The sequence below is a fragment of the Aplidium turbinatum genome, chromosome 16 (assembly GCF_918807975.1).
Source record: "Aplidium turbinatum chromosome 16, kaAplTurb1.1, whole genome shotgun sequence".
NCBI lineage: Eukaryota > Metazoa > Chordata > Ascidiacea > Aplousobranchia > Polyclinidae > Aplidium > Aplidium turbinatum.
In genome coordinates, this window is record NC_137487.1 from 12,642,406 (window position 1) to 12,714,494 (window position 72,089).

At 37.2% G+C, this 72,089-nt stretch overlaps 2 protein-coding genes and 1 non-coding gene across 3 annotated transcripts; 2 read left to right on the top strand and 1 right to left on the bottom strand.

Annotated features, from left to right (window-relative positions):
* Positions 1-4,663: 4,663 nt before the first annotated feature.
* LOC145785756 (F-actin-capping protein subunit alpha-2-like) lies at positions 4,664-27,547 on the bottom strand. The gene is made up of 9 exons (XM_082597464.1): positions 27,421-27,547; positions 13,735-13,798; positions 13,256-13,307; positions 12,877-13,005; positions 11,461-11,596; positions 10,856-11,017; positions 8,716-8,787; positions 6,516-6,578; positions 4,664-6,298 (listed from the first exon to the last, which is right to left on the bottom strand). The coding sequence occupies exons 1-9, from the start codon at positions 27,457-27,459 to the stop codon at positions 6,161-6,163; spliced, it is 855 nt and encodes a 284-aa protein (XP_082453590.1). The 5' UTR covers positions 27,460-27,547; the 3' UTR covers positions 4,664-6,160.
* Positions 24,093-24,194, top strand: LOC145786042 (U6 spliceosomal RNA). Its single transcript, XR_014291262.1, has one exon. It is a non-coding gene; the product is annotated as a U6 spliceosomal RNA (small nuclear RNA).
* A 29,693-nt stretch (positions 27,548-57,240) lies between the features above and the next one.
* LOC145785223 (uncharacterized) lies at positions 57,241-58,629 on the top strand. The gene has a single exon (XM_082596909.1). It carries the CDS (start codon positions 57,241-57,243, stop codon positions 58,417-58,419), a length of 1,179 nt encoding a protein of 392 aa, XP_082453035.1. The 3' UTR covers positions 58,420-58,629.
* The last annotated feature ends 13,460 nt before the right edge of the window (positions 58,630-72,089 follow it).

The following is a 72,089-nucleotide window of genomic DNA, read 5'->3' on the forward strand; positions in this document are numbered from 1 at the left end:
TATACCTCCTGTTCTCCATCTGGCGTTGAAGTTCAGATTCTCAGTTGTGCTTTCAATCACTCGTTTTCAAGTCAAAGTTTTTCTATGGTTCTATCGCTGCCTCAATCAGGTCTTCAACCAACCCAATAGTGCGCAGCACGTAAAGTGGATTGTGTGAAGTAGCGCATTGGCCGGCAAAGGCTTTCATCTTTTGTTGATCAGATGTTTACGTATTTTTTAGCGCGGTGACTTCTAAGAGAGTTTGTGGTTTCAAGATTTAAAACTTCCGTTCTATCTTTGCCTCAAAAGATAATAGAGATAGTACTGTACATTGTACAATGCAAGAAAGTAGAATTTATTCTTTTGACAATGATAAGATATTGCAAGCTACTTCAATGACCTTTTGTGGGTTTTATCGTATCTGGTCATCTACTTACAGAAAGTGTGGTTTAACAATACTTTCGTGTATCTCATCACAAAGGCGTGCACGTTATAGTAGGTCTACTGGATGTTGTTTCAAAACTTTCACAACAAATAGTCATATGCAGGTAAAACACAGCCGCTCAACAGACGCAAATATCCAACCAGCAAAGTTGCTATTCTAACGTCGTTTTAATCTCATGCCAAGAGTTATATTGCTCCAAACAAAAACATTTGGCCTGCGTTTTTGTTATGTAATAAAAAAACAAAACAACTTGACTTTTAGTTTTGTTGACTTGTTTTAAAAAAGGAGCTTTAAACGAACCACCATCAATCAATATTTTACAAATATATCAACGTAGCTTAATAATATTCCGACTTCAAACAGCTTATAACGGATTCGCTTATTTAGTTGAATCTTTTAATTAGCTTTTGCCTTAGCGAATTGGATTCGTTCAATAGTGCTTAAAATTGGCTTGTGTGAAGGAGCAAATCTTTACAACATTTGTATGTTTGATGATAACCACTTGACGTTAAACTAACATAAACTTTATCTCAGGTCATGCTATCAAATTTATCTGCCTAGAATTCAATCAACAACTTCAAACAAAATCTAATAATAAACTAGGAATAGAAACGATGCTGAAAACAACATTCTTGGGAGATTTCGATTGCTTGTATTGTGGTTGGTTTGTTTTGAGGTGAATTGGGTTTCGAATGAACTGAACTTGTAAAACAAATGTTCTTATGAAGGGACTGAGATTTTAAATATTGTCAACAAGATAGTAGTCAGTAGCGGATCTAGAAAATAAAGTGCGAGACACAAAAGTATTCCAAGTGAAATAAACAGTGTAAATACTGAAATCCAAAAAAGCAAAAAGGTCGACCATCGTTTTCTGTAATTTAGTTGTTGATTAGTTAAGTGTAGCCTATTGTTATTGCGTAGCCGAGTGGTGAGTGAGATCCCTGGAACGGCAATCGAAAGAGCGCCGGTTCGACACCGCTCAAGAGCATGTGACTATGTCTCTGGCAGGACACAAGGCATGCCTAAAGGTGGACACGAAGATTGGCTTCCTTGCCTTCCCGTCCACTTAATCTAAATCTTCAACCACCGAGTGTAAGCCCGGATACGACAAACAAAAATTGCGTAGTCTATTTGCAGACTTTTGTTTTGTGTGATGCGTCGATCGCTAGTGGATGCGATCGCTGGTTGATCCATCTGGTAATGCGTGATTTACCAGATGGATCAACGTTTCAATTATTATTTTTCTCTTGTAAGCTTATTTTAAATGGCAAAATCGTAATTTCCGTAGGGTGGCAATTGACTAGTAGACCGTATGGTCGTCTCGTTGTCTCCCTGTCGGTATGGGAACCTGTGTAACTTTTGTACTGTGTATATTGCATATTTCAAACATGTACCTATGTTCCTGTTACTGACAAATAAAACATTGATTGATTGATTGATTTAGGATCTATACGCCACGATTTTTCAGTTGTTTGAGCGACTACTACCTTTGCAGCATGGTCAAATTATTATGGTCCAACTGTCTATCTAGCGGCATCTAGCAGATGGAATAGTTTACAGGAAATCGCAATGCAAATAAGCAGAAATTTTATAGTGACAATCTCGGTTTCCGGCAGACTTGGACAACGAAGTAATTCTATGAATTAGAGCAAAATGTCGGTAATTCTAATCTAATTTGGTAAAAACTTGTTTACCCTAATTATTTTTCTAATCTTTCTAGTTGGTCCAACAGTATTTCTCAGCAAAGGGAAAAAAACTGTGCTCTTATCAACCTCATGCAAGAAAAGTGCAACAAAACTATCAAGATCGAAGTGTCATTCCATCGCTTCTGTAGAGGTCAAAACTCGAATAATTCATTTATTTACCTGCTTACGTCATAATATCTATTATGACAAATGTAGTTCTAGCGCTATGATGGTGGAATGACACTATGATCCAAAGTAGCCTTATTGGCGTTTTTGCCTAAATAGAAAAAAATATGGGATCACTGCGTGTAAATAAATTTAATCTAGTTTAAATTCTACTCTAATTTGAGAAAACTTGGGTAGCTCTAATTCTAGTCTAATTTGTGAAAACTTGAATAGGGCTAACTATAATCTAATTTCAAAAAGCTAAAAAAATTCTAGTTATCCAACGTCCAAGACCCGGTCCGGGTATGCATCACTGCCCAGTGGTTCAAAGCCTTTACAAGTAGGCTATATGAAACTGTCAGGATTAAGCTTAAGATTCAACAGGGTTCCTCATTTAGAGGACAAATATTGCCACAATTAGGCTACTAAGTTCACATACTGCTAAAAGTGAAACTCAATCAATTGCATAGGCTACTAAGGTTTCACATTATAAATAATAATAGAAACACCTTGACGTTGCTTACGCTACACGCAGAGTTTTAGTTTAATTGTGGTTTAATCCAGCTTATTTTTGATCATTGCAGCGAAAACAAATGGCTTAGCCTGCATGACAAACCTAGCAGATGTCTAGAATTAGGTAGCCTACATAAGGAAGGGAATACCAATCGTAAGGCAGCTTACAATTAGGAATTTGGATGTTTGGAATCGTGGGTGGCCGATTTTGTCTAAACAAAATAAAAAATATCATTCTCGGATTGAAACTTTAATTACAACAATGTGATTTTAATCAGATAATAAGGCTGTTCAAAACAAAAGTAATTCGAATAATATTTCGTTTCGAAGCGAATTTCCTTGTCTTAATTTCGTTTCGTTACAAAGTAGTTTCTGAGTGAAGAATTTAGTTTAGTTTCATTTCGATATCCAAGCGATTTAGTTTCTTTCTGCGGTGTTCCAAACGAAATATTCTACAAGAATTTGGGAATTTAAAAAGTGCCAAAAACTCACATTTCAAAGTAAATTTGCATCATGTTTTTCAAAGGTTTGAAAATAATCACAATTTACAAACTTAAAGTGAGAAAATTCTTAACGCCACACTTTTGTTTGCAAAAAAGGATGTTTAAAATTTCCTGTTGACATCTAAAGCAATAGCCTGTTAACTGTAAAATATTTCGTTTCGACCTAAATTTGTTTTCTTAATTTTGCTTCGTTTTGGAGCAAAGATCTACAAGAAGGATTTCGTTTCGACTTGAAAAAGTTCGTTTCAAACAACCCTAAGCAGAGAAGCCTTCAGTTTGATGAGCTGGACTGTTATGATCAGTGAGGTTTGTGATTCTTCTAATCAGTGTGGATTTCATTTAATCGGATTATGTATGAAGCAAATGAATCAGACGCCTCGGGCCCCTTAAATTTTACAAAAAAAAATACTTCAGATAAATTATCTCATCTTGAAAATCAATTTAAAAAAGAGGGGGGGTTTGCGACACTTTTTAACTCTTCAAATTAACACGTACTAACACGTATACGTACAACCTCTTCAAATTAACACGTACTTTAAAGGGTAGACGTTAATATCTTAAAATTGTTTCAAATATTTTTTTCACTTGAAAGTCAATGATCCTATCTTTTCGGTAGAAGGTATCGCCCCATGACCTACTAGAACACGGCCAAATATGTTGCTATTTGAGGAAATTTCTAAGAGTCGGAATTGTTACATTAACAATCATAGCTATGACAAACCTGTCATCTTCCCATTTCTAGAAGTATGTAAAATAAGCAATATTTGCATCTAGACATATGTTTGGCTTGTTTAACCGGAGATTAGGTATGTACGTTGAGCACAGTTTACACAATAATAATGTAATATCTAAGACTTTCCAACTGCACTCTGGAGGTAGTATCGTTTGGTGCAATTGCATATTTCATTTAAAATACCAGGAATTTTTTGTGGATTCTATGTTGTAAGTTGTTTAACTGTTTATTTGATGTGCCAATTTCAATTTTAGTTCGTTTTGTTTTTCGCCAAGTTTAATTTTGCAAGTAAAATATGGCTTTTGGCGAAAAATCCTGCTATACAAAAAACCTAACGACTGTATGATGAGACTACCTCCAGGATGCAGTTGGAAAGTCTTACATATTTTACATTATTACTGCATAAATTGTGCTTAACATACATAGCCTAATACATATCTAAATCTCCGGCAAAACAAGCCAAAAAGATGTGTAGATGCAAATATTGCTTATTTTACATACTTCTGGGAATGGGAAGATGACAGGTTTGTCATAGATATGATTGCAACAATAGAAAGCAAATGCCTTTACTTTGCGCTTCCAAGTACCTTTTAATGAATAGTAGCAGATACTGCATAATGCACTACATTTAGTCTGGAGATGATTTTCAGGTTATTTTTATTGAGTAGTGCCATTACAAACTGGTGATTAAGTCACAACAAACCACATTATGTCATAATAAGATAAACAATGCCTGAAGTATTCTTCAAGACGCCATGAGGGAAAATAAAAGACAAAAGTGAAAAATTCTCTTATTTTACGTCACTTGAATTTGAGTAGCAAGTAATGTGAAAGGAAGAATTGGTCTCAATTGGACCGAGTTATTTGATGAATAAATCGAGATGGTCTGTGGGAAAAACAAAGCAAAGTAATACGATGCACAGCAACACTAATCTGGGAACAAGACTTAACAAGCAAATTGCAAACTTAGAATTTGACTGAACATTACTCAATCCACACGTTAATTTTGTGCTGAAACTTAGATTTTTACTTCAAATGTTTTTTTTAATCCATGTAACACTCACATAACTAAAACTCTGCGAATATCTTTATAAATTTTATGTTACAGTGTAATTCCAGGGAATTCATCAAATAATTCAAAGTTGCAGCGCTCACCACGTGTATGAATTAGCTTTGATAGAATCTTAGATTTATATGCTCAAGCAACGTATCTAATACACATCAATCATTAAGGGCACTGGCTTACATTCTTACAATATATAAACATCTATTAACTGCATTCGTATAACTATCAGACGTTCTTGCTTCAAATTCGAGAATTTTATGCATTTATTGCTGTCTGATAACGATGATAGAACGCAAAATTACAAACTTTGTTACCTAGAAAGTATCAAAGCATCACAAATCAATATCTTGGTTACAATAATCAACATCACATTGATGCAAAGAATATAATATTCATAGATAAGTAACTGGGGTGGAATTGATGTACCACAAACAAATTTATAAGTCACAATTAAATGGAAATTGAAGCAAGGAAAGAATCGGCCACCCCCGAGTGGGGATAAAACTAAATTTGGATGATGATTTTCTCTTTTTTACCAAGTTTTGAGAAAAGAACGCATGCTGCATACCTGACGAGAGCAATGGGGTTTTGAAATCTTGCAGCACGTATTCTTACCATATTAATTTGTGGTGTATATATTTGCGGTACATCAATGCGCGAGCTTGGAAGACACAAATTACTGTTTCGATGTTGAACCAATTGCTCTGCCTAGTTTTCAGTCAACATGAAGCCAATCTTGTAATTTACTCCAAGTTCGCTTCATGAAAAGCAGAATAGAAATAAATTTGAAAGTTGTTTGTGATAAAGTGACACAAGCAAGCTATCCCAGATGGCAAAACCAGTTATTTTTACATTGATACAACGTCTGCACACGTTGAACCGACAAAGAAAAGAAAATTTGGCTAGATGGGATAGTCGATTGATTGATTAGAAGCGAGAAAAAACAAGTATTTTCAAATAAGCAAAAAATTACATTGTTTTTATGCCAATTTAACGTTAAAATAGCAAGTTTTTATAACCGTGGTTTCGTGGTCTAATGTGAGAAGGAAAACAATGGCTTGGGACCTAAGCTCACTTTCCAATTTCTTTGCCGATTTGATAGCCGAGAATTTTGTTCCAATCAATTTTGGTTCTAGTCACCGGTAGCTGGCGCCGCAGAGCTTTAAACGTGGTCGTCGACATGGACTGGTAGTTGGCAATAATTGCATTCTGCAAGAAATAAACTCCTATGTCATTAAAAACAAAACACCCCTTTAAGAATTGATAGGCTTGTTAATTTTTTTTCTTAGCTGTGTTATTACTAGGTAACTCAAACACAGAAACTGTCATAGCAAAGGTAAGTGGGAGGCCACAAATTAGAAAACTGTAAAAAGAATAAATAATCTCTCGTTATAAGTTGCGTATTTATCGCAAGCAACCCACTTACCTGGTAATCCAATTCACATTTTTCCAAAAGCTTAGCAAGGTCCGCGGCAATCTGTCGCTCGGACTGCAAGAAAAATTAGAGATCGTTAGAGATCGTGAATTAAAGAGATCTCTCTTTAACACTCCGTGACAGAGTACAGCATCACAGAAAATCTTAACATAAAAACAACGTGGACTTCCTTCTAGGCTGGCTATCCATACAACATCAGTATGATCGTCAAATCAGCAAGCATCGACATGTACCATGTACTCATGTAGAGTTAGCTGTAAATCACAACAATGCATGTGAGTAACCGATTGTGGAAAGAAAGTGAAAGAATAACTGACTTCGGCCCGATTGGCCAACAGTGATAGACTGTACCTAAATTACAAGACTCGTCCCAATTTACAATAATGCAACGTCTGCAGACGTTAAATCAAAGTCAACCACCACGAGTGTTGCCACCTGGGGGAGTGCCGACAGAATAAGTGTGGCACTGACTGGCTCTACCTGTAACAGTTATACGCTGCTGCATTCTTTCCACAATCCAATACCAACAACTTATGTAGACATAAAGAAAAAACCAAGAACGGGTATTTGGATAGATGGAGAATAAACAGAGGAGGTTGATCAATACAAATATCCAAGGAAAATGATAACACCAGGAAACAACATCAAAATTGAGATAACTAAAAGAATAGCATCGGTTCGAGAAGATTTGGTCAAATCTGGAAAAATGGTGGACAGAGTAATATTGCCAGTACTAACAACATCATCATCATTCTGTTCCTTCCTCGCGTCGAGAACAATGCACCATTGTTCTCGACCATGAGCTGTTCATACTGCACTTTTATAATTTAATTTTGTCCATTTAAAGATGTCTGTTGTCCAAATCAATTTTGGTCTGCCCTTTTTCTTTTACCGCTTCATTTCCTTTTCATTAATGCTCTTTGTAACGAGTTTTGTGTCATTGTGTGGCCGAAATACTTCAATTTCTTTTGACTATTCGTAATAGAATTTTGCTTTAATTTAATTTGGATAACAATTCATCGTTAGTGATCTTTTGCTTCCGTGAAAATTTTAACATTCGCCTTCATGTCCAGAGCTCGAAGGCATCGATCTGTTTCTCCATTTTTGTAACACTGTCCAAGTATTAGAATTGTATAAAAAGGGTTGACAAGATGTAGCATTGTAATATCCTTTGACACATTACACAAATGACAAAATACAAAACAGCAAACAAGAAAACTGGAAGCAGCGCAAAGGAACATGAAAAGAATAATATGAAACATAAATAAAACACACAAGATTAGAAATGAAGTTATCAGAAACAAAACACATAGGCCTATCGAAGGTGTCATTGAAACAGCAACAAATCTTAAGTGGCAATGGGCGGGAAATATAGCAAGAATAACAGACAACAGATAGGCCAAAACAACCACAGAGTGGATGACACCAAGAGGTGCGAAAAGAACTAGAGTGAGACAGAAAAAAAGATGGCGAGATGACATTGACCACTTCACCAGGCCGTGGCATCACGTGAATGAGGACAGCGAAAGACAGAATAGTGTGGAACATATTGGGAGGCCACCTGCCAACAGAGGCAGGACTGATTGATTGATGATGATGACTACGTTAAATTCGTTCGTTCAATGTTAAATGCAAAGAAGAAACCATATTTGTTTTGGGGGATTATGATTATTATTGATATGACATTTTTCGATGACATATGACCCAACCGCATCCACCAATTCAAAGGCGACTACTCTATCAACTAGGTAAGCCACAGAGAAAAACTTTGTTTGTGCATTGTGCATACTGAAAAATAAAAACACTCAAACTACCGCACGAGAAATACAACTCAGGTTCACATTGCAAGTTTCAGCAGAAAATATATGCCTTCTTTTGTTTTATCATTGAGGAGGCAAGCAATGTAGCAGTAGTGGCTTCCTATTGCACATAGCCAACTATAACCTGACTGCCGAGCAAAGGAAACACTCAAATACGTCAAGAGTCTCGCCACCGTTGCAAAACCTAACCTCTTTGCGTTAAACCAACATCAACAAAACATTTTTTCTACCAATAGCTTGCAGTAACGTAGGCTGGTATGAAGCATTTGATACAACATAACAATCGTGTGCCCTGTGAGTCATACGTAAACAGTTACAAAGCTTGGATGTGGGTGGTGGGTGGATGAATGGACGGAAGAAAATGCACTTACTGAGACTGTTAAGTTGTCCTTGCACTCCTTCTGGCTGACCAGTTGTACATTCCCGTCCTCGTAGTAATGCACCTTCAAATACAATCGGTTTGGATAAAACTTTAGCCCACAATCAACTAATTGCATACGTTTGGCAGATACGAAAATGTAATTTCTAGCTTCACAAAATCAAGCTTCTGAATACAAAACTGATGGAGGCATACTAATACAAAACTCTTCATTAAACCTAAAAGCACAATTGCTGGGAAATTCTAAAGTTCCAAGAAAAATTGTCATTGAAACTGGATGCATTGAAACTGGATTGCACGTTCTGATATCAATGCATTGTTTGCTGTAAGAAGGAAAAATAGTGGAAGTATTTCTATGACATGAAACGCTCGTTAACCTTTCCTTATTTGGTTAAACCATCACACAGGTCGGCTTTCTTGCATGGTTTGTTACCAAAATGTTTCACCACAGAAAGCCAAACCAATAAAGTTTGACTGCTGTATGATTTAGTTCAAAAAAATAAATTTGAACCACGGTGAACCTCGAATTTCATTGCAAAAAATGTAGAATGTAACTTCATCAATACAGTAGATCCACTACCCACGAGCAGTGACCCAGACAGCAAAATCCGACATTTTTACATTGATTCAACGTCTGTAAACCTTAAATCAATGTAAAAATGACGGATTTTACTGTCTAGAAAGTTTAGTGGTAAAAATATCGAAACTACACCGTAGTAAAAGGTTATTAACTTGTTGTATACTTATAACTTTGAGTGTTAATCCCGTTTGTTATAAATCTCTCCTGAAATCAATGGAATTTACAAACTGTAGCTAATGCCGTGCTGATAGCATTACCCATTGTAAGTGACTGGTGCACTGTATTTCAATCAATTAAATACATGAATAAGTCGTCGTATCGAGTCTTTTATTGATTTTATTTTAGATTGCCAATGTCAAATTTTGAGCATTATGATTGAACTCAAGTATCAACTTGACGACATCTAATTAATGATTTTGTCACGATAGCTACCAACTTCATGGACTTTCTATAACTTTCAAGTGGCAACATCTTCAGCTTGATTCATCGCCAAAGCGACTTTTCTTCTCATCCACCTTCAAAGTCAATGCCTTTCGAAGAAAACTTCCTTCCTTTCTCCTTAGTACATGTCCATACCATCTTAGTCCGTTTGCCCTGGAAAGTTGTTCAATAGTCTTCCTCATCTCTGAAAGCATATCCATCAGTTCTTCAGTCTTTTTTTTCCTTTTGGTTTTTACTCCACACATTGCCCTTACCGTTCTTCGCAGAATAGCCAGTTCACTTTCTCTTACTATCCTTGTTTCGATGCCGTACTACTATTGCAGGCTGTACTATAGCAGGCCGCACACAACTTTGGTAGACTTACCCTTTCATGTTTAATGAAAACTTTTTTCCATAACATTTCCCCACATTCCCTGAACTTTGCCCAACCCAACCCAGCCTTGCTCTTCTCGTCACAGCTGCTTTGCATCCACCGGTTCCATTTATTTCATCACCCAAATAACAGCAGTTGGTCACCGTTTCAATTCCATAACAGAAACTTTCCTTGCAATCCTCAACTACACCTTTTCCTTTATAACATTTCCCACGAATACAACAATTTGCCAGTCTTGCTGTTGCTCTCCTCGTATTGACACTTCTTGCATGTACCCACTTACTACATACCTTGCATCGAATTTCTCATCACCCTCTTTCCACATAGTGCACAATGTTAACACATTCTTCCGGAAAAATTGAAGTCAAAAGCTTTAGAAATCACCAAGTTATCGAAATTTTCAATAATAAAGCTTTGGTAGAGAGTTTGCTATGTTGAACCATAGAAAAATTTTCAATAATAATTGTAGAAATGTTGGGCACAGATCGGTATGAAATTTAGTTTGAATATGGACGACTTCTGGATCACATGACATACAATAACCAATTACAACAAAGTAGACGTGCAGCGAATTAAAAACCAATCAGTGCAAATGAATCTTAACTGCTATGAACTAAACGAAGACTAAAGACAGACATAAAGGAACAAAGCACATATTATACACCTTTTACATCTACCCTACGACCTACGTCCTACAGATGTACAATAGTTTTACAATTTTCTTTTGCAAAGTTATACCTGTGTTTTAAGCAGACCGATAACCTTTGCATTGCCGCCTTCGATTGAGACATTCCATTCTGACCTCCACTTTCCATTCCAAAAGTTTTCAGGGCTGTATTTGTGGTCTTCAATGCAAATGGTAAGAACTGATGATCCACCAGGCCCAGATTTTCCATAAACCTTTGAAACAGAAAAAACGAATTATTACAAACAGTGGAAAGTGGTGTTCTGTGTTGATCATCATACTACTAGAACTGAAAATTTTCCGACAAAAGAAGTGTTTTCTTACACTTTGTGTGGTTGTAAAAGAATACTGGCACACACCAAATAGACGACTCTCAAAAAGTATATTTACTTTAGCAGAAATGATTTCTTTAAGCCATCAGGTAACGTTTGATAAAAAAAGTCATACAAAACTTTGGTCACAATTCACAACAATGGCAGTGCAATCGTACATTGTGAGGAAACAAAATGTCTCACTTGCTGAGGTGGGTAACTAGAAATCTCGATTCCACCTAGAGAAACTTCCTACCTTTGCTAGGTAGGATCAACCACACTTGAGGATTAGTAACACCATATTTAAATCCTTCAAACTTATTGCTTAACCAGTGAAACAACAGTACCGTGTAGATTCCACTCGGATAATGGTTTTTAATGTAATCTTTGAGAGCAGAATCGACCTCACTTCTCCATCCTTCAACACCAGTATCAACTTCTTCAGGCTGGATTTCGCTTACAAGTTTTGAAGAAAAGTTGTACCTAACAATAACAACAATCTTGAATTGACATAGCGGTATTCAAAGACGGTCATTTCAATTAACATTGCGATCTTTTCTCTTATTGAGGGTCCACGTCTTTTAGGTGTAGACAGTTAGATGCCTGCCAAATAGGTGCACGCACTGTGGTGTCAGGATGTTTAGGTGCAGTGCATTGTCGTGCCCGGTCATTTATGTGCTACTCAATGAAAAGAGCATGAAATTTTATATTTCATCAACAGATAACCTAGGCTACATTGAACCTTGGTCAGACTGCAAAGTACCATTAGGCTACTCTTGCCACAATTGAACGTACCCTCGATATGTGTGGTTTACTGGGTTGAGTAAGCCAATTTCAATGTCTACGCAAAACAATGTGAGACGTCAAGTGTGCTGTATCGTATTATTTGTTTTAAATACAAAATCTCTCTAAATAAGCAACCTAGCTGTTGCCAACGAACAAAATGTCGTCAATGCAAGATGAGTATGGTAGGCTAATCTCATAAAATATAACTTGCTAGTTATAAATAGCAAATTTTTTAAATTCGTTTTTGTTTCAAAAAGCATTTTGAATGCCCCCTCTCCTCATTGAGAAAATCTTGCGTACGCCACTGCAGTATTACCCTTACGCACCTTATAAAATAGATTTCATTGGGAGAAGCACCTAAATAACCAAGCGCCACAGTGTGCGCACCTATTTGGCAGGCACCTAACTGTCTGCATCTAAAAGACGCGCTCCGCTTTTTGACGCTAAATATTAAGGCACTTGTTAGTTTGCCACTGCCTAGTGTCATCGTCAATAGAAACTAGGCCCTCTACAGTATACACAACTAGGCCCTCTACAGTCTGTACATCAGGAAATCATTGATTATATGATATGACGCCTGCATCTCACCACACACACACCCTCTCTAACAAACCCAATGCAACATAACTGCTCCAAAGCACCCAACACCAGTAAGCAGACGGTTATGCCTTGATGGGAAGTCTGGAGTTTGGAAGAGCTCAAGTTGCTAAGTAATATATTTTAAAGCAGGAAAAATCAATTACGCTTTCATCCAAATTAACTCTTCAAGAATATAGAAGGTAAGCAATCTATAATATCATAACTAGCAAAACCCTGAATAACATCTACAAACTAACATCTACTAATAACAATACATCATAGTCAAATACTCTGTAGCGCCCGGGAACTCTCTCTGACGTGACACCAGTGGAGCAACAACTCAGATATCACATAATGTTACTAAATTTGGTCAGCATATCAGAGATATAAATGCTTGCCGAAACGATCTCTTTGATCGAGGGTCAAGAAATCTTCCATTGTCAAGCTTTCCATGAGCAGTCACCAAAACTTGTTCATCATCAACATTAACCGGAGTGAACTGGTCAGCTCGATACTTTGCCAGTGCACTAAAAAATTCAAAAAAGTAAGTTTTTTAGCAAACTCATAGCATGTGCAATTGTGCATTAAGAAAATAATTGAACAATGAACAGTCTAATCAATAGTTTAGTTGCATCCTAAATTCATGGATCTTTGTACAAATACACAATTCAATATTCTCTGCAACACTGATATGCCAGAAAGTGGGTACCAGATATTACTTTTTGCTTTAAAGCTAAATTTACTAAATGCTATTATAATTATACGAGTACGACTTACCCCAACATCCCATCAACAAAGGAATTGTCATTGTTCAGTAACACACGAACATCTGAAATATGAAAGCCAGAAATAATAAATCATCTTGTAATGCAAAAAGTTTGTGAAAAGAAAATGAGTGCAATATCTACAATCTGAAGTAAAATGAGTGCGATTGTTAGAGAATTTTTCAAAGTATTTGTGTTTCTCTGGTATGTGTCTAATGATTATAAATTAAATGCTTGTCTTTGACCTACTGTACAGTGTACACTGTACATTTATACAATGTAGTGGAAATAATAAACAAACTAAAAGCATACAAAATTGTTAATTGAAAATACATATCGCAAAGTTTCTGAATCTCCTCACTGATAATAGCTTTGCACTGAGCTTTAATTCAATGCTTAATCTCAGCTTGATTTCAATTGAAAGTGAGGAAATAAGAAAATCGTTATTTTCTCAAAGGGACAAAAAACATGGACAAACTCTAGCCTACTAACCTTTCATAACTGTTTCTACCTCTCCAGGTGGTGAATGAGCGATGAAGTCATTAGCAATGCGAGCCTAAAAATCAAAGTATGTGTTTACCAAATGTGAGTTAGTGTGTCACTCCGCAAGCACATACGGTAGGTGTACCTTGTATGCTCTTATTGGACAGTCTTAGTAAATCTTATGCCAGTTACCTTACTACAAAACATTGGACAAATGCATAGTTGTGATGTGTCAATACAAAGATATAATCAGTTGGAAGCGAATTATAACTAAAGATCTGAGTCGTATTTTTTGTGCTTGTTGTTTAAGTAAATTCAAGTTTATTAAATTAAAAGAACTTGAATAATTTGTTAATTTAGTGCAGTACTGTCTACTTTTTTTAACGATTAAGTTAACCTGCATCAGTCCACTAGAGTCCAGTGGTCTCCAACCTTTTTAAGAAGCGACCCCAATTTAAGCGAAAACGAAATCAGCATTTACATGAGACCCCATTTTTGTTTTTGTTTATTTTTCTTATCTTTATCCTGCATTGAGAGAAAGCGACTTGAGCGCTATGCATCGCTGTACGCCTTCCGACGTACACCTGACCCACGCTGCAGCCGACGGCAATGTCTGTTTCCGGTTGTCTACTCTACTTATGACTTAAATTTGGTACTACCCATTACTCGAAATCGATCACTGGGTAAAGGCAATTATCGTAAAGTTTCTTGCCCAGAGAAACAATTTTCCAATACGGAGAAAAATATTTTAAGTAATGCTGAAACTAAATAGGCCTAATACGAGTAAGTTTGCAGAATTACATAGAAATGTGGCTACACAAAAGTATTCCAAATGATTGTTTTTAAGAAGTTTTACATAACACATGAACGTGATTTCACGAACACAAAATTGTCAATTTGTTTCAACATTTAATTTGCACTGTTAATGCGATGATTTCAATTTGGTCAAGAACGTCATTGGACATATCTTCAATCCTACGTTTTACTGATAGTGAAATTGAATTCAAGAGATTGCAATTTACGTTCAAAAAACTCAGATGGTTTATCCATGCAAGCAGCCTGGATGATTTTTTTTCAAAATGACGTTTAAGTTTATTTTTCTTCATCGATTCTTCTGCGAGAACTTTATGACACTTTGGTTTGCGATTTGAATCAGTAAAACCAAGTTTTAAAAAAGCCTCGTCATAGCATTTTTTTATGGTATTTTTTGCTGCAATTTTTGTATAATATTTAGCTATACTTACTAGCTACAAATTACCATTACTAACTGCAAAGCAAACCAAAAACAGCCGATGAAATGTCTGCACACTACACCTGCATAAATAACTATTCGCTCGTTCTAGAGTCACCATGAATAACAAAAAGTTAATCTAAACTAGCATCGTAGTCTTTTTTTTTCGGTAATAAATTCAATATGGTGAGTTTTGGAGACCCCAGGAAAAATTAAGGCGACCCCACTTGGGGTCGCGACCCACAGGTTGGAGACCACTGCACTAGACTGTGTAGATTCACCAATTAAACTTTAAAGAACATCATAATACTTCGTATCATATAATACTAATCATAATAGGCTATATGCAATGAAAGAAATAGCAGGAATGAAAGAATTAGCAGAAATGAAAGAATTAAGCAAACTAGTAAAAGAAATTAGACAAGCAACAAAGGAGGTTGACTGTTAGTATGGTCACCACCGGGACCGAACAGGCGAACAGTCCTCATTAGTGATAGCACTTGAAGTTGGGTGGTTCATTGGTACCATTTGCTGAGCATGCGACCACACTTCTGACTTATACAACTTAATCAAAACTGCAGCAAACTAATTTATAATGTTATTAAGCAGCTATAATTTAACACTTTCTTTTGCAGTCCTTTGTTATGATACATGAAAACAGTTGTTGGGCTAACTGAAAAATGTATGAAATGATTGGAAATACTGTAGTATAAAAAATGAAAAAACAAATAAAACAAACAAAAAATGTACAAAAACAATGAAAAATTGACTAAGGCAGTGAGCATCAGAGGCCACTTAAAAAAGATACTAAGGCAGCAAGATAACTTGTTTCAATGCAAGCAACAAATACAATTTTCCAACAGGCGGTTTTTATTCCACAATGATTTTTTTCATTGCCATCGGACAGGGTGGTTGCTTTTGCTCCCATTGGTGGGAATAATATAAACAATAAACATATTATTAAGTACAGACCTCAAAATTTGTACTTTTTTCCGGCGGTCAAGCATGTCCTACCGGACTGGCCCTTTCAGCGGACAGTTAACATCTCAACCGGACATATTTTTAGCATGTACATTTTGCACAAAATCACACTACAGTATTGTGTAGTCGTGTTTGTAGAAGAAGATTTTCTACAACAGAATAATTCTGCAATGGTTGATGGCTTCATTAACCGACCCTGAAGTATACTGGAGCAGATTGCTTGCAAATAAATCAGTGCGTTAATGACAGTCGTGTAATGACGCAATAAACACAATTGAAAACAACAATCCAAATTTCCTTATTACAAAAGCAACTACTATCACTTCTTCCATAGTTTTTGCACTATAGAATCGTTGTGCCAAGCGATTACTGCCGGCGCGAGGTCGTAAATCTCCAGCTCAGGACCTCCAGACAAATGCGTATTAGTGACTGACAAATGTATCTAACACCCTCTCTTCTGTGCAGAAATTCTATTTCTATCAGTATCAGCGTGAATAAAGTCGCCACATTTGCCTAAGCACGTGCGGAACCCAGCTGAGACTTGCTTCTTTGTGACATTTCTTTTTAACAAACGATCAATGTAACGCATTAATCCTCATTGTTAAAATTAGAATACCGCTCACCTAGAACCGAACTATGTTATGTCCACTTTTCAAGTTTTGAGAAAAACAGAAAAATAGATTTTGAATTGGGTTTTTGTGAATTATCTCCCGATATATGTGCAATATTTTATACCAGTGTGACTAGTAATATCTTGCTGGTTGTTGGGCATCATTTATGATACTTTTTAACCACTAGGGTGAGCAATATAGTGTTTTTTTTAAGTATTGGACTGACTTAACATTGTTTGGTTTTGAAAATTCTAACTGGTAATTTCATAAAATAACGGACATAGCATATTTATAAAATCGATTGAAGTATTGTAACCACTGTTTTTACATTGAAACAATTTTAGATGGAGCTATAAATTGAGATGGAAGCATCCAGGTAGCAGTTGTAAACTTTTTTACAGTGTAGAACCATGATTTTCTGTTTTGGTACTACACAATCTTTTCACTTGTGTGATATTATGTTCAATTGTTTCTTTGCCATACTCTTACACATCTTCTGCAATAGTGCTATAAAATGTGCCAGGTCTTATTTGGACTTTTGGTACATGGCCTCCACAAAAAACCTAGCTAGTAAATAGCTGAAAGATTTATTGCTCAATGCCGCAATCACGTTTGTTAGATAGAACCATAACTGAGATTTCTGAATATCAAATTTAGCTGCCTAATCACCAACTTTCATCAGACTTTGAAATAATCTCCAACAGCTCAACTAAATTAACATCTGGACATTAAAAAACATCCCAATCATAACACTGTAAGTTATTAAACAATACTGTGTTTACTAAATTAGTTGATCTGACAACCTTAATCATTGTCACAAACCAGTGATGCATTCATGAAACTAGAATTCAAGGAATGGTTAAATAAAATCTCTATGCTAATTTCTAACAGTATCTACAGAACGAACAAACAACATAATGAAATTACAAGGAAAGATAATAACTCTGCAGCCTAATAATCCATCGTCGGTTTGTTCCCCACTAGTGGGGGTAGCCGATCAGCAAAATTGATATAAATATCAGCTAAATATCAGCAAAATTATCAGAAAAATTGATACTTAGTATCTCAGAATTTTCAACAGTTCTTTTGAGTACTGTAGTCAAGATGAGTCCAGCTGAAACAAAAGCAAAACTAGCATTGGTGTTCACTGTTCAGCTACTTCTGGAATGTCTGCATAAAAGTGGTGGTGGTGTGGAGGAATGAGGTATTTTTGCATAATTTCATCAAATCGGCTTTTTTGTCCTTTTTTACTGCCAGCTGTGATTTGTAACATTTGGGTAGTTCCATAGGCGTCGATTTTTTCTTAGAAGAAAGGAATTCTGGGTGGGCAAGAGTTTTCAAACAGATTTCATTGAATGTGTGTTTGCAAATTCGCAATGGTCCAGTCTTCGAAATGAGCATATTTTTACTTCGGCAAAAACGTTGCCAAGGCCAAACGGCAAAATTTGAAATTGCCTCTGCAATTACTGTGAATCTTTATTAGGAAAAGATTGTACTAAAACATGTAAAACGAGAAGCGAGAAATATACTAGAGTAGTCTATTACGAACGCATTGTTTGATTTATTGTGGTGTAATAATACCAAAAGTAGTGATAAAGCGAGCAACGCGATACGCACTCTGTTACGGTAATTCACGTTAAAAAACTCACCGGGAGGGGAAAGTAAGTTAATTTTGGGTTGATTCAACGTTCGAGTCAGCACAAATCGATTTAATTTTTCCGGCGGGTTATATTGCGTAACAACAATGCCCAATAAGAAATTTACGTTTGTTTTACATTAATTCGACATCTAGCGATGTTGAATTATCATAAAATAACGTGAATTACTCAACCAGGTACAGGTAACATATTAATAGCTCCCTGCGAGAAGATCGCCTCGATTTACCTAAGCTTATAAGCCAACATAATTTCGGCACAATTGGGACACTGCGAGCAACACAAAGTCTGTTTGATGAACTAGTCAGAATCGGTATCATCAGATGCTGTATCAGCTGGACGAGATAACGGAAAGCGAGGCGCAATAAGGAGAATAGATGCTTACAATAATTTGACGTCTAGTTAAATCAATGCAAATAGCAGGCCTTGAAACAACTTTTTTTTCCGGCGGCCAAACGTGTCCGACTGAAGCAAGCTGTTCGGCGGTCAATCACAAGCACATGGCGGCCATCGGAACTTCGACACACATTTTTACTTTGGCAGAAGCGAAAAATATACTAGAGTAGTCTATCACGACCGCACTGTTTGATTTGTTGTGATGTAATAATGCCAAAAGTAGCGATAAAGCGAGCTACAAGATATGCACGTGGCACGCTGTTGCAGGAATTCACGTTAAATACCTCACGGGGAAAAGTAAGTCAATTTTGGGTTGATTCAACGTTCGAGTCAGCACAAATCGATTTAATTTTTCCGCTCGGTTATATTGCGTGTTGCTCAACCTCAACGTCAATTGCTCAACCAGATACAGGTAACAAATTAATAGCTCCCTGCGAGAAGATTGCCTCGATTTACGTATACACTAACGTAATTTCGGCACAATTGGGATACTGCGAACAATACAAAGTCTGTTTGATAAAGAACTAGCTGTCAGAATCGGAATCATCAGATGCTGTATCGGAGCACGAGGTTGTCGCGTCATCACTGGAATCAGATACATCAAGAGGCTCATAGCTTGGCTGTAAATCTACACCGTCTTTGCCGTTCGCAATGAAGCGTCCACGTTTTGCGGCTTTCGGGCTTTGATACCACTCCACAGGCCTCTTGTTTTTTCATAAAGATCCATCAGGGTGTTGACTAGGGAATAAATCTATGCTGTGCCATAACGACTGGGAGGAATGTTTAACCCAAACATTACAAGCGCTCGTGTGGCCTCGGCATTTTCATTGCCGACGCTAATGCGCCATTTGCCGACGCTAATTTTGAAGACTGAATTTATCGCATCAATAAAGTGTATTGTGGTGTCACTTGCATCCAGCTTATCGTCAGACATCAGCTGCTTGATCACTCAATAATGTTAACATTTCAAGCATAATACAGGGTGTATTGTGATTTATCGAGTGCTTTAACTCTTGTCTAGTCCTTTGTGATTATAAGTGGCAAAGTACTACTACTTTATTTACAAGGCCGCTTGTGTAAAATTTTCTCGGAACTTCATGGCGAACAAATGCGGCCGACGGAAGGGCGAGACCCGGCGGACAAAATGTCGGTTTTTGTAGGTTAATCGCGGCGATGGCCGCCTTCAGTTTCGAGGCCTGAATTATAGGGTGATATTTTTATAAAAGATTCTCCCAGCTGGGCACGTGTCTAAGCGCCGGCGAAGTAGGAAGTAACCCAAATAAAACATCCAGCAATAGTAAGATTGAATCAACATTCTAGTCTGGTGTAGTCTAAGAAAATTAGTTTTTTCTTGTAATCTTGTTGTCCTTACAATCACCTCGGCAATTGCCGACGCTAATTTCGAAAAGTGTGGTTAGTCTTTCTCACAAACACTGTGTTTAGCGTCGCTGCAGCAATTAAGCTTTAATAGGTTGGATGTTTTCTTTCTTGCATCTTGCGATCTTATGAGCGCTGCTAAACTAAACAAACTTCTTTTATGTTTTCCTTTGCGACCTAAAAAGCGCGTGACTCGTGACCTGTTATCTTTAAAGTGGCGCCTTCGGATTTGCCGCATTTGTAAAAGCGATTGTTTTTAGTACGTCTTTAGTTTGTATCGGCTATTTTATTGTCATGTTCATTATGATGTCATATTCACATTCCCTTACGCCGACCGGGAACTGAAGTTTGATTGTGATGTAACGAAAGTGAGACCATTCGGAGAAAAGATCAAATTGCCGACGCAAATTTGGAGAAAAGATCAAACGTGGCTTTCTCTCACCAGGAATTGCCAGCTGTGGCAGTTGCCGTAGCAACAACAATGCAGTGCGTACCGCCGTTTTTCCACGCAGCGTTGTTACGGAATTGCTTTGTTCTGTCGGATACCTAGCGAGAGACATAGCGTAAAACAAGAAGTTGCGCTGCACTGCAGTTGGTTGGATAGTCCAGCGTTTAAGAAAAACGGAAATAATTGTAACGAACACTTCATAAGTGGCATGAAAACAGGGTGGGCGAAACATATTTTGCCCACCCTCGCTTCACGGCAGGGTGGGCGTCGCCCACCCTGCCCACCCTATTTCGACGCCTATGGGTAGTTCCATAACTAACGGCAATGAAAATTCAGTTGCAAGTCGTCTGCTGCTCTGTCGACTTGATTTTATGAAGTCTATCTCACTGAAAGACGACTCTGAATATTTGTACTTGAAGTATAGCTTGACTGGATTTACCTAGCAAAACTTTAATTGCGTAATCTTGGTCCACAGTATTTTTTCACCGTCAGAATCAGTGAGCAAGTCTTTTAGGCGCAGACAGTTAGGCGTTGGACCGTTGGTCAAATAGGCGGCAACACTGGCGTCAGGATATTTAGGTGCGGAGCACTGTGGCACCCGTTCATTTACATGCCATTCTTAGTAAAGTCTGCAGATTGTATCAGCTTGGCAGGTAGGGCAATGCTTTTCACACAAAATGTTGAATTGAAAAAAAAATATGTTGTTTTGTTAATGTACGTGCATTTATTTGTGGTTAGTCATGGCTTCAGTGAGTGAAGCTGCTGTATCTGGCAATGCTTTAATAAAAAATATACCGTAGGCTATATTCAAGCGGGTGGTAGGCTTGAGTGAAGAATAACTTAGTTTTCCGTCAAAACTCCGACTAGGTTTTGCCAAACCTGAGCTGATACAATCTGCAAACTTTACTAAAAAAAGCACCTAAATGAGTGGACGCCACAGTGCTGTGCACCTAAATATCCTGATGCCACAGTGTGCGCACCTATTTGACCGGCGCTTAACTGTCTGCGCCTAAAAGACGTGAACCCCAGAATCAAAAGTTGAGCCTCGAATGATATGTGAGTATTGTGGTGAATCATTCACAAATTTTTTGAAGTCAACAACTTGGCTAAAATCAGTGATTGCCACTATGGTAGGATTGGTTTTAAATGACCCATAGCAACCAGCCTTACACAGCCTGTGTCATCCCTGAGTGACACAATGTCAAAAATGTGCTGAGAATTTACCATCAATACATCAACCAGAAGATCACCTTTTCACAACATGTATTATGGGGTCTGCTACTATTCGGCGAGTCCGATTCGGCGAGTCCGATTCGACTAGTCCGATTCGGCGAGTTCCCTATTCGGCGAGAGCCTTTTTCGGCGAGTGCCCTATTCGGCGAGTTTTTGAAATTTGTGAAAGAAAATTATCGGATACCGTAGCCTAATTACAATTGCCGTTTTTACATCGTTTTAACGTCGCTAAACGTTGAAATCGTGCAGAAAGGAATAAAAATAAAATGTTTAAACTATTAAATTACAATTCGTCATGTCAGTTCAGTTGTTTTTATTTCTGACCATCATATGAAAAACAATACACGTCAACATAGCAAAGGTGTAGAAAAAGGTAGAAGCGACAAAACACGAACGTTGAAACGTGCTTGTGACCGAAGTAAGTTATTGAGTTGAAAGAAACATACACGCCGACTTCCGGGGGGCGGCGCCCCCCGTAAATTTATGGTTGAAGGGCAACAAAAATGGTGATGACAAGTGGTGTTTCAAAGATAAAACACTTCGTGAAAGAGATTTAGATAATTTAAACGGACTTAAAGAATGCTGAAAGCAAGAAAAGCCTACGTTGCTCTTGCCCGCAAAACAGCAGCTGATCGCATGGCTTTCTCATACGGTATGGAAGTTTCAAAGTAGATGGTAGAGTAACTTGCACTGCTGGAATAGTCACGTAACTATTCACTGCAATATTAAGTAAACCAGCTAAATTAGACGCGCTATTTTCAACGAGGTCTTCCCGCTGTGAGACAATTATGATTCAACAGAACGCATTGTTTTCTTCGCAATGTGTGAGAATTAAATCGAAAACCGATAAAAGAAAAGGTGTTTAATGGTCTTGGTCGCAGATATTGCCTGCATTAACGACGTCTCTTACCGCTATTATCACCTAGCTAACCTGACATCATTGTTTTATGCAACCGCTAAGGTTTGACATCGACTTCAACGATCATGGAATGTTACGTTATAAAAGAACGATTATATCCTACACGCAAAAATAAAAAAATGATTTCCTCTTTCTGTTTTGTCTCGTGAGCTTTGCATATTGCTCAACAAGTGCATAAAGTTTAGAATTGACAAGAAATAATTGAATTTGAAAATTAAGTTTGAATCACTGCAAATAAACGTATTCAAAAGTTTTACTTAGGCCGACGCGATTTCACACTCCGTAATCTACGTCGACAATGATTTTTAGTGCGTTCATTTTGAAAATTGCCGAGCTGGAGACAACAGCTTGTCCCGTGTTAGTTGAACTTGTCTTTTTGAGGTGAAAATCACTTGCGAACATCTCGACCTTTACTCGAGTATAGCCTACTGCAGGGGTCACCAACCTTTTTTGCATGCGGGCCACTTTGGCACTAAGGAGAGCTGTGGCGGGCCGCACTAATAAAATGTTAGGTAGGTTGACTCTTATGCTAGAAAAGAACGCATTTCGTACCCAGTATGCAGCGTTACATGTTGTTCATATTTATGTTAGAATACCGTAGCAACAAAATTAATCGAACAACGCTACTGCCAGGCTAAGCTCCTTTTACAACACTTTTGACTTTTTTAACAATGCCTAATAAATAGAGGCCACTTGTTTTGTGCACTTATAGCGAGGAGAGCGGTTTCATCAGAATATTTATCGCCAAGCAAGAGTGGTGTTGTTACTTCGCTTTGCAAAAGATATCTTGCAATTAACAGTTTCAGTAAACAAGGAAATGTTTGACACATCGCAATACAGGCAACAATAGTGACCTGCAAACATATCAGCGAAAAATAGGCTCCAATAACAGCGAAAAAGAAACCAGGTACCATCTTCTCTCGTGTTGTCGCTATATGTCAGGGCATCCGTTGGTTAACCACTGCCTGGTGTCATCGATGGAAACTAGGCCTTCCATACCATGAGGAGGTCTGTATAGCCTGCAATCCTTGATAATGTGTGCTGCCGTCTGCATTTCACCACACTCACAACCAGCACTCTCTGCTGACGAAAGCAAGTACCTCCACGTGGCCGCCCCCGCAAGTACCGACTTTGGGAAACTTAACTTGCTACAACTGTGGCTATAAAATTATGCGGAAGAACAATCATCAGAATGGCACCCCCAGACCAAGCACAGCGCCCTTGTCAGGGCGAACAGCACCAGCTGTTGTAGGTCAAGGAGTGACCACTCTGCAACTAAATGTTGAAGGCACCACCAACGCTAAACTAGACATCATCACACCAGGTAGAATGAAACAAACGTTTGTGGAAATCACCAAAAAATCGTCATTTATGAACAGTCTTCCCTCTAAAAAAGCAATGAGTTGGTTTTTCGTCCTTTTTGTGAGAATCTATAAAACTGCCTTTTATTATAGACAACTGTCACTTGCGGTGCTCATCAGCGTGGCAAGAATTTGTTGATCAACAACATTTTGCAGTATTTGCTTCGGCAGTACATATACTATAATTGGAACGATACAGATTAGCATGGCTCCTGCGCAAGGATGACACGCAAAATCGTGAAGCGTTCCATATTTCTTTAAAAAAAAACATTTTGTAGTACTAAGCTAAATATTTTCATAATACAATCAGAAAAAGTCTCTAAATTTATATGTAATATATTGCCAATTTATTATAAATTGAGTTGGCACACCGACCCACTTTGCCAACAAAAACTTGCATAAAGAGAACACTGCTCGTGAAACACAATAACGGTGAAACTAGCACTAGTGTTTACATGACATTTGCAAACTTAAATTAAGCAACCCTATGCTCACAGACAATTTCAAAATTCGAAAACAGACGTTTTAATCAACCACTGGGACAGTGTGGCTGGACATCGCATTGGAATAACTTTAAGCAACCCCCACCTTGAACTATAATCTGATTTGGTCGGTTGGTGGAATCGTATGCAATGCGAAAATATGCTTCCAGGAAAGTATTTTTTGCCTTCGTGCTCTTTAACTCCCTCAAGAAAAGTATTTTTGGTTATACTTGTACGCTGATACCTTGCGCGGGCCGCAGCGATACAGCGTGGCGGGCCGCATGCGGCCCGCGGGCCGCCATTTGGTGACCCCTGGCCTACTGTATTCAATAAAAGACTATAAAGACTTTCGATAAAAAACAGAAGAGAAAACACTTCGCCGTTGTCAACGCTTTGAAAGTAATTAGCGAAACGAGGTTAATAAAACTGATAGCGGGTTTTCACTCTGCTTGAGATCATGATTTTTTGCGTTTTATTTGGATAACTTCACTGTCTTGATCGTTGTTATTCACTCGCACGAAAAGGAAATGAATCGGCTTGTTTTCCAACAGTTCCAATTATGAGCTAACAATATCAAAATTTTTACGACTAGGCGTACTGCATGCGTAAAACTAATCCTTTCAAGCAGCGCTTCTAATAAATTCGGTTTGCGACCTATTTGTTAATATAAACACGACACTTAGCTTAATCAAAGACTATTTTAATTGAGTAAAATAGCGTTATGGTTATGAAGGTTTTTTGAAAAGTCGGCGCCTATGGAAAGAAATTTGGCACGGTCGCAACACCTTCAGAAAAATTTAAGATATGAAGGGAAAATAAAATAAAGAAAATGTTACAAAAAAAAATAAAATAAATTTTGTTTATGTCTATAAGTTAGTACTTTTGAATAGTTAAAATGATTAGTTTGGATCAACAAATGTGTGGCCTACAGCTTGGATTGAAAGGAAATTATCGGGTACCGTAGCCTAGTTATCCCGACCAGCAAAAATTTGTTCTAAGAACACAGTTCATTTTTACATTGTAGTAACAGAATGAAAAGGCTAACCAAATGTGTGGCCTATCGTGTTAACGTCGCTAAACGTTGAAATCTTGTAGAAAAGGGAACATTTGCTGACTAGGATACTTTGAAACTGAGAAACATTCACAGAAGCCTTTCGATTTGTTCCAAGAACCCAGTTAGCCTAACAGTTCATTTTTACATTGTAGTAACAGAATAAAAAGGCTAACCAAATGTGTGGCCTACTGTAGGCTGCCTACAGCTTGGATTGAAAGGAAATTATCGGGTGCCGTAGCCCAGTTATCCCGACCAGCAAAAATTGCCGTTTTTACATCGTTTTAACGTCGCTAAATGTTGAAATCGTGAAGAAAAGAGAACTTTGCTGACTAGGATACGTTGAAGCTGAGAAACATTCACAGAAGCCTTTCGAATTGTTCCAAGAACCCATTTAGCATAACATTTCATTTGTACATTGATTCAACGTCTGAATACATTATCTTAAAAATGCAACGTATCATAGGGCTTCTGTGAATGTTTCTCAGTTTCAACGTATCCTAGTCAGCAAAAGCACCCTTTTCTACACGATTTCAACGTTTAGCAACGTTAAAACGATAGGCCACACATTTGGTTAGCCTTTTTATTCTGTTACTACAATGTAAAAATGAACTGTTAGGCTAACTGGGTTCTTGGAACAAATTTTTGCTGGTCGGGATAGCTAGGCTACGGTACCCGATAATTTCCTTTCAATCTAAGCTGTAGGTCACACATTTGTTGATCCAAACTAATCATTTTAACTATTCAAAAGTACTAACTTATAGACATAAACATGATTTTTTTTGTAACATTGTCTTTGTTTTATTTTCCCTTCATATGTTAAATTTTTCTGAAGGTGTTGCGACCGTGCCAAATTTCTTTCAACTCAATAACTTACTTCGGTCACAAGCACGTTTTAACTTCGCGTTTTGTCGCTTCTACCTTTTTCTCGACCTTTGCTATGTTGACGTGTATTGTTTTTGATATGATGGTCAAAAATAAAAATAACTGAACTGACATGACGAATTTTAATTTAATAGTTCAAACATTTTATTTTTATTCCTTTCTGCACGATTTCAACGTTTAGCGACGTTAAAACGATGTAAAAACGGCAATTGTAATTAGGCTACTGTACCCGATAATTTCATTTTAAAAATTTCAAAAACTCGCCGAATAGGGCACTCGCCGAAAAAGGCTCTCGCCGAATAGGGAACTCGCCGAATCGGACTAGTCGAATCGGACTCGCCGAATCGGACTCGCCGAAACGGGCCATTCCGTGTATTATGTCCAGCATTTTCAATCAGTCAAAAGTAGCAACTAGTTTAAGTCCAACATACTATGTTATGTCCAGACACAGTTAATAGGTTGACATTATGTTAAGTCCAGGGAAGGACATAGCACAGTTCTGTTTGAAAAATTTGAAATTTCTGCAGGACTTAACATAGGCTAAAAGCTAAAATAATTGACATAAAAGAAATCTGAGCATGCCATCAGATAGAGCTATGTCCAAAACCTAAGAAAAGTTGAAAAAGTGATTTTTGCAAAAATTGGACATAACATAGTTCGGTTCTAGGTGAGCGATACATATCCTGCTGAAAAGTTCAGACAACTTTATTTCAAGGCAACATTGCAAGGCGTTGAAATGATGTAAAAATGGCTACTTTTGCCATCAGCTCGTTAACCACGCCGCTCTAATGTGATTTAAAGCAATTGCCTGTACTATTACTGTTGCAGCTCCGTATTTGTTCGCGTTAAACAAACAATTGTAACAATTTAAATTTAAAATATATTTTTGCTGCATTAGGCTTAGCTCTATTTTTGTTAAGAATTTTGGGGCGGGCATTTATGATCGACCAATGAGTCGGCTTCGGCAGACATTCGAGGTCATTCCGGAGGTCATGTCCGTCATGACCGCCGGATATTTTGAGGCCTGAAGTATATACCGTACTGGCGTACTGATAGATAGAATACCTTTTCTGTATCACTAATTTGTTCACCATAGTCATCCATTCTTGTATTGAGCTATTGGAATGTAAAATACAACAATACCAGTAAACAGCTTAACAATGTGCACTATAAAATCATTAATGGTTGATCTAAGGAAGAATTTTTGATTAACATTTTTTTTTCAGATTACTTGGCTATATAACAAATTTATATACATGATCAAACCTAATCAACAATCATACATCATATTAAGATTACTAAGACTAACCCCGATCATTACCTCATTTATAAGATATGCAGGGTCATCAATAAGTAACGTTACAACTTCAAACAACTGTATTTAACAACAATATTTAGCATTACAATGTTACTAAATTGAATATTTCTTGATTTTATATTTTGTAGGCCTAAATTTTAAAGACCATGAATGAAAATTTCAATAAAAGGATAGCTATTGTAAAGCTCTTCAAATCGAGCAAGTCAATGAGTGATATTTGCAAGGATTTGAAATTAACAGAATCTTGGCCTGGAGAACTCTCAAAAGGCACAAAGAAACTGGAAATATTGCTACGTAAGTTATGAAGGTGAAAAAGCACTGCTGTGCTTGCAACGCCATTATTATTATAACCCTAATCCGAAAGTGAGGATCGGTTTATCAACTATTATTTCAAGATACTTAGTGCGGTCAACTGTTTCAGAAACTCTGATTAGCGACTCCGGCGCTTCTGTATTTTGTCTTTTGGCTTATAAAAAAAAATTTTGAAATGTTTGCTGCAACTCCGGTCAGTGACTTCAGCGCTTCTGTATTTTTTCTTTCATATCTTTTCAAAAGGAAAAAGTTTTATATGTTTGCGTCAACTCCGATCAGCGATTTCGGCTGTGTTGTATTTTTTTCTAGGTCTCTTTAGGGGACGAAATAGGTTGCAATGGGTTTCGGTTGGTCACACTTATTTTATGTGGCCCATTAAAACTCAATAAATAATTCAAGAGGGAAATTTTAAAATGTATGTGGAAACTTTGATTAGCGACCTCGGCTTTGTCCTATTTTTCCGATCTTATCAGGGGACAAAGTGTTCTGGGGATGAATAGGTTGCATCCGAGGCCTGCTAATAAGTACCGTATGTTGTAATTGCTGGTATTGAATGCAAACCTTAATAGTCTTGAGTGGCAACTGACATTGGTTCTTTATTGCCATTCATATGTGTAATTACACAAATTGCATTATATTTAGGTTCACTTTGATTGTACAACAGTTTTTTCAAACTGCTTTTCAAGAAACATTTTTAGATATGTTGCGGCAAAACATTTCTTAAAATACCTATTTTTAATATTACTATTTTCCTATTGCTTTGCCGATGTAGTAAGAATGACGTTCAGGGTAAATAAGAGACACACCTGTCACCTTAAACATTACCAGAATAAAATTTTTTAAAACAACCTTATTCTGTGGCAGGGTGCAGCAATTGAAACACTGTTGTACAGTTTTTCACTTACAGCACCAAATAAACTGAACTAAAAAAAGAACTAATCACCATACGCGGGTATACCGGTACATCAAAGGTTAACGATTGGGCTTGGCAAAAGGGAAACAAACCTGTAAGTAAGCTACCAGCACCAATTCTCACAAGTTTCTGTTCTTCAGAAGAACTTCTATTCTATTCACCAATCAATGTAAGAAACAGCGTTGCCAAGTTGTGCACATCATAAAACAGGCTATGGAACTAAGAAATAACTGCAAGCTTCTGAATAATTTTATCCGGAGTTCTTTGAAGCTGGTCACAACGGTAAACCATAATCTCTTCGTGGGAAAATTGTAACATAAAGCTCCCGGATCCGTTCGTTTGTATGTAATGACCGAAAGAAACACTCTTCTGAAAACGTCCTGGTAGGCCTATAGCATGCCTTTCCAAATGCCACTGTTATAAATTTGTCCTACATATATTACTATATTATACATTAACATATCTTACTATACGTATATCTGATCATATATTACACCCGACTGGATAAGGGTGATGATTACTATCTTTACTCTTCCATGAATAAGCTACTATATCATGTTGCATAATTTAATATTTGCCAGATAAGAATATATCACTAAGTTACTACCAGCTTGCATCTAACTATTCCCTGATTATTATAAACTATTATGTTCGTTCAGAGGATCACTTGATTTTTCTTAAGATTATTATTTAGGTTGGTTTGGAAAAGATGCTTGAAACAACTCAGACACTACATCCTTCATCGGCACTACCAAAGAGTCTCCACCTCTCATTAGCGATACCAAAAACACTCCATCCCTCACTGAAGCTATCAAAGATGATTCATCTCTTATTCGAAATACCAAAAACACGCTGCTATATCATCATTCATCATGCTTCTTATGCTCTTAAATGTGCAGGAAATTAATTTAAAAAACAAAGCTTTTTTAACCATTTTATCTTGATAATGAGCTGCCACATTGTGTATTTGTTCTGCAATATAGCCTACAGGCTACTTAATATCGTTGCTGCGAACACTTTATTTCTGTATAAAATCTGTAAATAGTCCTTGTTTTGATAGTCCCTTACGTAATTTCAGTATGTGTGTGTATATTAGTTTGTTTTTGTGATGTTGTTGGGTTCAGCCGTGTTCTCATTGCTTTAAGAATTGGCGCTCCAGTTGTTCCAGGAACGAGGAGGCGAATGATTCTTAACTAATTCATCAACTTGTTTTAAAGTATCAGGTTTGGTGGCCGTGCTTAACTATATTTATTGATGCATAAACCGCAATATTAGATCCTTTCATGCACGTCTTGAACCATTAAGGTTTTGCCACCTTTTCCTTTTGTTGGTTCTGTTACTGCATTTCTTTTCCACAATATCATTTCTTTTGCATTCTGACAAAGAAAAATAAATTGAATTGAATTGAATTCAAGAATTGTATTTCTGTAAAATTAGCCTCATCAAGGCTGTCGAAATTGGGACGCAACACCGTACGCCACTAAAACTTGTCACTACAATACAAATTACTGAGATAAAGACGGAAATTTCGTCCAGCTGGCAAGCACTAAGCAAAACAGTTAAATATGCGACCAACTTTTCAAGCAACAATTTTAAAATGACGAGAATAGATTGCAATGTTTCAAACGCACGTAAGCAGTTTCTGTGACGTAATAATGATAAGCATTATGAAGCTATTCAAACACCTGTTGAATTTGGCTTACACCATATCTTGTAATTCAAGATTTAACGATTATGTAATGTTTCACAGGTGTGACAAAGGTGATGCAATCTTTGCTTATTTCTAGCAATATTCCATGACGTAAGACGTCAGGTTCAATAGACAACGGTTCTATGTGACGTTTAATTTAAAAATTGTCCGTAACAGAAGCGTGCAAATCAATAACAATGGAGCATTCGAGCTTTCCTTGTGTTGCATGTGTGATTACAATGCACTGTGGTGTGTACGGCCAATAGGGTAGACAGAGAAGGGGACAAGAAGTATCTACTTTTACACACGGCAGGCAGAAATTTAGGGCTCATAACCTTTTAAGGAGCTCGGGAGCTTGGAGAAACTATCGAGTATTTTTTCGAGTGAGTGACTTTTTCTCAGAAGTGTTTCGATGTGGGACCCGAGGGTTTCATTGATAAAAAGAAACGAGCTTGGCAGAGTAAAGTTTCTGATAGTTTCTGAAAAGTAACCCCATGGACTTGTAGAGACTATTGTTGTTCATAACTTCATAGAATGTTTTTCAAAACTGTGTGTAACTTCATAACTGCATGATAACCGAATTGACCGTTTGTGGCTTCTCTGCAGTTCGGTAGTTCAAAGTATAATAGCTTTCCCTCAAAGTCTAATAGTATAATAGTCTAATAGCTCAAAGTATAATAGTATAATAGCTATAATAGCTTTCTTACACGTAATAGTGATTGATACAAGTAACTCACAATATTTCAAACCAATTCTTTCGTAGTCCATACGACAGCAGCAGGGCCGTTGACAAGATTTCTCGGGCCCGGTACCAATTTATTTTCGGGCCCCCTTCATCGACAATGTTATGAATATAAAGGTTGAGTAGGCTACAAACTTTTATTGATGTCGTTTATGCATGGTAATATTAATAACTCCTGCGCAATCTTAAAATTTCGTAAACAGCAAAACTTACTATCTTTATCTAGCGGTTGTTTTTTGAACTTTTATTTGTCATATGGAGCTGGAGTATTACTTTCCGATTCCATTGATGTTTCACTGGTCATTCTAGACTCACCAGAAGAGAATTTACAGCAAAGTTAGTGCAGACAGTCAGAAAGTTTTCAATTTGATTTGGGAATGGTTTTTAGGCCTAGGTCAAACATTTGCTGATTACTGAAATCTGAATAGCGGTTTTGGTCTAATTTTAAGTGATGGGCTTTCAGACCATCCAGCTCTGATAGAGGTAGGCGCAAATAGTCGTTTTGATTTGCATTAAATGGAATAGTTCTCCAATAGATCACTTGACAAAGAAACCTCAAGATCGAACGGCGCTGGTTCAGCTCCGAAGTATGTGCTTAACTACGCATTCCAAAGACAGCTCTCTAGTCAGCGGCACCTAGTGAATGGAATGATTAACAGCCTACAACACCAACAATCAGAAACTTTACTCAGCCTAACTCGGTAACCGGGACTGCATCAGTGATTCAAAGCTTTAACAAGTATGTGAAACTGCCAAGATCAAGCTCTCAAAGATGGAATAATCTCAAAGGGGAATAATCAGAAGAACATCTTTAAACTACACCATTTTTCATGAAACTATAATTGTCTGGTTAATATTTAAAGCTTTTATTCGTATTGCAAAGCAGTTGTCGCAAATTTTGATTGAATTATATTAACAATAATCGCACTAGTTTGTAGTTACCCATCTGGCATAATTGGTACTGCTGTGTCTGGCTGTCTGCTAACAAAAAAGCTCAGAGATCTGAGGTCAGATAAACCGTTTCAAACAAAATCAAAAACTAGCCTATATAAAAAGGGATAAAGCATCTATTTTCACATTTTATGCAGTGACGATCGGTGAGGGAAAGCAAGGAAAGCAGTGCTTAGACCTACCTGAGCGAAAACTATGCAAAATATAATGACTGAATTCTAGGTTTAACTTCTTATTATTTTTATCACGTCTATTTTAACTTGAAAATTATTGTGTTCGTGACTAAAATTACTCGTAACGCTAGTGAATAGCCTAAGTCCTCACCAAACCACATGTCTTGCCTATAAATGCCAATTAACGCAAACGCTCCTGTCAGAAACAACCACTGAGGCTCCAGAGTTGCTTTTCCCCAGGTTCAAAAACGTCAAAAAACGCCTTCGTTTTATCCAATCCGCACTCGTTTTGCTAAACGTCACCAGCTGCTTAGCCAATCAGATGTGTTATGGTTAGAGCTGCTTTCCCAGTGACGTCAATGCGTAGCCCACAATCGCTAGACTATCTCGTCATAAGCACAGAATGGTCTCTCGTCACGGTACACAGCACAGCATCATAAAAAGATTGTTGCTGTTTTTGATGTCTCCTCGCCATGTAGGCTACTTTAGCCTACTAGCTTTCATAGTCATGCCTTTGCCCTTTTTACAGCGTTGATATAACATTACTTCGCCAATGAACGTTCAGGTGCGGATGCAATATTTAGTTCGTTAAGCTTCTATACGCAGGAGGCAAACTTATCCAGCTTTTTGTACAAATTGCTTGCGGTTGTAATGTTTAGGCCTAAGTGTTAGTTTTTGTAGTGTAGGCCTAACTGAATACAGGGATATCTAGAACAACGGGATTGCTGACTTTGCAAATTTCGATAAAGCGATGGACACTAGAAGGGTCAGTGCTGTTAACACCCGAAAATAAAAAAGTCGAAAGCGCGTGTCAATTACGCTGTTGAGAAGTCTCCTTTTCTAGATATCCCTGCTGTGAAGCTAAAATAAGGTCTTGAAAGTGGGCACTCCTAGGCATCTTCCCTAGCAACGCCCATAGCAACAACTAATGGCTGGCCTTGTCTATAACTTAAGATCATCATTTTAAAGCAAACTTTTGCTGTTAGTCATCCAAGACTATTGAATATTGAACACAGCTTTAGTTTTCATATTTAATTGATTATTGCATCACTTTTGGGCAAGTTTTAGTCATCAAAAATAGGAAATAAAAAAAAACATGAAAAGATGTAAGAAAATTCAATTTCGTGGTATTGCTAAACAAAGAAAGTTGGATAAGGTTGGTTATAAGTCTAACAATGGTGTTAGACTTGATGAACTGTTACTGTAACACAAGTGTAACCTTTCCTGTAACACCAGAAAGCCATCCAACAACAGAAGATCAAAGCCCTTTTTGCCAACCTTCTAGGCCTACTTCAGCAAAAAAAATTAGGAAAACAAGACAGTAGCAAAATCTCTGCATGTTCAGAAATCTGCCAAATACTCGACAAGTTTTGACTTGACAAATCAAGAAAATGAAGCATTGACACATCCAAGGCCAGGAGAAAAACATTAAAAGCACTTAAGAAAAAATTACAAACCCAAGCAGAGGCAAAAAAGGGTCTACTTATGATAAAGGAAGCTTTAAGGTGTTGAAAATGTTTATTGTTGTTTTTCGTAAAATGTGATTTTTGACCAAGTACCAAATTTTAATCCCAAATATCTCTTTCATTTATTTGCCAATCGCTTTCAAATTTTTAACACTATCAGACAGAGTAAACATGCAAAGCATCTGGTCAAAGAATTTTGGAAATTTTGTCCATGGTGTTGTCAGCACTCATTTGTTTCATGTCCGAGGATCAAAAATTTTTGAAAAAATGCAACAATTCGAATAACTTTTTATTTTCCCAAAATATCTTCATTTCCTTCCATAGAGCTTCAGTCTTGATACTTATAAACATTCTGTTAAAATTTGATTCAAATCCAATCAGTGGTATTAAAAAGATTTGTGTTTAAAGTTTTGTGTATTTTTCACCACTTGGTGGCGGTTTGGGGAAAAACGGCAACATTTTCAAATTTTTTTTGCTTTTTTTATATTGTTTCACCAGGGAGGCAACACAATTGAACAAGTGTCTTCTTTCAATTATCTTGGTTCTCTCTTAACAGCGGACGCACGATGTAAGAAAGAGATACGAAGAAGAATAGGCCTAGCTAAAGACGCTTTTAATAGACTACGACCTATTCTATTGGATCGCAAGCTTTCTATTCTTCTGAAGGTGCGACTTCTCAAAGTGTTAGTGTGGTCTGTTCTCCAGTATGGTTGTGAAACATGGACTTTCAACACAGAAACTAGGCGTAACATTGAAGCAGCAGAAATGTGGTTTTACAGAAGAATGCTCAGGATTTCATATACTGATCACATCACAAATGCAGAAGTTTTGAACCAAGTACATCAAGATAAGGAACTATTGAACAACATAACTCAAAGGCAACTCAAATTTCTCGGTCACATTATCAGAAAGGAAGATTTCGAAAATCTCTGTCTAAGCGGCCGCCTTCTCGGGAAACGTGCTCGTGGCAGACAAAGAACAACATTTATATCCAATTTCAATACATCAATCAGCCAACCAAGAACACTTTGGGACACTGCGCGACAAAGGGAACACTGGAAAAATTTACGAACTGAGCATCTAGTTCATCAAAGGCCGCATCGGCTATGATACTGTTGATGATGATGATATTGTTTCATCTTCAAGCATCATTTTAAAAACAAGAAATGGGTTGTATGTTGAGAAATCCACATTTTAGTTTGTGCAATGATGATGCAGTAACCCTCCTATTGTCCACTTCAAAACAGAGTCAGCAATCCCGTTGTTCTAGATATCCCTGACTGAATATCTGAGAATGAACATTCATGACGAATTAAATATTTAGACAACTATTATTCCATGTCTAACACTGGATGTTGGTCCTGCAACGTTAAAATTAAGATTGTTCATGACTTCTAAACATTAAATGGATGTATGATCACGACATAGGCGAAGCACAATTTGACAGATTTTTATTTTTAATTTGTTTTGGAAATGCTCTCAGAGCGCACCAAATTGGAAGTGTTTTTCGAAAATTTCTGGGGGAGGCCCCCCCAAACCTCCCGCTGGAAGTGTTGCCTTCGGCTTCGCCCGACGGTTACGCCCTTCGTGCCTACTACCTTGCTGCAGCATATTTCCAAGTTGCTTTCTGTTCTGTTAAGATAACCAGACATTTCACTTTCATAAGTTTTAATTAACTTAAAAGTAGTACATCTAAATACAGAACATAAATACATACGTAAACAGAAAAGAACATCATTACTCAGTAAACATAGGAACCTAACACCAGCTAACAAACTAAAGACTGGAACGAGTTGAAAACACAAAACACCGCGTGTACCAATAAAGAAAGAATGCCTGCGTCCGAAACAAAATAATAATGACGTCACACATGCGAATCAGAAGAATGCAATTTCACTACAATCTCCTCCACCAAAATAGTGAGAATATTAATAACAAATACATAGCAAATATAATAACACGGTAGATTAAAGACAACATAATTGGTAAGATAGCCTATCAGGAGGTTTACGTTCTCTTGATGATCGCCAACCAACTTCAGTTTGTGCTTTCACAACCTTTTTTGGCGAGTTGTCAACTTCGGCGAGCGGTAAATCGGTAGGCCTATTATCTGCTGGGCTAACTTCCATGCCATCAGGTTCAAGTAAGCCCTCTTGTGACGGAGGTGAAGACGAACGTCCTGTGGGGGCAAGATCTCTGGCAGATACAGTGGCTTCATGACCATTTTCGAAACGTACACGAGCATAATTCGAATTACTTTCGAGAATTTCGGCACTATCAACAAGAAGTTCATATTTACTGTTACGCACATGCCGTCTAACATACACAGGACCATCTTCCAGCCAAGTCGGGACAGAAGTGCCAAACGATGATCGTCGTGAAAACTTAAACAGGCGATCGTGAGGGGTTTCGTTTGTGGTAGTATTAAGCAATGATCGGATCGAATGCAAAGCCTTGGGTAACACAGCTTCCCAGTGGGCAGTGCGCAAATTTTTCGATCTTAAACACAATTTTATGGCAGTCCACACAATACCATTGTAACGTTCACATTGAGCGTTGCCTTGGGGGTTATACACAGAAGTGAAACTAGTCGCAACAGACAAATTTCTCAAGTACTGTTTTAACCTCTTGGAAAATTTAAACGCTTTGGCATTGTCAGAATGTATGATGCTAGGCGTACCGTATACTGAAAACAAATTATGCAAACATGAAATCACAGTATCGCCACTGGTATCAGCACAAGGAAATACAAACGGGAAGCGAGAAAACTCATCCACAATAGTAAGAAAATAACGATTTTTAGAAACTGATGGTATTGGGCCTTTAAAATCTATGTTCAGTCTCTCAAACGGTTGGGTAGATTTGATTAAAGTAGCATTAGGTGGCTTATAAAATTGTGGCTTTACTTCACAGCATACTTCACAATTAGCAGTCAAACGTCGAACGTCTTCAGCTGAATACGGCAAATTTTTCATACGAACAAAATGAAACATTCTTGTCACACCTGGGTGACATAATTTGTCGTGAATTTCATACAGTGTAGTGTCTGCTGTGCTGGCACAATATGCTCTTGAAATGGCATCTGGTGCTACATTCAAAGTTCCAGGCCTATAGGTGATGTCGTAAGAAAATTGTGAAAGTTCAACTCTCCATCGGAGAATTTTATCGTTTTTAATTTTGCCATGATTTTTGTTGTCAAACATAAACTTTACCGAATTTTGATCGGTGACGAGGCTAAAACGGCGGCCGTGGAGAAAATGTGACCATTTTCTAACAGCTTCCACTATTGCCGTGGCCTCTTTCTCAACACTTGCATGATGCTTCTCATTGCGATTCAAAGTGCGAGAGAAAAATGCAACTGGTTTACCGTTTTGTTGTAGTATTGCTGACAGTGCTACGTCCGACGCATCGGTTTCAACACAAAAAGGCAAATTTTCATCAATAGCTTGCAACGTCGCGTCCGCCAACACTTGTTTTAAGGTTTTAAACGCGTTTTCAGCATCTTGAGTCAATGGAAATGATGTTGTTTCCGTTAGAGGCTTTATTTTGTCCGAATACTTTGGTATCCAACGTGCATAGTACGCAAATAACCCGACAATTCGGCGTAGAGCCTTTGCACTCTGGGGCACAGGCATTTGAAGGAGGGGCCTTACTCTTTCTGGATCTGGAATTATAGTTCCATTTTGAACTCTATACCCTAGAAGATCAATTGTTTCACAGGAGAACCTGCATTTCTTTTCATTAAAAGTAAGGTTGCAGTCTTTAGCAACATCCAAGAAATGGCGCAGATTTTCATCGTGTTCCTGTTTTGTTTTGCCACACACTGTCACATTGTCTAAATAAGCAAAAGTACTTTTACATGAATGTCGATCAATAATGTCATCTATAATTCTTTGGAACCATGGCACCGCGTTAGTTAAGCCGAATGGAATGACATTATACTCGTACAGTTGACCATTTGCTTCAAAAGCAGTGTACAAGCGATCAGCTTCGGGAATTTCAATTTGATGATAAGCACTTTTGAGATCGAGTGTGCTGAAGAACGTGTATTGCGCAATTTTATTTACTTGATGTTGCATATTGGGTAATGGGTAAGCGTCTAAATCAGTAAATTTGTTTATTGTGCGGCTATAATCCACACACATTCTTTTCCGGTGAATTTCTTCATTTTCTCCCGACACAACAAGAACTTGGGCTCTCCATGGGGAAGTACTTGGACGAATTATTCTATTAGCTAGTTGTGTTCTAACGGCATTCCCAATAAACTTTTCATTGGTAATGGATTGTTTTCTTGATTTTGTAGCAATAGGTTTGCAATCTGCAGTCAAATGTTCAAAAAGTTGTGGCTTGAGAGGTGTCTTAATTTTTCCTAAAGCGCCAAGCTGAAGTAATGGTTCCTTTCCACCAAAATCAATTTTTACTGACTCATGTTGTTTTAAGAAGTCTTGGCCCAAAATTACGTCAGTCAGTAAGTGTTTCAAAATCACAAGATTGACATCAACATATTTGCGTTGCCCAAGTTCAATGTTTACTTGACAATAACCTTGACTACTTGACGCTTTTCCTTTTATAGCCATTCCAATTTTACATGATTGAGGGTGAACTACAAGGTTATGCCTTCGAACAAACTCTTTATCCACATGGCTTAAACTGGATCCGGTGTCAATTAATGCATTAGCCCAAAAGCCATTGATGCTAATTCTAACATTTACCTTTGTCGGGGGGTCTCCTGTTGGTTCCGACGATGATACCACCGCGAGCGATTCCATTGCAGAAGACTTCTTCCAACTCGTGCGACAAACCACCGCGTAGTGTCCGTAAGCGTTGCATTTGTAGCACTTGACTTTTCTGGCAGGGCACAGCGACCGAGCATGTTTTGGAAAACATCCACAATATCCACATTTTGATTTGAAGCTAGATTGATTGGAACTACCCGCAGGTTGGTTTTGAATAGCAGCAGTACTGGGTTCATCATGGTACTCAGAAATCGGCCTTGACACAAACGACCTGTCATATTGTTCGGAGTTTCGATAAGCAATTTCTAGAGAACGAGCTTGCTTGAAAATAGCTTCTAGCGTTGTGGTCTCTGGAGTGTTGTTTTCCAAAAGACGTTGTCGAATCTCGTGAGAGACAATGCCAGAAATGAACGTTTCACATATAGCTTCGTTTCGATATTCTGTTGTCGTCACCTGTCTATAATCACAATCTTTGGCTAACGTTTTTAGCTTTTGTAGATAGTCATCCAGCGATTGACTTATTTCTTGTTTGCAAGTTTTCAATTGGTAACGTGAGAAACTACTGTTGATAGGTTTCTCATAAAGAGCACGTAGTGTAGCGACTGCATTGTCGAACGTGTCGCTCTCACTAATATAGTCATAAACGTCGGCATCTACATGCGCAATCAGGCATCTTAGCTTGTCCGCATCAGTCGCATCCGGTGTACCTTCTAAGAATCCCGTGAATTGTTTGTACCAATGTAGCCAGATTTTCTTGGATTGCGCAGAACTTGGATCAGCCTTGAAGACGTTAGGTTTATAAAACTTGCTTTCCATTTTCAAATAAGTTAATTAAATTGTTCTGTTAAGATAACCAGACATTTCACTTTCATAAGTTTTAATTAACTTAAAAGTAGTACATCTAAATACAGAACATAAATACATACGTAAACAGAAAAGAACATCATTACTCAGTAAACATAGGAACCTAACACCAGCTAACAAACTAAAGACTGGAACGAGTTGAAAACACAAAACACCGCGTGTACCAATAAAGAAAGAATGCCTGCGTCCGAAACAAAATAATAATGACATCACACATGCGAATCAGAAGAATACAATTTCACTACACTTTCCCAACGGTTTAAGCCACCGAAAGTCCCTGGTTTTATGTAATATTTTTTATTCTTAACTTATATTATCCTAAACAATTCTCAGTCTGGTTGGTTGACTGCAGTCTGCAATATAAGCCACTTCACATGACCAAAGTCGACTAGAGTCCATTTTTTTAGCATCACCAACATAAACTTTTCAAACATCTAAGATTGGATCAACGAAAACAAACAAATGTTTAGAATTCACAAAACAGAAATGTAAACAAATTTTAGTCATTTTTTGTCATTCTTTGGTATACAGTCGTAGGCTAGGTTACCACACAAAGCTTTTTCAATTTTGAAATGGCAACACCAACCACCTCAATTCAGATTTCAAATCGATTTTTATTAGACGCATGAGTCACATTAATAGTAGCTAAATGGTACTTAGTTACCACTAATTAGGCTACTTTGTACAGTAGCCTACTATTTCAAAAAAAATGTCTCTATAATATATAGTAAGTCAACTTTAATTCCAAAGTGATCTTGATCTTATTGACTTTCAAGATCAAGATCACCAAAATAAAAGTGATCTTCAAGATCAAGATCACGCCCATCTCTGCCTACAAGTAACTTCAAGCATAGCTAACAAACACCAGAAGTGAAACCAATGTCTTCACCACGTTACACGACAACCGTAGGCTATACCTACCCTAGCGCCTGGGCAGCCCTTATCAGGGCTTCTAACGGTGATCTCGGCTAACATTGAAGGATTTTCTTGAGCGAAATCAACCATCCTTGCTGAACTCTGCAAAAAGCAAACATCAACGCAATGTCCTCTGCCTACAGGAAACACACCACAAGCCAAGAATACCTGGAATGGTCCTTGTTAACGAAATTCCATATGGGAAACATGGCAATGTTATCTGCGTAAGATCCGGATCACGCATTAGCTCAATCTCGTCCGATGATAACAACAACACCGAATGCCTGACTCTCCACCTCGATGGAATAGACGAAACGTCTGTCTGTAAGCCCCCAAACGAACCCTGTATACCAAACGATCTAATGGTGCAAAATGGGGGCAGGCCCAGCTTGTTTATCGGCGATTTCAACAGCCACAGCTCGAGCTGGGGCTACAGAAACACCCTTAAAGATAGACAAGCTGTTGAAAAATAGGCCGATGAACAACCTGCACCTCATACATGACCCCCAAGCTGCCTTCTTCCTTTAACAGCGGACGATAGAAGCGAGGTTTAAACCTACACCTCATCTTTGCAAGTGACTCGATCACTCCGGGCTGTGTGAATATCTTAGATCCGATCTCACACATTCAACATCGCCCAATCTGTCATCAAATCAAAGCAGTCGTTGCTACAAAAGACGTCTCATATCAGCGAAGATATAACCAGGGATATCTAGAACATGTTCTAATATCCCTGGATATAACTTTCAAAAAGCTAACTGAAAGGAATTTACTTTAGATCTGGACTTCCAAATCGCCCAGTTGCATGCGTCACCAGATAGGCTAAACATAAAGGTTTTTGGGTTTTTAGTCCATATTTCTTTGAGAGCTTAATCCTGGCAGTTTCGCATAGCCTACTTGCAGGGCCGGATTTAGCTGATGGGGGGCCCGGGGCACTTTTAGATCGGGGGACCCCGTGCAAAAAAATTTTTCGCGCCGTAGGCACGAAAAACCACCTCTACGTCTTCAGTAGCATCAGTCCAGTACTGCACAGCATTTTGCAGAAACTTTAAAGGCCAAAAAGAAAAAATAACACATAATCACATTTTTTTCCACATAGGGGGGCCCTTCAAAAGTCGGAGGGCCCGGGGCAACTGCCCCTTCTGCCCCCTAAATCCGGGCCTGCCTACTTGTAGAGGCTTTGAATCATTGACGCAGGCCCAGTCACCGAGATTGACAGAGTGAAGTTTCCGATCGTTGAAGTGTTGTTGCCAGGGAATTATATCATTCATTAGATGCCGCTTGATCTTGAAGCTTCTTTGTTCAAGAAGTCACGCGCTAACCAACTGTGCTATCAGGGCAGACATGTTGGTTATATTAAGCATTATATGGTTCCTACGAAAATGTTAACAAAAAGGGGGAGTTTTGTTCCATCAACAGAAAACATTTTTCCAAAAACACCACCTCACAGATTGTGAGTAATGTTGCATTTTTGAAAATATATTTGCACAGATAAACTTTGGGATGTTTTATTTTCGTACGGCTATGATTATTGGTGAAAACAATAGCTTTCTTTGGGCTACTAACTCCTTCAAATGTGGCATAAATTCCACATTGAAAACAATGTAGTATGGCAACTCTTTTGTAGCGCAAACGAAGCGGAAACCTAAACAATATCGCTATGGTTGCGATTGCGATTTGGAAGAGAATATTCACCTTGATTGGAGGTTGTTGATATGCAAAGTTGCCTGCATGTTGTTATTTATGCAGTTTATCTGATTTTAATTGCTGGAATCGTGTTGGCAATGTAAAAGCATTTCGTCAGTACTTAGGAATTACTAAATGTGAAAATACTTGTTTTACTTTATGTGTACTTTGCTCCAGACCACAGACTTACTGTAGTTCAGTGCGACAGTGCCTGATACGTAGGAGTACGTTAGGTAGGCTACGGTACACTGCAGAAAAATCTTCTTCATAAATCATTCAGAAAAATCTTAATGATTTATTTTTCTCAAAAATCACATTCCAATAATGTGGAAATATCTTTTTTTGAAAATGTCAATCAATCAATCATTTTATTTTTTGTCATTAACGCGTCCAGGATGAAAAAGATACTAACTAAAAAAATCGATATAAACCTACCAGCACGTTAACAAACGGGAAAAGGTGGCAAAACCTTGAAAGGTTTAAAACGTGCCTGAATGAAAAATTATGTAGTATGCTATAACCTATGTCAGTAGTTAGCACGGCCACAAAACCCAAAAAACAAGTAGCAAAAAATAAAGCAAAAACACAGAGAAGCACACATGTAGTAATGAATGACAGCCTAATGAAAAGTGTTGTGGATTGAATTTGCCAGTTCCAATATTGATGTGGATGAGCAGTCATAATAATAATAATAGGATGGAGAAAGAAAACCGGACATAAAAGAAACCCATCCTCAGGCAAAAGCTTGTTTCAATGTGGCCCAGGAGAGCAAGTGTTGAGCTCTTTCTATAGTTAGACTGGCATATCCTATCATAAAATGAGAATATGAGTTAGGCTACCTAATCAGCTCTCGTTTTTAACCTGGAGTTAGGATTGCGATTGATTATGAGAATGTAATCAAATATATATACAGTAATTATTTAGAGTGGGTAGGCCTATCTGAGAATAGAAATTGGTTTAAAATATGGTATCTTTTAGCACTTTGTAATTAATGCATTTTTACTAAGCAATCAATCCACGTGGCTTCATTAGAACACTGGTAATCTACTGAGAAAAGGTCTTAAAAGCTCTTCTATCTACATCAACATTCAGTTAATTGTGAGAATCTTCATTCTCAGTCTGAGAAAGTCTTTTTGAAAACTTTTTCTTAAAAGTTTCTCATGCTTGTAAAGGCTTTGATCTATTAATGCAGGCTTGACCAACAAGGTTGAATCACCAAAAAAATGAAGTTTTAGCTTGTTGAGATTTTGTTGTCTGTAAATTATTCTGTCCATGTGTAGGTAGAAGCCTCTGATTTGACAGCTGTACTTAAAATGCATCGGTGAAGTACATACCCCAAGAGCAGACCAGTGTCACTTGATTCTGTCGTTTCTTTATATGCAAACTCAAAAGTTAAAAAACAAAGCACTTAACAGACTGAAACTAGTATATGCAGGCAAGTAACTTAGATGACTGTGGCTTTACTAGATTGTTTTAATATAAGGTTTTCTGTCTGCTATAGTAGATTAGTTGCCATACTATCCACTATGCAAGCAAATACCTCCTTGCATACTTTAAGGTTTTTCTTCATTTAGAGGTGTTATAATGATGTAGGGTAGGCCTATGTAGTCATCTCAACAAACTAAAACTTTCAAATGGGATAGCGTGTTGAATAATAAAAGGACAATCACAAAACAACAGTATTTAGGAACAAACAAGTACACATATGACATATATACTACACTAGTAAAAATTATTGCCGTACGTGCTCTTAAGTATCATGTTCTAAGTGCAATCAAAACTTTGTTGCACTCAAAAGAATTGTTTTCAGATATTACAACATCATTTAGTAAAGTGTTCCTTTTGTTGATCGATTAACTATTGTCAAAGAAGGAATGTTGGGGTAGATTTTTTTGATAATATTCTTTAAAAAAATTTACTTGTTGCTTCCTAATTGTTGAAACATATTTTTTTTGTTAAAAGTTGATTGTTCTTCTTTCGCATCAGACTGGATTGTTTAGAGTGTAGGGCAGATAAAAACGGCTACAAAAAAGTTGACAGATGGTCAGAGAATGGTATGTTTTGATTAGATCACATCATTTTGGCTTGATTGCGTTATTAAATATGTCAACAAATTTATTTTTTGATAGTGTAATATGCTTCCAAGTTTTAGTAATCCAGTTAATAATTACTTTTTAATCCCTTTCTATTTTTTCTACATCAACTCTCAAACTAGAATTCCATATTTGCACACTTTATTCCAGCTTTGGTTGAACTTGCAATTTAAAATGTGAAGGATCTGGTGATGAAATGTCTATTGTAGTTAATCTTAAAATTAGTGTTTGATGTGATAAGATTGATGTACTGATGAAATTTAGAGTTGTCAGATGCTACCAATCCCAAGTATGTGATACTGTTTTTTTTTCTGTCAATTGTAGGTTATGACCATTTTTGTTTTATTTTGAAATGAAGTTGTTTATTATAGTTTGAAATTTTCAAATAGAGATTCCAAGTGTTTTTAAATGCTGTATCATAAATATATATGAAATATTCTGTACCTACCAAATATTTCTTCTTAGTGTGGTGGGTGTTGCTGATCGTTCGATGCGAGAGAAACCCAAAATAAAGCTACCTGACTATTAGAGAATCTACAGGGGCACAGCAATTAGTACTACCGAATTCCTAACACTGTACCAGCCGAGAATCTACAACCGTACTATTGAGATCAGGGATTTACTTTAAGTGACTCTGCACCAAACAATTTACAAAAAAATATTGACCAGACCACACATCCGAGCGATCCAACACCGACGATCGAAAAGACAATTACAACTCATGGCAGATAAAATGTACGAGAAACAGAGTTGCCAAATACAGGATCAACACACTAGGTGGCGGTAAATACACAAAGAAAGATACAAAGTGCGACCGCTGTTTACAACATTCCCACCCCTAAAAGCGGCAGTTAATAATGGCGCTTTTAAAACTAGAGAAACAGCACCAAAACCAAGAATGCAATGTGTGACAAGACACAACATAACTCCTTAATATATACAGTATACACTACAGTATATTAACATAAACTAAGATACTTACAAAATGAACATAAACAGTAGCACAAATTGGTAAAGCAGCCAAAGTCTACTATCTTGCGTCACTACTGCAAGATGTTAATTGAAAGGGAAGATAATAATTGAAAATGATGGCACCTTTAAACTAACAAACAGCTACATCAAATGATGTCACAAGACACAAAATAAACACATAAACAATGACACAAAATGGCAATGCAGCACGGTACTACTTTCTGTTCAAATCTTCTTGGTTGATGACATGAAACATGTTTTGTGTATCACATGTTCCCGCAATATAGCCAGTATCATATAATACTTTTTATTTAGTCCTGAACATCTTTATGCCTAAAAATATTCTAAAAAAAGCCTGAATCAGGTAATTTAGATGAAAATGTTTCTTTCCACTTGCAGGAACATGAAATTTTCAAAAACTGCTTCTTTTTGCTCTGTTGTGATCAATTTGAAAAATTGATTTTTGCAAAGCAAAACCTTTATAAATACTAACAAGAGAAGTTTAGTGCATACAATGTTAACAGCAAAAGATCAAAAATGTCAAAAAAGTCAGCTGCCACTCAAGCTTAGTATTTCACAAAGTTGAGAGTAGCTCAATGACTACATGTGTGTTTGCTGTTTTCCCCTTTTATGATTTGCAGTGCACTGTATGTTGTTGTAATGATCACAAAATAAAACATAATGATTATCATATTTTGCACTAAACTGAACCAAACCAATCATACTTCATAAAGAACCCATTTGTGGCATTCCTCTTTACCACACATAAAAGTTGTGATAATTAATATTTTTTTCGTGAACTGTGAATGCCTTTTCACAGTTTGCTTTGTTACTATAAATAAAGTCAGTGATTGGCATGATCTTGAAGATCACTTTTATTTTGGTGGTCTTGATCTAAGATCACTTATTTTGTGTGATTTTGATCTTGAAAAACAAGATCTAGATCATCTTAAGACTGATGTTAACTTACTAGATTGAGGCATTTATTTTAGAACTTGTACTGTACAAAGTAATTAGTGGCAATTACTAACAAGCCAGGGCCAGTGTTAATACGATATGTGTCCAAGAAAACTCGATTTGTAATTTTCAATCTAGTTTGGTCAGTGTTGCTGTTTTAAAATTTAAAAAGTATTATGCTGGTCAGTCAACTTTTGTATATACTTTATGTTGATGTAAAATAATGATTCAACTTTGTTCGCAAATCTGTTTTGTAAGTTCTAAAAAATGTTTGCTTTCTTTAACCCAATTATGGATGTTTAAAAAGTTCAATATGGCCGTGCTGAACAGCTAGACACGATAGCCAACTTTGGTCAGAAACACATTTATTATTATTATTATTATTGGTCATGCAAAGTGTGCAACTAGCAAAAAGCCTACAAGTAGTTTATTGCATCAAATGAGCAAATCGACCAGGTTAATAATTGTTTTGGGTCTGAGTATAAGCAAGTATATATATTAAATGTAAAAACATAGGCTGCTTCTTTTTTGTAGCGGTTTTGTATGTTTATTTAGAGCAGTTTATCTAATTGCAAACCTTTGAACATTTTTGATAGTGAACAACAATATCAAGGTTACCAGATGGACAAATGGTACAATATACATTTAAATAACTCAATGAAAATTGAAACTACTTAGTAACACAAATAAAAGCTTCCCATATGAACCAGACAAAAATCTGGTAAAAAAATGATGCAGTTCAAAAGTGTTTTTTTTTTCTATAGCCTATAAAGCATAGGCTAAAACTAATTGCAAATTTTTTTACTTTTAGTGCGATACCGGTACTGCTATTACCCTTGGCCTTGGGTGTGACATTCTACACAAACTACAATAATAACAAAAACTGAGAGGCCTAATTGCAACAATCACTTACTTATTACAATTCTTAGGCCTGCGATTGAGTAGGCCTACCATAGTTAAAAGCAACAGGTAACAATACCACCTATTTTTAACCTGGTTGCTTATAAATAGCAACATTTGTTTCTCTGCAACATCTTTGATTAAAAACTTCATTTTTTTAAGTGCACAAAAAGTGATCTTGATCTTCAACATTGTTTTGGTAATCTGATCTTGATCTTCAAGATCGCCAAAACTGGTGATCTTGCTCATCTCTTAGTGTAGCTTACCGTACTAAAAGTCAACTTTTACAAGGATGCTACGATTTGTCAGTTGAATAAGGTGGATTTTTTTAATCCAACCTGTATTTAAAATGTATATATAGTTATTTCTTATTTGTTAGTCTTTTGAGAAATAAGGCTTAGCAACGTATATATCTATATTTCTACAAACGATGTTCAACATTCCTTAATTTGGACGTAATGGTGCTTCTTTATGAGCATATTTGTGATGTCTGTCATTGAAAGAAGTAATTAGAATTTTCTCATAAATCAGTAGCAATTTTGATCTTGACTCATAAATATTAAAAATTTGTTGAAGGAAAGCTGAATAAATTATTCATGCATTTCTTTATTGGATCATGGTGAGTAGTTAAGTTTTTATCTTTGCGTTTTGTGGTGTATTTGTGCGATCAATATCCATAAATTTCCAACATTTTTTATTTAACCTATCCATGGCTGCTTGGGGAAGCCAATAGGCATGATGTAGGTTAACCATGACAAAAACTTATCGTTGGTGTTACGGTTTGTTTAATATACAGTACACTCATGCACAACTAAATATAAATTAAGTGCAAAGAATACATATACTGCATAAAGCAAAGGAGAACTACTTCATTAGTTGCAACAAGATAAGTCAAGATGCTTTCAATATTCAAGATAGTAGGCTAACGTAATGCAAAGTACAAGAATTGTTTTCTCCTTAACGTCCACATTTTATTTGTAAAAGAATATGGTAGCTTCAGCTTGTGATGTAAATTTATTTGTAGGTTGCAGTATAGAAAAAAAAGGAATTGATTGATTATAGTGTTGCTAATACTGTATAGTATTCTGTCTTTTGAACTCCAGTGTATTGCCATTAGTCACGGGACAACGCAAAATTATCTAACTGTCCATTTTCCCTGCCTGGGTGATGTTGTTTTTGACTAGTCTGGGCAAAGGCAGGTGAAAGAGTTGTCTGCGTATTTAATGGTCAACCAACAATCAACATGTTTTCCAGGCCATGTTACACCATCGAAGGTAGCCTATACCTCAGTTGCCCAGAACTCTTTGGCACAATACTCTTTGTCCTTCTCGATAGCTCAGTTGGTTAGCGCGTTACTTCTGGAACGAAGAAGCTTTAAGATCAAGCGGCGCTGGTTCTACTCTCGGGGTGTGCGCTTGAGCAACGCACGACTACTCTTCATTCAGCGGCATCTAATGGATGGAATAATTCCCCAGCAACAACACTTCAGCAATCGGAAACTTCACTCTGTCAATCTCGGTAACTGGGCCTGCGTCAGTGATTCAAAGCCTCTACAAGTAAGCTTATGCGAAACTGCCAGGATTAAGCTCTCAAAGAAGCTTTTTCAATCCGAGGATAAAGATTCAATCAATCAAGTTTCCTAGGTTAAAATCATTTAACTCATCAAATTCACTACCATTAACAAAAGACTTAATGTTTAGTTTACTTAAATACTTTTTTGAGTAATGTGCCTATATTGCATAGTAGCCTACAGGAGAACATAAATAGGCTATTCCTATTGCAAATATTTTGTAAGTTTTTCAATTCAAAAGTTTGTATAAATATTGCATCACCAGTTCACAATAAATTGCGTGTTTGAACTGAAAATGTGTCATCTTGCAGTTATTTGTCAATCGTCACATGAGTGATGACGTAATTTTCCACAAGTACTATGCAATCTAATTGAGGATTTCCACCTACCTGCTAACTACAAAATGTGAACACGTGAAAGCTTGCGTAAATTTCTGTGCATTATATTTCCTGCAGCAACAGGCTTTTCTTTATGTTCATGTTATATATTCCTAAACGTGGTAGCCTAACTAATGTAAACCACCGGGATGAGTACATTGTAAAAATGCCATTTTGAGAAGTGAAAAGGTTATTCACGTTATCATGAGTAGGGCCATTTTTATATGACCTTAAAAAATCAATAATATGACTTTATTTTTTGAAAAATATGACTTTATATGACTTTATGTGAAAATCGTTTATTTTTACATGCGAACAACGTCACTCACCGAACTAAAGAGTAAAACATACGCAACATAACAGTAATACACATTCATTTTTATTTTAAACCACTGTAGTAGTACAGTTTCATGTAGTGTGGAATGTTAGAGTCTTTGAAGTTACGATTTGGACGTAAAAATGAATTTAGTAAGGAAAATGAGCGCTCCACAGACGCTGACGTGGGTTGACACTTCTGCAGTTTTGCATAAAGCGCTGGTGAAACGTCTTGTAGCTGTGTTTGTAGCTCCATAATTTGTTTCACATCGTTTTTGTCCAATCGCTTCTTAATGTAATTTTTGAGCTCAAGCGGATCTTTTCAGAAATCAAGGGCATTTAGATCAGCATGGGCCTCTTTGATGGTGTAGCCTACGTACAACTTTCCATTTTGAGTATTAAGTTTGAAATATTGTTGTAGTGGCGGCATATTTCTGTTAACTGACTAGTCAACTTTGGATCGTTGACTGAATTTTTGACGCTCTTTACAGTGACTCTTACATTCTTAGTGCTTATTTGCTTCACCGCTTAAATTGGTACTTTTTATTTAAACTATACAACGGTATGACTTTATAACTCAAAAATATGACTATGTAACTTAAAAAGCTGATTTATGACCTAACCAGGAAAATATGACTTTATATGACTTCATAACTTTCTTATTATACCTCGTAGGCAGGGCCGGATTTACCAATAGGCTAGGCAGGCTGAAGCCTAGGGCCTCAACGTCCAGGGGCCTCGAAATTCGATTTCAAAGTTTGTAATTCTTTTAAAAACTTGACAAGTTTAAACCCTACCTAAAGTACCTATTAATATCAAGCTTTTCAGAGTAGAAAATTCTATACACAAGTTGCAAACAGTCATTATTACGTCGTTACTCGTTTGCATCATAATAGAGGCAATTATTGCGCGCTTTCTGCTGGAAGCTTCTATGTTAAAGTGCCGCAGTCTTCTCTGCAAAAAACAGTATAAAATAATCTAATAGTTTTCTTGGAGAATCTAGTGTTTTTTTTTTAATTTTGAGAGTGGCAGCATCAACTTTCCTTCTGTTGTTAACGAAGAAGATTTAGATGATTTGCAGAAAGAATAGGGAGCTTTGCCTCAAGCGCGCAATGCTCTGCAATCTGCATGATAGTGATAACTAGGGCAACCAATTTTTTGACCTAAAAACTTGAAATTTTGACTTTATAATTTACAAATTTTGACCTAATTTTGACCAACAACTTTCTTCGTTTGCAACTCAAACGTGAAATTTAGAAATCAAACCGTTAGGTAAGGATAGCTTCTTTTCTATTGAAGTATGAGAAAAATGTGGAAGACTCAACGACACCACAGCTAACGAACAGGTAATGAAAGTCACTCAAAAAACTGCAAAAGATAAATATGGAGTGTCTAAATATCCCGAAATTACTGAGGGGGTTCTGCACTATTATACTTCAACATCAAGTAACGTTTCACATTATCGCCTTTGAAGTTTCTGTCTCTCGCCAAAATTTTTCCTAAAATGTGGTGAAAATGTGGTGAAATGTGGTGAAAATGTGGTAAAATATGGTGAAAATGTGGTGAAATGTGGTAAAATGTGGTGAAATATCATCTCGTCCCATTTTCACAATGCACTTGATGCCATTCCTTAAGATTCTTGCTTGAATATATTTTCCAATTTGGCAGCCATCAACACCAAATTTAAGAGACCTCATTTTCTGGTAAGCTTCTTGAATGGTGTAACGGCTGTTTTCCATCTTCTGAATTATATCAAACAGTGCACTATACTGCTCCTCTATTTCTACAAGGTGAGTAGCTAAATTGGGAGCTTTTACAGCATCTTGAGCACGCCGCAGCAAGACACCACCAATCCACCATCATGGAAGCCTTCCACGATATTTCTTACTTTTGGTAGACTTTTTGAATAATAGAAAGCAGCTTTCAACCAAAAGCCCATCTAGTTACATTTGGCTGTGGAGTGTGGAGGTTGGCCAATGGAAGTTAAACTAGCTCTTCTTGACCTGTTATAAATGGTCACTGCTTTAACCCTGGCAACCAACTCATCAACAGCAGGGTAGCTGGCTAATATTCAATCGTCAGTAGTGGGCGAAACAAGATTATTACCTCAGAAATTGCATCAAATCGATTATTACGTCAGAATAGCAACAGAAATTGCAACAAAAAATCAGTATCTGTGTAGATTTAATAAAATATCAATAGAGAGAAGAAAAACTACGTTAAAAGAAAATTTTGACCTAACCATGAATTTTGACTTTTTTTTTACTTAATAACTTTGAAACCTCTCTTCGTGTCAGCCTGAAATTTAGTTTGTGGACGTTTTATAAACTTTGAACAAGGCAGAAAAATTTTGACTTTATTGACTTTTGGTTGCCCTAGTGATAACCTTAGCCCACCAGAGTTTCGGCTAAAACTGAAAATGGACAACCAAGGTTTAAAACTTTTAAAGGAAGCGTATCCGGAAGATGTTGACCCGAGTCCCGAAACTAACTGATGAACTTCTATGTGCAAGGAAGACTGTTTCTAAGCTTAATGATCACTAACTGCTCAGGAGAGAGATCTTTCTCAAGGCTCAAAAGCATCAAAAATAAACTGAGGTCGACAATGTCTCAAGTTGCATGATTTTGCTTTGACAAAAGCTAGAAAAAAAATTTGGTAGCCTAGTGTTAGGCTACTCTATTTGATTGCTGTAACTATTTCTTATGTCCTCGTAAACATTGGCATAGCCAGGGGGGGGGGAGGTTGGGGGTTTCAACCCCTCTTTTGGCACGCTTGCGACGTCACGATATTGAGAATGATGCTTTCAGTCTCTTTATGTCTCTAAAACAAAGCTTGCCTAATTTTAAACGAAACTGCATTAAAAGAGCGAGTTTTGCCAATACCAAACATTCAAATATCTCAGCCAGGAATTAGCAACAAGAAAACATAGAGACTTAGCTTTATTTCCGAAAAATGCCGAAAAAAACATGATCTTATCCTTTTGCTATGTCACCGGACGGTATCTTTACAGGAATATTCATACCCACATTTTTATTGAAAATGCTCTCAGAATGCACCAAATTCAGAGTAATTTTTCAAAATTTTCTGGGGGAGGCCTCCAGAACCCCGCTGCTGGGTGTCGTTTTAGGCGAATACGCCGTCAAAAAAAAACTTTCAAAATTCCTGGCTACGCCACTGCTCGTAAATAAACTTTACAATTATTGTAACGGTTGTTTGATCAGAGAAATTAAAATTAAAAGCAAAACTGCTTTAACTAAATTTTTATTCTTTTAATTAAAAATTTGCACCCATGAATGTGGAAAATTAACAGAACGAAGAGTTTAATACACTCATATTTTTAACATTAAGCAATGACATGTGATGTTGTTTAGAGAGAATTTCTGAGCTCAAAATAGGGAGGGGCCTCACAAATGGAATAGCCTAGGGCCTCTTACAGTCTAAATCCGGCCCTGCTCGTAGGGATGCGGTTTTTGCGTTAAAATTGATTTCACGACTTACTGATGCATAGAAAAAAATATGACTTTAATGACTTTAAATGGCCCTAATCATGAGTTATTTTTTTGGCCACGTAATCTTTATCTTTACCCATGGACTGTTAGGCTACCTGGTTACGACAAAAACATAAGTTAACTTATATCTACTTCTTTTCATAATGGCTGAATGATTGCAGCTTATACTAGGAGGGCGGGAGGTTAATTTATTTTCAACTTTAGCCTTGTTTTAGAATACAACATTCTAAGACCTCTGGAATTTTTTTTAAAATTTTTGCCCAAAGTCCCTCCTACCCCGAAAACAACTTTTCGCATTTAATTGTATTGCATTGCGTCACTTTTTGTTTATGACATTTAAAGTTCAAATATTATTTGCTACTGAACACGTCGATAAAACAGTCGCAAGCAGTTTTTCTGGTTTTATACTGGAATGCAGCTTGTTTTTTGTGGCTGTATTTGAAAGTTACAACTGCAAAGGCGCCATGGGAAGCGTTTGTTTTTATGTTAGAAAAAAGACCCCCGACACTACCAAACTCATGTTAGATCGAAGTGTAGGTTAATGAGTATGACACAGTGATGATTTTTTTTTCAATAGTAGGCTTATATATAAGCATTGGCGTAAAAAAGATGCGTACGCTTGTACTTTTTTTCTACAGTTTTTCTGTTGCAGTCTTAATCTTGATCTGGCTGCGTTTTTAAATTAGAAGTGATATAACTCAGCGCAGGTATACGCAACATTTTACGTCATTTTGTTGGTCGTCGATCACTCGTCGAAAAGCGGACACCCTGTTGCTTAGCCAACTGGTAAGCTTAGTTGTTTGTAGCCTATTGGCAAAGTCGTCTCAAAGTTTCAAAGGCCGTGTGATCGCGTTTGCTTTCCTCTAAAAAGGAAGGAAGTTGATGATATTAAGTGGAATCTATGAGCTGGTAGGTAGATTCTGAAGGCCTGTTTCATAATGTTAAATTTTGAAAGTTTATTCAATATTTTCCTTTGTAGAAGAAAAAACGCATTGAAGCTATCTAAAAACTCAGCTGCTCCCATTATTTTGGCATGCTATTAACTGTCTTTCCGAGACGTAGTCTAGCCGCGTACTTCAGAGAGCGGTGTCGATTGAAGTTCTTTCGATCGTCGTGTATGAGTTCTCACAGTCTGTGGCAATAAGTTTTGAATCTTATTCATAACTGGAACTACGATGCTGATTTCATGTTTACCGCGTAGGCAACGTTATCTAGCGATAGTAGTAAAAGCAGGTAGAAAATAGATCTAGATGTATCATATAACAGGTTACTTTTGCTTCAAGATTTTAAAAATATTTATTTGCAGCTATGATCAAATTGTCAGCAGTTGCTTGCTGACAGATTGTTGCAAAATAATCTCTTTTTTGGTATCTGTAACGATTATGTTTTCTAGCTAGTTGATAAAGTTAAGAGTTGAGCTGTGATCTGAGCTTTTGCAATGAAATTGTAAACTAAAATGAGGGTAGACCTATTTGCTAAGTTTCTTAAACGATGACTTACTTTTGTTAGTAGGCTTAGTTTAGAAATCGTCGCAGCTCAGTGCAATCTTTTACCCTGATTATTTTTGCATTGTGTTGGAAATGCAAAAGCCTTTTTAATTCTACTTATTTTGCGTTTCTTCTCTGACTAGGAGAGCAGGGCTACCCCAAGATGTATGTTGAAACAGTTGTTTATATTTTTTCCCGGCCTTTCGTTAGTCAGCTAGACCGACTTTCTCAAAAAACTAAAACACGTAAAAATTACTAAGCGGCGCTGGTGCGACCCTTGGGTGTGCGCTTGAGCAACGTATTTTCAAAGACTGCTCTCCATTCAGCCGCACCTAATGGATGGAATAATTCCCTGGCAACAACACTTCAACAATCGGAAACTTTACTTTGTCAATCTCGATAACCGATCCTGCGTCAAAAGCCTTTACAAATATGCGAAACTACCAGGAATAACCTTACCAAGGCTTTCCTAGTGCGAGGATAAGGATTTAAAACCAAACCAAAATGGAATATCACAGAAATATTTTGACAGAAGATGATAATGACCTTGATATTCACCAGAAGAACGCAAGAAATTTTACACACTTTACAACTCTTCACCCAGCGTTAACTTTTGATAAGATGTGTAGCGTATGCAGTGTGTAATTGTGTATGCCACATTGCCACACTCTTGCACTATGCGACGAGTCGAGCGTACGAAGCTCGCAAACCAGATCTGGCCCGCGGACTGTAGTTCGATGAGTCAGTGAGAGTGAGTGACCCCTGAGTGAGAGGCACAGTGCTGGCTTCTTTCAACGAAGCAGTTGGAATGACAGCTGACAAAAGTACCTCACACGATTTACTCTACACAACACTAAACTTTCCTGATGACATTAAAACATTGGTACACTCCAATTCAAAAACGATTATCACATAAAGATTTTTCGAAGAAATTATATTTTTTAAAGTTAGAGATGGTATCATGCATCTCGTTTGATATTTTGTAACTTTGGTAGCCTATCCAAACGTAACATTACGAAACTTAACATTGAGATTGTTTAGTGAAGAAAATCAATAGCAGTTGACTTATATTTAGGGTTGTATTTAAATTTTTTGACACTGAAAGTGTTCTAGGGTGACTTTTTTTAAATGCAAGCAGACATTTTGACCCAAGCAAGCACTTGGGTTTGACGTAGCTATACTGCATGGTTATTGAAAAAAGAAACCTGAAGGCAGTCTGTTGATAAGTAAGCCCAGTTTTATTAGCCGTTTCGCTATTTGTTTGCATTGGTAGCAGGCAAGGTGCATTACTTCCCAAACATTTTGAGGACGTGCAGACGGTAGGAAGTCATTAGCATATCTCGAGCCTATAGACCAGGGGTGTCCAACCTTTTTGGCCAAAGGGCCACATGCATTTTTCGAATGATTGCGCGGGGCACTTGAGTATTTACTGCTAATTTGTAATCTTGGAAATAGCTGTCTTATAATTTTTAATTAAAACCTTCACACCAAAGTTTTAATCTTAGAAATGTGTTTTATCCTCTTTTACAAAAATTATAAGAACAATAGGCTGGACATACCAAGATACAGTAAAGTCAACAAAGTTTTTACTACACGTCGACATTTCAATGTGAAGTTTGGTAGGCTACTGTTTTTCTCTAACAAGTTTGGCAATATGCGGTGAAATGGATGATATAGCAATGCAAAGCGACTTTTCCATGTGGCTGTCACAAATTAGTGATCACTCAGGGAATTTGACAGGGTTCATACGCGAAAAAACTTACTCGCACAAGCAAGTGCTGCCAGATAATGATGTCACGAAAACTGCCAATCCGTAAATTCTCTTATAGTTTTATTTAAAAACATTGTTTTTGTAAAATTCTAGCAATAGAAAGTTTTGAACTTTTCCCATAAAGCAAGAAATAGTAATGATTGACTGACTCTTGAAGCACGAGTACGATTGTGTGGAAAGAGGTGGACGTAACAATGTGGAAAATGTGGTGCGTAACAATGTGCATTGTGATGCAATAAAATCAACTTGAACAGTTGCGCACCCCTGCACTAGGGACTATAGAACAATTGACAAAGAAAGCAAACAATAAATGCCAATTTCTCGAAATGTAAGTTCGCCATAAATTACGTAGTCGATTGAGTTGATTATATGTATCATTTCAAAAAATATCACGCGGGCCACTCAAAACCTTCTCGCGGGCCACATGTGGCCCGCGGGTCACGGGTTGGACACCCCTGCTATAGACGATCTTTTTTTTGATGAACGTCTTACGGCAGATGGTTACGTGTCTTCCTATCGCTTGCCGTCTGTTATCTGCTTGTAAGCTTCTCAGTCAAGTAAAACTTTTAGCGTCGCTAATTTGCTTTTATTTTGATACAATTTTGGTAAAGAGGTAATTTTCTTGAACCATTGACGAATAAAACATAGCAGCCACACAGCATTTAACATAATACAGTAAAGTGAAAATAAGTTATAAATTTATGAACGTTTTCGGCCATACACATGTTAGCCCTTATCAAGTAACACAATAACCGATGACCTTATATTTTATTTTGATGATGCAAACAAGACTAAGGGAACGTTCAAATATTACGTAACGCCTTCGAGGGGGAGGGGGGGTTTATGCAAAGCGTTACGTTAGCGTCACATCGGGGGGGAGGGGGTTCAAGCAAAACATTACGTATCGCTTTCGAGTACGGAATGGTAGTTTTTTGTGCTGAATTCGTAGTGAAAAAGCGTTACATGGGGGAGGGGGGGATTGAAAAATGCGTTACGTTGGCGTTACATGGGGGAGGGGGGGGGGTCAAAAATTCGGAAAAAAGGCGTTACGTAATATTTGAACGTTCCCTAATTGCATCAAATGTACACTATCACCGATAAATATCAACAAGCAACTTTTTTGTTTTCTTTGTTTTGTTAAAACATAAAGTGATGTTGTGCTGTAAAAATGAGGATATCTTGCTGCTGTTTTACATGCATAATTGGTGAAGATACCTCTGCCAAGCCAGCAGAGCAAGAACATCTTATTCAAAAGGAAGAGAAGCCAACGTCACATTCTCCTGAAGAGCAGCATCATCCTGTTTTCAGTCCAACTGTAGAGAAGAGTCAGCAAGAAGAGGACGATGAAAGAATACACCGCGCCGTCGGAATTTTAAAGAAATATAAAGTGTCATTACATAGTAAATATGATGACAAAAAAATCGAAAAAAGTTTGCAATCAGACACATCAGTGGACCTTAAAATCAGCATCAAAATTATGGCTCGAAGTGATACTGTCAAAATATTCGCTTTGGAAGCAACGGACGTAGTTCCCATGATTATGGCTAAAGTCTCTGAATCTTCGGCTCCTTCTTCAGATGAGCCGTTAACTGTTCAAATACGAACTAAGCTTTTACCTTCAGAGACTAGAGGACATAGCAAAAAATATGAAGTTAGTGAGGGTATCACTGGTGCGATGAAGTTTATGAATGAATGTCTGCATTCCATCACTATTGCAGAGTTTCAAAGTCAACATCTTCGATTTCGTTTATACAACGTTTTCAAGCAGAAACGAGACGTATTGCTTGGCGAGTATATTTTGGATCTGGCGGGTCTTTCACTAGAAATAGAAAGTGGCACAACTAATGTCATAATGCAATTGCACGAAACGGAGGCCAACGTGACGAAGCCACCTGATATTTGTGAAACTAGAGCTTCGATCGGGAGTGCTTCTGCAAGCAGCACTCAATCCAGCAAGTCATCGATAAAGTCTTTTAAGTCCACTATTAGACGAGCAGATACGAAAAGTCACGGTAGAAAAGGACTTCCTTTATTTTCTGAAAGTAACGATAACGAGGAGAATGGAGACACAAAACGTAAAACGTTGTTTTCTCTCTCAAGTAAATCATCTCACAGCAGCTTGTCGGTTGTGGACGAAAAGTCAGATGTACCTGAACGTACTGTTGTTGGAACAGAAAGTGCTGTTGACCAGGCAAGAAAAGGTTTACAGGAAAGGACAGAAAATCTTTCAAAAGCTGAAGTTGCCAGCGAACAAATGGAATTCGAGGCTGGTAAGTTTAAAGAAATGAGTACACGCTTAAAAGAAAAATACAAGAAAAAACAAAGCAAGAAATCTTCCCACGACTAAAGTTCGTTTTTACTTTTCAGCGTATTGAGTATGATAGTGAAAGCCCGTTTTGTGTTTGAATCAATGTCAATTTTGCAACTGCATACTTTTTGGTGCAAAAGTTTCTAAACATGGCTGGGAATCCAATTTCTTTGCTCAAGCTAATAAAAGGTTATGGATTTTAAAATTTTTATGTTTGACCACATTTGGTCAATGAATTATACATGAGCTACCGTCCGCTATCTTGATGTCTCAGAATAACATTACCGTAGTCTATTTATAGTGAATCTGCCCAAACCTATGGGTTGTGTTAAGGTCTCATTGTGTTTATCTAGATATTTCGTTCATGTCATTTACGTGTTTTTTTTTTGCTCTATAAAACTATGTGCAATAAAAATATCGCTTATACCAATTTCTTCAAACCTTAACAAAACATCTATGTTTTTCCGAAGCAGTAGAATCATCCATTTAGTCAACTCCGTCTTCGTTTGTGTTAATTCTTGCCGTTTTTGCTATCTTGCTACAACTTTTCATTATGAGGGTTATACATTGCAAGAGATCAATGAGTTTGTGAAACTGCGTGTTTTTCCAGTTCGTACTTCGCCAATGCAATTTGGCAGCCACCAATCGTGCTGGGATCCACTGTGAGAATGAAGTGTGCCGTGTTGGGTGTGTATGATACAGGTGGCTGTAAACCCAGTTAGCAAAAGTAGTAATTTTTGCATTGGTTTAATGTCTTCAGACGTTAAATCAATGTAAATACAGTAGTATTAATTTTGCTAACTTGTAATGCTACAAACAGCATTATATAATCTTGTGGTAACGAGTCTGTAGTGGAAATTATATATGTTTGTTTTTCGATTACTGTGTCGCCTGCGTGTCAATAACGTGGATTTCAGTTGTGATTTGCTTGCTCGTTATGCTCTTATTTTTGGTGATCGTAGATTGTGTCAGTTAAACCTGGTTTCACGATGAAGCAATGGAAAAAACGAAAGGGTAGCAGCTTTTGAACTGCTTATTTCACTTGAACCGACAGCGAAGACAGGAAATCCTGTTTATTTTCCATAGGTCAGCGCTTTGATAGTAAATGAATGATAATCTTACTCAACCAGTAAAAGCTGCTATTATATCATTATCTCAACGTTTGTTGACGTTAAAACAACGTAAAAAGGATAGCTGCTTGGTTGCTGATATAACAAACTGTTACTTTTCGTCAAGAACGACATGGTGAAAAATTACGGAGTAGACATTGCTTGTCAAAAGTTAATATCACTGTTTTTAAATCGCTTTTTGTTGTACGCGCACTTCGCCTCATTGCATCTTGCCATATCTTTCCAGACAACAAATCAGTCGTTTTTTACATTGATTGAATGTCTACAGTTGTTGTAGACGTTGAATCAATGTAAAAAAACGCCTGATTTGCTGTCTGTGTTAATATTTGAATCAGGGTTGTAGTAGGTACCACCCGTACAATCCACCCGGGTAGCTACTGTTTTTTTTTGTTTTTTTTTAATAAAAAACTCTGTTTTTTTTAAATAGACCTGGCTTTTTCTACAAAACTAGTGTTGCCAGATGAGGAATTCTGCTCCAATTAGAGAAAACTTCAAAGTTGTTGAAGAAAAAATTTGTGGCAACATCTGTGACAGAACAAAACTTTTCTCAAAACCTTTATTTTCAACAACTAATGAAATAAATACTGCAAAGTTTGGGCGTTCATCATGATTGCTATCTTTTTTAGTATTAGTTTTGTTGCAACTATTGCTAGAATAAAGCCTAACAACTAGACGACATTTAATATACTAACATGTAAATAAACTAAAAATTACAGACGTTTTCGGCCATACTCATGTTAGCCCTTTTCAAGTAACCAACTGACTGATGTTCTTCATAAATTGAAATTACAGATCTGATATAAATTTCAATTTATGAAGAACATTCAGTCAGTTGGTTGCTTGAAAAGAGCTAACATAAATACGGCCGAAAACGTTTGATAATTTTTAGTTTACTTTCATGTTATTCTATTAAATGCCGCCTGGTTGTCAGGTTTTATTTGTACATGGTTAAAAAAATCACCTCTCTAGCAAAATTGTACTACAGTATTGCTAGAAAAGAAAAAAAAAACTAATGTATGTGTTTGAATTAAATTCTTGTTACATTTCACAGGCTTAGCAATCAGTATCTCTCTGCCTAGAAGCATGTTTTTCACATGAATGCGTATCGCATAAAGACTAGTCAAACAAATTTGGGAACAATTTTTTTTCGGCTCTTTTTACGTAATAAAACCCATTTTTGCTCATAAAACCCGTATTTTTTGCCAAATAGCTCGTTTTTGTCCTATTTGTTTACAACCCTGATTTCCATTGCATTCATTCAGCATAGAATTTAATGAATGAGACTGTTTACCAAACATTCAATGCATAGCCGTACGAGACCAAACCATTTTGGGGGGGCAGAACGTAAATTTTCCCAAATCTGCACGCTTTTATAGAAATTGACCAAATATAATGTATGCGGTGCATGACAACAGTGAAAAACTAACATAACAAGATCACCAGCTAGCTAGAATTTCTTACCCAAGTAATCAAGATAGAACAACTGAATTGTTTTATAAAAGTATTCACCAGATTTATATAAATTCATATTTTGTAGTTGCCCAAATCAAGATGATGCATTTATGGATATTAGGTAGGCCTACCATATTTTCATCGCCTAAGAAGAGGACAAGTTTTGCCAGCAAATAAAATACAAGTAGAATGTTAGGTATGAAGAATTTTGACATCTTTTTGGATAATTGTAAACCTATGCAGCAAAAAAAAAACAGACACCAAAAAAACAGGCAAGTTTGTTTGTTTCTCGAAAGCCGATTTATTAGATTTGTGTGACAAAATAAAAATGTGATGTAATAATATCATAAAAATGTGAAAAATCAGGCAGTATCTGCAGGTAGCCATGCCTTAACTTTTTTTAGAAAAAAAAGATCGGCTTTAACGAAATCATAAAATTACTTGCACGAAATATAATTGCAGTTGTTGGCCTACACGGCCGTTAATGAGATGCTAAGAACAGACTCAACTAAATGGCTGTTTCTTTCCTTGTGCCATCGTGGTGCATCATAGATTAAAGTCATTCTACATTTGCACCCACATAAGTTGTAAGTATCCATGCCACGATTTATTTTGAAATAGGCTGTATGTTATGCATAGTGCACTTTGGATTATTTTTTCAATTTGCTTTATTTGACACATTAGCCAAACTATTAAGTTGGTAATCACCAACGTTTACAAACGCTGAATCAATACCAATGAGATCTATCTGGGTAAAATAATAATTTATTGTAAAACAATGAGAACCTTAAAATGTAAATATGTCAAACTCTTTTGCAAGTTTTGGAGTTTTTTAATGTTTTGTTTCTTTGGAATTTACTCATTTTTTGATATTTACAATTTTTTTTTAGTTTGTCCCAATTTTTCTTTTTCATAAATTTGTTGATCAGATCTCCTCAAATGAGGAAATTTCTTCACAAGTGAATTCGCAGTTCCGCTCGCACTCATCGCTGGCCTCTATTTGGCTACTTAAGACAATCGCAAAGCAATGTAGTATGTTTCAATGAACGTCTAAGATTGTTTAGAACAGCAGATCAAATAGTACGTCAATGGTTTTTTGAAAATCTATAAATAAGAATGTTGCATTAGTACAGAAATGGTTGGAAATTGCAAAAAAGTCACATAACTATGAAATCTTGTTGAAAATATTAGCAAGAAAGCTGAAAATGTAAAAAAGAGGACATTTGAGCATTTTCGGGTGTCCTCGGAGAACAATTTATTTTTCTTCAAAAAAGAGGACAAATCCTCTTAAAAGAGGACATATGGTAGCCCTATATTAGGCCTATGAAAAAAATTAAAGACTTTGTAAATTTTAATGCCGAGGCAACTGCATCATGCCAAATAGATATTTTGGCATGCGTCATGCCAACAGACTAATCAGATAATGTCATGTTTTCAGCTGCCCAAATCAACACGATGCATGTGTGAAAATTAATAAAAGCATATTTCTTGTGCAAATAAGAGGCTGTACCGTACTTAGTTTGATAGGTAAAAGATATTAATTTGTAGTTATTCTTAATTCATGCAATTTTGAAGCGTTTCATAAGTTATAGCAATTTTTGCCCTAATAATTGCAAGATTTTGCCCAAATTTGCGACGTTTTGAAACAACAGGGGGGGGCAGCTGCCCCCCCTGCCCCCTGGCTCGTACGGCTATGATTCAATGCAACCCCATATAGGTTGCGTGGATGCATGTGAGGTAAACTTCACAAAGTTATTGTAAACAAAGCAAGCAGCATGGTTCATTTTTGCCGTTCTTGTGCCTCATAACTTGATCATCTGATTGACCTCTTGTGTCTGATCGACAAAACGTTTGACAGGATAAGATTTTCCCGTTGAACATGTCGTGGCTCATTGGACATATCATGATAAGATTTTGACGTTTCATTGCTGGTTTGATGCAAGTGATCGTTTTGTTCCAAGCAGCCTTCCTAGTTTTTAAAACTTGCTATTTTTGTATCGTTGCAACATCGCCAGACATTAAAGCGATGTAAAAATGGAAACTTTTGCAAGTTGGATATACTATCGTTTAATAAGTTGTCAGTGCCCACATTTCGCCAGGACTCTATGACACGTGTTGCAACCTTATACATTGTTGCAAGTGATAAGTCACCACTCACCAGTCGCCCAATATTGATTCTAGAAGTTATCAGATGCTTACGTCAAACAGATCAAATTCTAAAAGTTTAAATTGCCCCTCTCGTTTGCGCTACATTGGCCCTCCATGTTGCTGTGCTTCCTGGAGACTTGTGGTATCGAACCAAAAACATTTTGTTCTGACTCGGCATTTTTTCAAGAATTAACTCTCGTCCCGCCACAGACCTTTCAACTTGGCAACACTGATATCTTCTAGAAAAGAGGTGGAGTGTGTTGGCAGAATGCCGCATCTAGCTTTCAAAACTTGCTGCTATTTTTGCATCGTTTCAACGTTTTGAGACGTGAAAAAACAATGTCAATATAGCAGCTTTTGGTAGCTGGCTAATATACAGTAGTTCTCTGTGCGCTTTGTTTATTTAATTCACCTTCCTTGTTGTATTTTTTACGTCTTGAGTAGAGTTTTTACAGTGTATAATAGTGTATTTTGTCCTTGGATTCTCACATGTCTTGTTTGATATACAGCGTCATTGACACAAATTTGTCTTCTTTAGTTAATGTTGAACAAATTCATCCTTAGTGTAAGCATTGTAGGTATGTTGGAAAAGTTTCCTTGTAATCAATATTTGTTTTTTTTTTGAAATTGTTGTTCAATTTCGGAGTTCAGGCATAACGTGTGATTGTTCTGATTCATTTTAGAAAGCAACGAATGTGTTTCTTGTGCAATCGAAGCTGTGGCAGTATGTGATGTCATCAAGTTATATTCCGTCCACAACGCAAACTTCCACTCATGACAGTTTCTGCATGAACAGTTTTTTTATGCATACTTTGAATCGCGAGATAAAATGAATGTGCTGAAAACGTATTACGACCGTCCCAACTTGCAAACCACTTCTTTTTTTTTACAAAAAATCTGGTTTTCTGGCTGGGTTGTAATTTGCATGTAGAAAGCATCGTCTTTTTTTTTCGCTTTTTTTTCTATAATATACAATTCGACTTGAAACTTTGAACGTATTGGTGTTGCAGTAGCCTATATCTTGCGTGGCAAATATTTTTGGCTTACTTCGTACAGTCTTATCTCAAGGAATTACTTTCACGTCTTTGCATTCATTTTTTTTCAATTGATTTTTGCATGAATGCAAAGACTGTCAGAATTTATTTTCGTCTCTTCACTGATCAGGGCAACCGCAGTTTTGTGTTTTAATTTATTCTTCATCGAATCGATTTTTCAGATCCTTTAGGTTTTCAAAATATATATATATATTTTTTTTAAAGTTGTCAGGCGTGCAAGTATTCGATTAAATTTCATCATTTTGCCAGACGTTTTTTGTCCGCTTGATTAACAATTTCAGCATTGCGTTTCTGACCCATGAGATTGTTCATGTTTTGTAGCCTATAGATAGGTTCCCAGACAACAAAATCCATCGTTTTTACATTAATTTAACGTCTGCAGACGTTGAATCAATGTAAAAATGATGGATTTTGCTCTCTGGGTTGCTTTACCGAGAATTTGTGTCATGTGATCAATGATTTTCTATTAAAGTTAGTTTTTCCTGTTATTATTTTTATATCGCATTCTAGCAAAACTGGATTCCTCTGCCTTATATCCATTATATATCTTGGTTCTACATAAAGGTTATCACCATGGTTCCAATTTTAATGTATATTAAAGTCAATTGCCTTCAGACTTCCTCAATAGTTTGGCTCAATGAAGTTTTTTGTGTGGTTTGTTTTGTAAATACCTGTTTGGTCGCGTGGGATGGAAATTGGCCGACGGTAAATCACAAACAATTCAACGGAAATGATGCGTTTTTTGTTTGGTTTACGGTATGCGACCTAAGCGCATTATCCACGCGAAGAAACTTTTTTTTCGATTTTCTGCCGTAAGAATCATAGTTTATGTTACTGTTCATTTATCCGCCTAGCATTAAGCCGTTTTTGCATTTTTGGCAGCTTGCGATTTGATTAGAAAGTCTTTGTTGTTCACGAAGAGTAATTTGCTCTTCTTGTTTGTGATTATCTTGTTTCGAAAACCAACATTTTTGTTGTTTTAAACATTCTGTTATTTTTCTTGCCATGATGTTTCGTCTAAATAAATTGTTTTATTGCAGTCGCCACCTGATGTTTTTTTTTATTGCTATAATACCCCCCAAAAAAACCTGCCCAAACATCGACACCAAGTCGCCGCCACTGCCAAGGGTGATAAAAGGGATAGCTCCTCGACCCCTAGAGTGGCGAAGAAGAAGAACGTCTACAAGCATCTGATTACCGATGTAAAAAAATACCGACTCTGATGGTTGCCCCAGACAGCAAAATTCGTCATTTTTACGTTGATTTAACGTCTGCAGAAAAACTGGTTTGGCGGTCTGGTTGGTCTATTCCATGCGTCACGGACGTATAGCCTAACTATAAACCATTTGTTGTCGTGGGATATTATTTGTACGCAGCATACAGAAACTACATAAATTACCGTACGTTCACGGATTTAAAGTGTCAGTGATTTCAAGTAGTCTTCTCTCAGCACAAGGCGCGTTGACTGGTCAACGATACACGGGAGCATCTGCCTTCCACCAACAATCCTTGCAGGGTTGCCATCGACATGGATCTCAAAATAAGGACAACCTAAAAATTAAAGTTTTATGCTAAACAAACGTTTTTTTAACAAATTTTTGCATTTATACGAGTTATGACATAGCCTATCACATGTCATAGTTTTTGCCAGAAACAATTTGTTCCAGCAGTTCCTTGTTCGTAGACAATACTTTCTGCATATCACGACAGCTCAGCTCGGCTTACCTTTACTTGTAGGCTAGCAGAGATTTGACCATCATTTCACTAAGTCTGCTTCATTCCTTGGTTCACTGAGCCGAAACAAGAGGGAACACCCAGTGGCGTAGCAACGCAATATGCCGCCCTTGGATTTTTGCACGAAACGCCGCCCCTACCCCCCCCCCAGGGGCGCCGGAAGCGGGGGGCGGCCGCCCCCCTGCCCTCAATTTTTTTGCAGATGGAGGGGCAGGGGGGGGGCAAAGGTGCCCTTTTAAATTCATGTAAACTACTGCACATTTTGCAATATAACAATTTCTGCTATTCTCTTTTAGCCTAATTATAATCATTCATTTTTGCCTCAAAATAATATAGGCTATATATACGGCACAAAATTTTGCAACACAGTACAGGCCTTAAAACTCGTTTTTTTTCGGCAGCCATCGTGGCCTACCGGGAGCTCCTTCTCGGCGGCCAAATCTGCGTGCTTGGAGACCAAAATAAAAATAACGATAGCACAAGTAAATAAAATTAAACTTGAAACAATGCAAAAATGATCACTTAGCGTTATTGAAGTCTGGGCCTGGGCGACGTCCTACAATAGAATCGTTGCACCACGCAATAACTGCTTTATCGGGATTGTAATCCAATACAGCGGGACCATCTAACGACACTCGCATGAGTATCTCCAATGTGGCTAATTTTAAAGAAGTTCGCCACTCCCCATAGCATGCCCCCGGACCCCCCTAGAATACGCGTACCTTCGGCACGCTCTAACCCCCACCACTTTTATTGCTTCCCTTGCCTCAACCCACCAGGATACGTCACTGCACATCAGGTGGCGATGGCTTAAATCAAACACTTTGTCGTCCTCTTCAATTCATCAAATATTTGGCCCCCCCCCCAATTTTTTTTCTGGCTACGCCACTGCCACTCCCCTAGAATTCTCTTTAGCAACAAAAAATAACGTTCGACATGTGTTGACGACAGTGGCGTACCGTGACCACTTTGACAGGGTGTTCAGTGACGGCAAAGCAACAGCGGGGGGTCTGGGGGCCTCTCCCAGAAAATTTTTAAAATTAACATTGAATTTGGTGCGTTCAGAGAGCATTTTCAGCACAAATTCTGAACATGAACAGAACTGACAAAAATAATGTTGTCGGAATGGAGAAGAATACAAAATAGATATTTATTTGACAGCGCATTGAATGAAAGACTTAATAATATCAAACATTAAGTTGCATTTTTAAAGTCACATACTTCAGTTCACTTTTTATTTCCGACCATCAAAACGAACAATATTACTTGCCATAACACAGCAGGAGTCTGAAAAAACGCGAAAGTTAAAGCGTGCTCGAGATGGAAATGATTTACTTCATGCAAGGATTAGGCACGGTCGCAACACCTTGAGAAATGTACAAGCGAATTAAAAACAAACAGGTGAAAGTTAAAACAAAAAACAATAGCAAAGCAACTTGATAATAAACAAGAAAAGAAAGTCGATTGCTATGTTGGTCGGCTGTACTTTTATCCGCCGTTGCCTACTATTTAGTAAAAACGAAAATGTTTAACACCTCGACTACAGAAGGAAAATTCATCTATATAGCATAATTCGATTCTTCTTGTTTGTGCAATAAATTTTTGAATTACATCGTCGTAGAAAGCTTGCTTTTGCTTCAGTTCTAGCAAAAGTTGTTTCCAACGCTGATCACCTCAAACTCTAATCCAACAAGCTAAAACTTGCTATTGCCTGGGATTCCCCCAATGACGCGCCAAGGTGTGCAGATCAGCGACTGCACAGCCTGGCTGACCTAAAACCATTGCTGTTTTCGCTGCCTTGTGACGTCATTTTTCTTAATTGTTTATTTTAAATAGCACTCGCCAAGCTGCTGTCAGTGCACGGTAGCCACTTTAACGTAGGACAGTTTTCCATACGAATCAGCTGATTTCAGTCATGTGACTCAGTACGTGATATTTCGATCTTCTCCGATCTTTTCGTCCGATCTTCCCCAAAGATTTTTGATACAAAGAAAATTAAGTGAATGTATCGCCACAAGCAGTGTGGCCTAATGGGTTAAGGTTAGGGCAAGGTAATAGTCATTTCGATTGCGTGGGTTCAATTCCCACCCTCTGCTAATGTTCTTTTTTCTTCTGCAACTGAACTGAGTGCAAGAAGGATCTTATTGACTGTAATCAATTGAGTTTATAAGGTTACAATCATGGCGTGAGTCACATGACTGCAAACAGCTGATTCGCATGGAAAACTGTCCTACGTTAAAGTGCCTACCTCAGTGCACACCCACCTTAAAGGTAATGACCGAAAAAAATTAAAGGCAATGACCTCAAACGTTGGAGTATTAAAATTAGAAGGGGACGAGTTTTGCAATTGAAAAGAAAGCAATCAGCATGCAGCAAGATGTTAGAATATCATGAAAATAAAGAACATCGACAACCGATGGAAATTTTCTTTTTTTCTGGATTTCTTGGGGTGTGCAGTGCACACCTTGAACACCCTGAATATACGCCACTGGTTGACGATGACGGCAAGGTAATAAAATAAGTATTTCAATGATGTGAAGGACATTACTAAAAGAAGCATAATTTTTGCAAAATATGATCAAAAAATGTTTTCCCCTCGGATGTCAACTAACCTAGTTCTCCTTTCTAACTAACCTAGTTCTCCTTTTTAATGTCCGACAACATCGAATCGACCTAAAAACGACAATATTGCCAGCCGATGTAAATTAGCACTTCGGATTAAGACTTTGTTAAAATAAACGTCGGAAATTGCCCCCCACTCAAAAATCGTTCCGGCGCCCCTGCCCCCCCCCCTGTGACACCGTCGTAAAAGCTGATTAAAATTCCACACAACAGAAGAATTAAATCAGTTTTGTTTAATTTTATTGAAAGTTCAAAATAAAACCACTTCTTACTCAGTCAGCTGAAGGATTCTTTGTCTCCTTTATTTACTCTAATCCAGTGATTCCCAAACTGTGTGCAGCGGCACACTAGTGTGCCGCCAGAGATTCTCAAGTGTGCCCCAAATCTTTTTGGAATTTTGGAAAAGAACTGCATAAATATTTAAAATAAACCATGCAGACAAGCATATGCGACTTAACGTGCGTTGCTCAAATTATTGCTCAAAACTATTAATTACTGTCGACTTTCCAAAGGCAAGATTTTGTAGTAGGAAAAACTGGTGCGGTAGAAATGTAGGCTACGTACTGAAAACCAGGTCAAACTTCCATTTTGTAATAGGCTACTTTAATAGTCTATGCTCCACTAACTGCACTGTTAACAAAGTAGCTTAACAATTTTTCAAAATTGGCTACACTTGACGTTGGAGGTCCACAGAATTTTTTAAGGAAGTCCATGAATGTATTTATTGTGGGATCAAGTACCGGTACCAACTTTTTTTTGTTTCTCAGTAACTTTGCAAAATTCACCTGGGGTGATTCTTAAGCGTTTTCGAACTCGGCAGTTGAACAAATTTGTTAAAGGAGTCAATGACTGCAAACGGTTGAAAACCAATGCTACAGTTTAGCATTGCTACAATAATATCATAGAAAATTGACCCTCGGTAAAAATTTAGCTTGGTTGTTTACAACGTTCCTATAAAACGTTCCTGTTTTACGTAAAACGTTCCTGTTTACAACGTTCCTATAAAATATATAAAACATCAAAAACACCAGGCACCAATTGCTCTGTTTTCAATGTTATGGAGGTTGCATAGCTTACTCATCTGATCTTCTACGCTCTACAGAAAGGTTAGAAAAACGCTTGAATTCATTATTTGTAAACACAATTACACTTGAAAAGATACTGCATTGCGGTTTTCCTCAACATCCTCAATATGAGAAGGAGGAGGAGAAAAATAATCATTGTCTCTTGTGGAGTTGGTTGAAACATATGATGAAGATACAAACACACTTTCTTCAGCTTTTTTTTGTTTCATAATTTCTGAATATTGTGGTGGATTTTCACCATCTATTGTCACAACTGCTTGTATTCTATTGTCAGTGTAGTCTTGTTCCATTACTGCAGCTACAGGAAAAGTATCAGTTCTTGGTAAACTCATCTGCACAGTAGAGTAAGTAGGAGGAAGATCTGAAGCTGCATCGTAGGTGTGGTTTGCCGCTCCTTCAATATGACCGTCATTCCTTTCTCTATGATGAAATGGACAGCATTTACAACATATTGATTGCATTGTTGAACAGCACTTCCCAAACATCGCCACACATATAAATATGATGCAAATCGCCACAAGAGGAACAACTATCTCCCACCAACAAACTTCAATACACTCGAAGCTTTCACTCGCATTGGTTGTAGTCGTAACCTCAGTTGTCATGGCATCCAGTAGCTAGCTGTTGTTGTTTTCCAAAGGTAGGCTAGTTGTCTGCCACTGTTATAGCATACATGTCGAAGTAAAATTGAGTACATTCGGTTTTCTAAGTGATAATTCCAGTAACATGATAGCTGTTGATCTATGAAAAATAAAGAAAAAGAACTGGTTGAGATACTTTTATTGTCCACCACAACACAGCTGGCCGCCAATTTGTAAGTAAGCTACCGTTCTGCTGTATTCGAAACGAACTTTTTTTTATGGTGAAAAGAAATAAACGAAATTATGTTTTATAATTGTAGGTTTGAAATACCACAAAGTTCCTTTCTCAACATTAGGGAGATCCAGCGAATAGCCTTGGAGGGAAGGGGGAGGCGATTATCTCCAACTTCCCCCTTCTGGATCCACCACTGCTCTAAATTCTGTATTTGGTTGATGATTCCTTTGCTAGTTTCTCAGCGGCTGATATTGGTACGGTATTCATTTGTGTGAAGTCCTATTCAGTTAAACTACAATTATTTGTAGATTACTTCTATAACATTGACATGGCTTACGTCTAGGCTACTACCTATTGATGATTAGGCTACTTACTTTTACAACAGTGCTTTTAATTAAAAGTATTAAAGCTTACGTAGGCTACTGTGGAAACATACATTCATCCCATAGCTCAATTGGATAAAAGTCCAAATTTACGAACAAAAACGACAATATCAAGTAGGCTGAACTGGTTCAACTCTCGGAGTGTCGGCTTGAGCAAAGCACTGCATAGACAGTTCTCCATTCATCCGCATCTATTGGATAAAATAACATTTAAGCAACAACCTTTCATCAACAAGCGGAACCTCCACCATAGACATCTCGGTGACCTGGTCTACCTCAATTATTCACAACCTTTACAAGTACATAAAACTGCCAGCTGATCTGTCAAAAAGCATTCCTTTGTGCGAGTATGATTTCCACTAAAACTAAAAGTTGCGATTCATTTTTAGAAGTTTTGTCGGAATTTATTGGTTACTTTGTGGATCGGCCTACCACATTTCGACCTCTATTCTTGATTGGATTGTTTTTGCTGTCCGCTTACAGACTCATGTACTTTAATAGTCTTTTGTAGAAACTGAGCGATTCATCTTGACACACCTACTGAGTTAACCATTAACACCGTCAGTCAATGTAACAAACAAACAGGTCTATTTCTTAGTATTGATTTGGTGCCTTTGTTGATTTAACATCAAGCAATCAAAAAAATCAACAAAAACCCGATCATCGTTTGAAGAATGAAGCGGTAGCCTACTTTGTAGGGAAAGACTAAATAGCCGTTATAACACTGGCATGCCTGACAATCAAAAGTGGAAGAAAATAGGAGGTAGGCCTAGGCCTATACTTTGTTTAGTGACAATCCTATTTTTAAGATGGTGAAAATATCATTATCCAATCAAAAAAAATGCGCGCCTAACAGTCAGCAAAGACAAAATTGTTTTGGTCTCTTTTTACAAACGGTTTAAAACTACGATAATAAATCTTAATCCGACTAAACACCTTTACTCAATTAACATTTTTATTTGAAGTTTTAATGACAAAATTGCTTTAAAAATAATTATTACGTTAAAGATAGCAGTCTCTGTTGTGCAGTCGAGGAAATTTGACAAATTTAAACTTCTGTGGTTTCGGAGCCTTTTAGGCTACTTTTGTTGGTTTTGTTTTTGTAAACTATTGGTAACTTTATCATTGCTGTTGTTTTCCGACAAAGAAAAATAAATTAAATTGAATTGATGTAACCTATTTGTGACAATTTTATCCAAACACCAAATAGGATTTGTCTTTAGATTTTTTTAATGTAAGATTAAGCTCGATACTTCGTTCCCTAGACTTAGAGTATGATTTACA

Excerpts from the sequence above, each read along its gene's own strand:
- LOC145785756 (XM_082597464.1), bottom strand. The coding sequence starts at position 27,459 with ATGGATGACTATGGTGAACAAATTAGTGATACAGAAAAG. Across the intron at positions 13,308-13,734 it reads GGTAGAAACAGTTATGAAAG|ATGTTCGTGTGTTACTGAAC; the intron begins GTTAGTAGGCTA and ends TTCATATTTCAG. Across the intron at positions 8,788-10,855 it reads TCGGTCTGCTTAAAACACAG|GTGCATTACTACGAGGACGG; the intron begins GTATAACTTTGC and ends TTGTATTTGAAG.
- LOC145785223 (XM_082596909.1), top strand. The coding sequence starts at position 57,241 with ATGAGGATATCTTGCTGCTGTTTTACATGCATAATTGGTGAAGATACC.